The following is a 67424-nucleotide window of genomic DNA, read 5'->3' as shown; positions in this document are numbered from 1 at the left end:
CATGTTTTGACGAACTTTACCGGTACTATTAGGATGCATTAGTCTGCGTGTTTTGACCTCCTTTGAGCCAGTGGGTTACTGAACAAAAGGCTCCAACAAAATTGAGTTTTTGGGATACAACCATTTATTGTGTAGCTGGGACCCTTGTGATTGCAACCAGATGAAGAACTTCAAAGGTAAGTGATTCATTTTATCGCTATTAATTTTATAGCTAAGCACTGCAGGTAGTCTGGTTATGTAGACTAATTCCCCTTCAGGGTATAAAACACTGCAGGTAGTCTGGTTATGTAGACTAATTCCCCTTCAGGGTATAAAGCACTGCAGGTAGTCTGGTTATGTAGACTAATTCCCCTTCAGGGTATAAAGCACTGCAGGTAGTCTGGTTATGTAGACTAATTCCCCTTCAGGGTATAAAACACTGCAGGTAGTCTGGTTATGTAGACTAATTCCCCTTCAGGGCATAAAGCACTGCAGGTAGTCTGGTTATGTAGACGAATTCCCCTTCAGGGTATAAAACACTGCAGGTAGTCTGGTTATGTAGACTAATTCCCCTTCAGGGCATAAAGCACTGCAGGTAGTCTGGTTATGTAGACGAATTCCCCTTCAGGGTATAAAACACTGCAGGTAGTCTGGTTATGTAGACTAATTCCCCTTCAAGGTGTAAAGCACTGCAGGTAGTCTGGTTATTTCAACTAATTCCCCTTCAGGGATATAAAACACTGCAGGTAGTCTGGTTATGTAGACTAATTCTCCTTCAGGGATATAAAGCACTGCAAGTAGTCTGGTTATGTAGACTAATTCCCCTTCAGGGTATAAATCACTGCAGGTAGTCTGGTTGTGTAGACTAATTCCCCTTCAGGATATAAAACACTGCAGGTAGTCTGGTTGTGTAGACTAATTCCCCTTCAGGATATAAAGCACTGCAGGTAGTCTGGTTATGTAGACTAATTCCCCTTCAGGGATATAAAACACTGCAGGTAGTCTGGTTATGTAGACTAATTCCCCTTCAGGGTTTAAAACACTGCAGGTAGTCTGGTTATGTAGACTAATTCCCCTTCAGGGATATAAAGCAGAACTGTGTAGTGGTTTATTAAAGCAGAATCAGATCGTAGAGCTTGTCCTTCTTCAATCAGCAGGTTGGATGGGAGATTCTACTAATTCCCCTTCAGGGTATAAAGCACTGCAGGTAGTCTGGTTATGTAGACTAATTCCCCTTCAGGGTTTAAAACACTGCAGGTAGTCTGGTTATGTAGACTAATTCCCCTTCAGGGATATAAAACACTGCAGGTAGTCTGGTTATGTAGACTAATTCCCCTTCAGGATATAAAACACTGCAGGTAGTCTGGTTATGTAGACTAATTCCCCTTCAGGGATATAAAACACTGCAGGTAGTCTGGTTATGTAGACTAATTCCCCTTCAGGATATAAAACACTGCAGGTAGTCTGGTTATGTAGACTAATTCCCCTTCAGGGATATAAAACACTGCAGGTAGTCTGGTTATGTAGACTAATTCCCCTTCAGGGATATAAAGCAGAACTGTAGAACTGTATGAACGCCAGTCTTATGATAAACAGGCAACTCAACGTTAATAGGATGTTTCAGAGGAAGTGTGGTGGTCTATTAAAGCAGTATCAGATCGTATAGCTCGTCCTTCTTCAAACAGCAGGTTGGATGGGAGATTCTACTAATTCCCCTTCAGGGATATAAAGCAGAACTGTGTGGTGGTTTATTAAAGCAGAATCAGATCGTAGAGCTCGTCCTTCTTCAATCAGCGGGTTGGATGGGAGATTCTACTAATTCAATTAGCTGTTTTCCTATTCACCATCAGCAGTGTCACAGTATGGGACAAACTCACAGTACACTTTTATGACCCGAAGCAGGCAATGTCGTGCAGCAACTACCAAGATGTAGGGTGCAGTATACACACACACACACACACACACACACACACACCTCGCTGAGCTCTCAGGAGCAGCTCTGCAGTGTAATTAAAAGGAAAGCCATGGCTGCAGCATCACATTCCCCTGCTGTCTGTCTGTCTGTCACTCTGAGGTCAACCTATCAAGGACATGAGGCCTTGTTTAAAGCATTCTGGAACCTTCTGGAACACAGGCCACAGATTCACAGACCAGCCTACTGTGTACAATAGAGAATTCACAGTCCACAGATTCACAGACCAGCCTACTGTATACAAGAGAGAATTCACAGTCCAAAGATTCACAGACCAGCCTACTGTGTACAAGAGAGAATTCCCAGTCCAAAGATTCACAGACCAGCCTACTGTGTACAAGAGAGAATACACAGTCCAAAGATTCACAGACCAGCCTACTGTGTACAACAATACAGAAGACAATTCCGCAGTCTATGGCTGTCTAGTGCACAAAGCCTACATTTATACAGTACATATACTGTCTAGTGCACTAAGCCTACATTTATACAGTATATATACTGTCTAGTGTACTAAGCCTACATTTATACAGTATATATACTGTCTAGTGCACTAAGCCTTCATTTATACAGTATATATACTGTCTAGTGTACTAAGCCTACATTTATACAGTATATATACTGTCTAGTGCACTAAGCCTTCATTTATACAGTATATATACTGTCTAGTGCACTAAGCCTTCATTTATACAGTATATATACTGTCTAGTGCACTAAGCCTTCATTTATACAGTATATATACTGTCTAGTGCACAAAGCCTACATTTATACAGTATATATACTGTCTAGTGTACTAAGCCTACATTTATACAGTATATATACTGTCTAGTGCACTAAGCCTTCATTTATACAGTATATATACTGTCTAGTGCACTAAGCCTTCATTTATACAGTATATATACTGTCTAGTGCACTAAGCCTTCATTTATACAGTATATATACTGTCTAGTGCACAAAGCCTACATTTATACAGTATATATACTGTCTAGTGCACTAAGCCTACATTTATACAGTATATATACTGTCTAGTGCACTAAGCCTACATTTTACCAGAGGCCATAGGGCTGAACACCATGAAGGGAAAAGGGTTCCATGTGGGACACCACCCTGTCTGTTATACAGTATTGGTTTGGTTCATCACCACCCTGTCTTTTATACAGTATTGGTTTGGTCCATCACCACCCTGTCTGTTATACAGTATTGGTTTGGTCCATCACCACCCTGTCTTTTATACAGTATTGGTTTGGTCCATCACCACCCTGTCTGTTATACAGTATTGTCTTGGTCCCTCACCATCCTGTCTGTTATAATATACAGTATTGTCTTGGTCCCTCACCATCCTGTCTGTTATAATATACAGTATTGTCTTGGTCCCTCACCATCCTGTCTGTTATAATATACAGTATTGTCTTGGTCCCTCCCCATCCTGTCTGTTATAATATACAGTATTGGTTTGGTCCCTCACCATCCTGTCTGTTATAATATACAGTATTGGCTTGGTCCCTCCCCATCCTGTCTGTTATAATATACAGTATTGGTTTGGTCCCTCCCTACCCTGTCATATTATACAGTATTGGTTTGGTCCCTCCCCATCCTGTCTGTTATAATATACAGTATTGGTTTGGTCCCTCCCCATCCTGTCTGTTATAATATACAGTATTGGCTTGGTCCCTCTCCATCCTGTCTGTTATAATATACAGTATTGGCTTGGTCCCTCCCCATCCTGTCTGTTATAATATACCGTACTGGCTCGGTCCCTCCCCATCCTGTCTGTCATAATATACCGTACTGGCTTGGTCCCTCCCCATCCTGTCTGTTATAATATACCGTACTGGCTTGGTCCCTCCCCATTCTGTCTGTTATAATATACAGTACTGGCTTGGTCCCTCCCCATCCTGTCTGTTATAATATACCGTACTGGCTTGGTCCCTCCCCATCCTGTCTGTTATAATATACAGTACTGGCTTGGTCCCTCCCCATCCTGTCTGTTATAATATACAGTATTGGCTTGGTCCCTCCCCACCCAAACTCACATTTTTCACAGCTGATAAATGAACTGCTGAAAAGCCTGAATCGATTGAGGCACACACACACACACACACTAGCAGTCCTAGTAAGCCTACCTTGAGTTGTGAGAGGTTGTGAGGATTCAGACGTTCCACTGCATTTTGCATTTTCCCAATTTGGCCCAAAACACATTGAGTAAATATTTGCTCTAAATGTTTACTTATCATCCTAATGTTTCACGATATACCCCGCAGTAGGTTTACAACATATTAACAGCGAAATATAAACCTTAAAATTAGTTTTTTCAGAGTTTAAAGTGACATTGTATCTTCGACCAGTACTTCTACATTGTATCTTCGACCACCGCAAGTTGTTTGTGGGCTGATGAGGAAAGTGTGCCGGTGGCATCCCCCCATCATATCCTTAAAAAGGTTTGCACCACACAAAATAGCTCAGTATGTGTCTTTTGTACCTATTCAACAACTCAAGATATTACAAAACCCCTTCAACATGCTGAGTCAGTTCCAAAATTATTGACACCCTTTAGATCAGCAAAAATATAAATACTGAGCTATATAGTAGGCTCCAAAAAATAAAATAATGTACATTTTTCCTGACACCCAAATATACTCATTACATTTTTACAGTTCATTACAACTGAAACATATGAAGATCCTCACAGACTCTGTGTTCATAACAAACCAGAAACATATGAAGACCCTCACAGACTCTGTGTTCATAACAACAAACCAGAAGCATATGAAGACCCTCACAGACTCTGTGTTCATAACGATAAACCAGGAGTCAAATAGCTGGTCAGCAGCTTTTCAGGTTAAGAACAGAAAACATCAAGTAGACAAAAAATCTCTGCCAGTGAAGCTGTTGAGACTGGTAGGATGTAGGTAGGATGTCTGTAGGATGTAGGTAGGATGTCGGTAGGATGTAGTGGAGTGTCATGCTTCATGGCCAAACCCAAGCTAATACTGTTATATACAGTACATTATCCTGCACCATACTGCTATATACAGTACATTATCCTGCACCATACTGCTATATACAGTTCATTATCCTGCACTATACTGCTACATACAGTACATTATCCTGGACTATACTGACATGTACAGTACATTATCCTGCTGTATACAGTACATTATCCTGCACTATACTGCTATATACCATACATTATCCTGCTATATACAGTACATTATCCTGCTCCATACTGCTATATACAGTACTTTATCCTGCTATATACAGTACATTATCCTGCTCCATACTGCTATATACAGTACTTTATCCTGCTATATACAGTACATTATCCTGCTCCATACTGCTATATACAGTACATTATCCTGGACCATACTGTTATATACACAGTACATTATCATGCACCATACTGCTATATACAGTACATTATCCTGCTATATACAGTACCTTATCCTGCTATATACAGTACATTATCCTGCGCCATACTGCTATATACAGTACATTATCTTGCTATATACAGTACATTATCCTGCTCCATACTGCTATATACAGTACATTATTCTACACCATATTGCTATATACAGTACATTCTTACACTCCACACTGCTATATATAGTACATTATCCTGCTATATACAGTACCTTATCCTGCTATATACAGTACATTATCCTGCGCCATACTGCTATATACAGTACTTTATCCTGCTATATACAGTACATTATCCTGCTCCATACTGCTATATACAGTACTTTATCCTGCTATATACTGCTATATACAGTACATTATCCTACTCCATACTGCTATATACAGTACATTATCCTACTCCACACTGCTATATACAGTACAGTATCCTGCTCCATACTTCTATATACAGTACATTATCCTGCTCCATACTTCTATATACAGTACATTATCCTACATCATACTGCTATATACAGTACATTATCCTGCTCCATACTTCTATATACAGTACATTATCCTGCTCCATACTTCTATATACAGTACATTATCCTGCTCCATACTTCTATATACCGTACATTATCCTGCTCCATGCAGTACATTATCCTGCTCCATACTTCTATATACAGTACATTATCCTACACCATACTGCTATATACAGTACATTATCCTGCTCCATACTTCTATATACACAGTACATTATCATGCACCATACTGACATGTACAGTACATTATCCTGCTGTATACAGTACATTATCCTGCACTATACTGCTATATACCGTACATTATCCTGCTCCATACTGCTATATACAGTACATTATCTTGCTATATACAGTACATTATCCTGCACTATACTGCTATATACCGTACATTATCCTGCTCCATACTGCTATATACAGTACTTTATCCTGCTATATACAGTACATTATCCTGCTCCATACTGCTATATACAGTACTTTATCCTGCTATATACAGTACATTATCCTGCTCCATACTGCTATATACAGTACATTATCCTGCTATATACAGTACATTATCATGCACTATAATGCTATTTTCAGTACATTATCTTGCTACATACTGCTATATACAGTACATTATCCTGCACTATAATGCTATATACAGTACATTATCCTGCTATATACAATGCATTATCCTGCTCCATGCTGTTATATACAGTACATTATCCTGCTCCATACTGCAATATACAGTACATTATCCTGCTACATACAGTACATAATCCTGCACTATCCTGATATATATAGTACATAATCCTGCAATATCCTGATATATATACAGTACATTATCCTGCTATACACAGTACATTATCCTGCTATACACAGTACATTATCCTGCACTACACAGTACATTATCCTGCTCCATACTGCTATATACAGTACATTATCCTGAAGCAATTAAGCAGTGATTGTCGCTGCACTACCGTGGTTTTCTTGTCTGATACCAAGGTTTATTTCCTCCATTCTCTGAACTTTAAACACCATGAAGAATACAACATGCAGCCAGCCGTATTGCACTGGAACAACAACATAACAACAACATACGATGACAACATGAGAATGAATGAACACAGAGAAAGATTTAACAAACGGGCCAAACAGGAAAGACTGTACTGAGGTTGAAGGCTTCTTCATACTGCCAGTCACCACAATGTATATTGTCTTCAACAATGACCACAGTGAACAAATATTTTTGAAAACTATAACATTTCAATGAAATATCATACAATATAAAGCACTTTAAGGGGAAAGGATTAACATCTCTTGAAGAAAAAAAACTATCTGGAAATATCTTGTTAAAAAATAAAAAAATCTTTATTTCTTGTTTCCTGCAGTCATCAGGTCCTCCAGACAGGTGGCGCTGTCAAACCTGAACCCTTCTATGATCAGAGTGTCTCCGTCCTCCTCGATGCCGGCATCCCACATCCGAATCCTCTGGTCCCGCTGTCACAACACCAATAACACGCATAACACGTAGCGAAATAGAACACGCAGCGACATCATTTTATCCCATTGAAAATAGTCAAATCATTGGCTGTGTCATACAGTGTCACATATCCTAATAGCAGTGGATACTGGATACCCAGGAGACTGTTAGTAACATACAGAAGTTACTAGAACCTAAAAAAAAAAATGTCTCTACCTTGCCCTGGTTGTCCTGCTGGTTGGAGTATTGTCTGAGCATCCTCTCAATAGCATGCATTAACCTCTGAGCCTGACTCAACACTGACACACACAGTCATAGGGGGGGGGGGGGGGGGGGGGATCACATCATGCAACACAGAATCAACACATTATCATCACAGAACTATTTGGACAACAGCACGGCATCATCTGCATATATCTGAATGTATTTGTTCTGCCTATTTCAAATAACAGATTTAATAACATATGAAACATTGGAAGCCGATTCTGGAAACTTCCTGAATGTTGTTAAAAAAACAAATGTACCATGTTAATAAAAGACAGTGGTCAGGTGACAGTATCTCAGAGACTCTTATCAATGCAGTTATTCAGATGTAAGTCTACTCACAATCCTGTGGCTGGAAGTGGCTGATCTGCAGTCTCTCCTCACAGCCCATCTCCCTGACCTTAGCCACCTCCTCCATCGCCACCTCATACGACTTCCTCATAGCGCCTCGCAGGTTCCTGTATCTGGGCTATGCCGGATTTTTAAAAAAAACTTTTATTTTGTTTCTCAGACACAGATTAAGCCTAGTTTTGGAATTAAAAAAAAACAAAAAAAATGTATTAGAGATTCTCCATTGAGAGGTTTTATTCTAGTTTTAGGACCAGGCGAAATCTGTGTCTGGAAAAAAACAGCGCAAAATGTTTTTAACTAAGAATACTTGAACAACGAACAAGAAAACGACGAAATGAACGAAGACTAAACAGTCCTGTACCGTGACCACCAACACTGGAAACAGGAACAATCACCCACACCCCACAATGACAAAACAGGCTACCTAAATATGGTTCCCAATCAGAGACAACGACTAACACCCGCCTCTGATTGAGAACCATATCAGGCCAAACACATCGAAACAGACAAACTAGACATACAACATAGAATGCCCACTCATATCACACCCCGACCAACCAAAACATAGAAACAAACAAACTAGACATACAACATAGAATGCCCACTATAACTATGGTCAGAGTGTGACAGTATGTCTCGTCATATCACTGAATCTTTCATCTCTATTCGCCTTCACTAAGGAACATTAAACTGGCACAGAAAGGAAAAAGATACATACTCTAGTGGAGGAGTTGTGGTAGAGTTCTACATGCTTGGCAGCAGCCCAGAATCTGGTATGAGGTTTCCCCAGGAACTCAACATGGTAGTGCTCCACATAACCCTCGCTGTCCAGCCTCACATACTCCTCCACGTTGGGGTCTGGACTTAGAATGGCTGGCCACCTGGAGAGAGCAACAATGATTAGTGAACGCTTTATCGGACACTGGTATGGATGAATTCAATAGAACTAACTGTAGTAGCTAAGGGACGGTTTTCATGGAACTAGATGAAACCTATTTCTGGACTAAACAGATATTTAGGCCTAGGGTTAGTGCCTGTTTTCATGGAACTAGATTAAACCTACTTCTGGACTAAACAGATATTTAGGCCTAGGGTTAGTGCCTGTTTTCATGGAACTAGATTAAACCTACTTCTGGACTAAACAGATATTTAGGCCTAGGGTTAGTGCCTGTTTTCATGGAACTAGATTAAACCTACTTCTGGACTAAACAGATATTTAGGCCTAGGGTTAGTGCCTGTTTTCATGGAACTAGATTAAACCTACTTCTGGACTAAACAGATATTTAGGCCTAGGGTTAGTGCCTGTTTTCATGGAACTAGATTAAACCTACTTCTGGACTAAAAAGCCCTTTCAGGCCTTGATCTGAGTCCTGGAAACAGGCACATAAGCACCGACTGCCAACCATCCCGTACCATGGCCAGTTACATGCTTTCACCAGCACCAGGCTCCCGACAGGCAGCCCGGAGTACACAACCTTCAGGCCATGTTCCTTGAACTGGGAGTTGTTGGGGAAAGGGCCCTGAGGGATGCTGCAGTGGCTGAACAGAGGGTCTGGGTTCATATGACAGTGCCAGGACTTGCCATGGTCCGGCTCAGCCACCGTTTCATCACCCTTTGGTACCAGTCTCCACTTCAGACATCTGGGAGAGTTGCACTGGACCCAGGTCTTGTCTGCATAGTAGGATGTTTCATCCTCATTGGCATTCAGGTCTGGAAGAAGACTCATTTTTTTTTTTACAGCTGAACTGAGCGATCTTGGCTGACCTAAACAAGCAAACACAAACATGTTGGCTAGCTAGCCCATCTGATATTGTCATAGAGAAAATAAATCAGTGTCAGCGATCTATAATGTATTTGCTAAGACTACTTGCTAGCAAATATGTTTGAATATACTGAGCTACTAGCTAGACAATGAATGAATGGCCTTTGCTAATGATCCACACATTTAGATCGTCATGATTCTAGCTAACGTTAGCCAGCTGGCTAACAACAGTCTAGCTTTGGATTAAAAAAATAATAATTCTTATTAGCGCCTAGCTAACGTCCCTCTTCGTTTAAGATGTTTCAAAAATATATGAATATGTAACTTACTGGCTGGCTAGCTATCTCCGAATAAATGTATTTAACCTTACACAGATTGAATCGCTAATGTGCATCACTACTACTAGCGAATTTAGCTAGCCAGCTCGCCAATTTAGCATTTTGCTAGCTACCCGGCAAAGGCTAAAATAATCGAGTGTCGAACTTTGCAGGGGAGAGGTCAGAAGAAACCCGAGACCAGAAATGCTGTTCATGTCATATTTTTTTTTGTATGAATACACATGATATTGTTTCTATCATCTCTAACCCATAGTTGGAAGCTTTTCAAATATTATAGTATTCATCCGAGTAGTTTATCTAGCTACACAACCAGATTCATAGGTTTTTTTTTAAGTCGAGGATGACGTCGGCTTTTATTTTGAAAGTCACATCAACCCCGGAAGTTTTTGAAAGTGACATTTCACAAGACGTTGGACGTTTCCTGGTTCATGTTTAATCACAAATGTATTTTATATCGAAAACATATCAAATAACGATTTACAACAGAGAGGTCTATTTTTTTTTGGCATCACAGTCGTCCCGTAAATTGGTACTAAACCATGCTCGGTAGATACACAACGTGATATCGTCGAAAACAACATCAATATCATCAACAAAGGTAAAATAAGCTAACGCGGCTAGCTAGTATCAATTGATCATCAGCTGGCTGCGTATTCTTGTATCGTTTAGCTGCCAGATAACTGCTATAAGACTGTCATAGAAAACTGTCTCACAGTTGTAAGGTCTAGGTTAGCAATTTAACACGATAGATAACACATCACGTCTTTAGTTTTGGTTGATCCATATTGAATAATGGCCTGTCCCGAGTTGCTAACGGTAGCTAGCTATGCTAACGTCCTTCGAAATGCTGATGTTTTGATTTTTTTCCTGGTGTGTTGGAAAGGGACGTGTTTATTTTATGACAACCTGATATTTGTACGAATTGTTTTTAACCGATAATTGATTATGGTTTTAACTAATCGTTTCAATAATAGATAGATTAATTTCAACAAGTGTCATGACATACAACGTTGGTTTTGGTTTCTCTTTGCCGCAACAGTTCCTTAGCTCTCACTTCCGTTATCGTGTAACATTGGGACACAACATCAGGAGTCTGTGTATTGGGAATCCAACCAATACACAGACTCACGATGTTGTGTCCCAGAGCTGGTTATCGTGGTGTCTTGCACACACAGCCAAGCCCAACGCAGCTTGTTATGGCTCAGATAAGAAAGAGAGAGGTGTTCAACCTGCTCCTCCTATATATTTTGTATATTTTCTCTGCATTTTCAAACAGTGAGATCAACTCATCGCTAGAATCTCAATCCAGGATTTGTAGCACGGCGCACAACGTTTGTCATTCTAAAGTCTGCTGGAAATAAATACATTTGTTCCCAAATATATGCAACTCTGTCAAACTCATGACTATTGTTTTGTCTTAGTTGTGTTACTACTGACTCCTCGGGTCTACCTCTGCTCTCTACTAGCTAGGCCTGGCATGGAGCTTGGCATTATTGTCTTAGTTGTGTATAATTGACTCCTCGGGTCTACCTCTGCTCTCTACTAGCTAGGCCTGGCATGGAGCTTGGCATTATTGTCTTAGTTGTGTATAATTGACTCCTCGGATCTACCTCTGCTCTCTACTAGCTAGGCCTGGCATGGAGCTTGGCATTATTGTCTTAGTTGTGTATAATTGACTCCTCGGGTCTACCTCTGCTCTCTACTAGCTAGGCCTGGCATGGAGCTTGGCATTATTGTCTTAGTTGTGTATAATTGACTCCTCGGGTCTACCTCTGCTCTCTACTAGCTAGGCCTGGCATGGAGCTTGGCATTATTGTCTTAGTTGTGTATAATTGACTCCTTGGGTCTTCCTCTGCTCTCTACTAGCTAGGCCTGGCATGGAGCTTGGCATTATTGTCTTAGTTGTGTATAATTGACTCCTTGGGTCTACCTCTGCTCTCTACTAGCTAGGCCTGGCATGGAGCTTGGCATGGAGGCAGTGGAGGATGATATCTGCATTCTGAAGCATGAGACGGCGTACGGTGGAGCAGGGGAGAGCCCCGTGTCCGTGTGTGCCGGGGACGAGTCCGTAGCCTCCCACTTTGCCTTGGTCACAGCGTACGAGGACATCAAGAAGAGGCTGAGAGACACGGAGAGAGAGAACACACTGCTGAGGAAGAGAGTCAAACAACTGGAAGATAAGGTACAGGATGAGGGGGGGGTGGGGCTTCATTAAGACACAACAGGAACAACTTCATACATGCGTATCTTGATACAGTAAGTTCTCAGCAGCAGCAGTAAAATACAACTTTATTATCATGATAGGGACGTTGATTTATTTTTTTGGGGGGGACAGATAAAACATCAAATGGTCAAAGTACATCTAGCTCGATACATCTAGCTCGATACATCTAGCTCGATACATCTAGCTCGATACATCTAGCTCGATACATCTAGCTCGATACATCTAGCTCGATACATCTAGCTCGATACATCTAGCTCGATACATCTAGCTCAATACATCACATCTAGCTCAATACATCTAGCTCAATACATCACATCTAGCTCAATACATCTAGCTCAATACATCTAGCTCAATACATCACATCTAGCTCAATACATCTAGCTCAATACATCTAGCTCAATACATCTAGCTCAATACATCACATCTAGCTCAATACATCTAGCTCAATACATCACATCTAGCTCAATACATCTAGCTCAATACATCTAGCTCAATACATCACATCTAGCTCAATACATCTAGCTCGATACATCTAGCTCGATACATCTAGCTCGATACATCTAGCTCGATACATCTAGCTCGATACATCTAGCTCGATACATCTAGCTCGATACATCTAGCTCGATACATCTATCTCGATACATCTAGCTCAATACATCTAGCTCGATACATCTAGCTCGATACATCTAGCTCGATACATCTAGCTCGATACATCTAGCTCGATACATCTAGCTCGATACATCTAGCTCAATACATCTAGCTCAATACATCTAGCTCAATTGTCATGGGTTGTTCGCACAGTAAAACATTGTCACTTATCAATGTGTTGAGGTGATCCTGTTCATGGAGAGGCTTGCATCATGAGATTCAACAGCAGTGTGTTGTACCCTGTAGCTGTGTGTTGTACCCTGTAGCTGTGTGTTGTACCCTGTAGCTGTGTGTTGTACCCTGTAGCTGTGTGTTGTACCCTGTAGCTGTGTGTTGTACCCTGTAGCTGTGTGTTGTACCCTGTAGCTGTGTGTTGTAACCTGTGGCTGTGTGTTGTAACCTGTAGCTGTGTGTTGTACCCTGTAGCTGTGTGTTGTACCCTGTAGCTGTGTGTTGTACCCTGTAGCTGTGTGTTGTGGCTGTGTGTTGTAACCTGTAGCTGTGTGTTGTACCCTGTAGCTGTGTGTTGTACCCTGTAGCTGTGTGTTGTAACCTGTGGCTGTGTGTTGTAACCTGTAGCTGTGTGTTGTACCCTGTAGCTGTGTTGTAATCTGTAGCTGTGTGTTGTACCCTGTAGCTGTGTGTTGTAACCTGTAGCTGTGTGTTGTAACCTGTAGCTGTGTGTTGTAACCTGTAGCTGTGTGTTGTACCCTGTGGCTGTGTGTTGTACCCTGTAGCTGTGTGTTGTACCCTGTAGCTGTGTGTTGTACTCTGTAGCTGTGTGTTGTAACCTGTAGCTGTGTTGTAACTCATAATGTGTGGTTGTACCCTGTAGCTGTGTTGTACCCTGTAGCTGTGTGTTGTACCCTGTAGCTGTGTGTTGTACCCTGTAGCTGTGTGTTGTAACCTGTAGCTGTGTGTTGTAACCTGTAGCTGTGTGTTGTAACCTGTAGCTGTGTGTTGTAACCTGTAGCTGTGTTGTAATCTGTAGCTGTGTGTTGTACCCTGTAGCTGTGTGTTGTACCCTGTGGCTGTGTGTTGTAACCTGTAGCTGTGTGTTGTACCCTGTAGCTGTGTGTTGTACCCTGTAGCTGTGTGTTGTACCCTGTAGCTGTGTGTTGTACCCTTTAGCTGTGTGTTGTACCCTGTAGCTGTGTGTTGTACCCTGTAGCTGTGTGTTGTACCCTGTGGCTGTGTTGTGGCTGTGTGTTGTACCCTGTAGCTGTGTGTTGTACCCTGTAGCTGTATGTTGTAACCTGTGGCTGTGTGTTGTACCCTGTGGCTGTGTGTTGTAACCTGTGGCTGTGTGTTGTAACCTGTGGCTGTGTGTTGTAACCTGTAGCTGTGTGTTGTAACCTGTAGCTGTGTGTTGTACCCTGTAGCTGTCTGTTGTACCCTGTAGCTGTCTGTTGTACCCTGTAGCTGTGTGTTGTACCCTGTGGCTGTGTGTTGTACCCTGTGGCTGTGTGTTTTAACTTGTAGCTGTGTTGTAACCTGTAGCTGTGTTGTAACTGATGTGTGGTTGTAACCTGTAGCTGTGTGTTGTAACCTGTAGCTGTGTGGTTGTAACCTGTAGCTGTGTGTTGTAACCTGTAGCTGTGTGGTTGTAACCTGTAGCTGTGTGGTTGTAACCTGTAGCTGTGTGGTTGTAACCTGTAGCTGTGTGGTTGTAACCTGTATCTGTGTGGTTGTAACCTGTAGCTGTTCAGGCCTGAAGCTCCTTCCCCTGAAGGACCCCAGTACGTCAACAAGGCCTTCAGTGCGTACCGTGGCATCTACATGGAGAAGGAGGACCTACAGCTGGAGCTTAATAAACTGGTATGTACAGTCCACTAGGTCCAGCTGGTGTGGACAGTCCACTAGGTCCAGCTGGTGTGGACAGTCCACTAGGTCCAGCTGGTATAGACAGTTCACTAGGTCCAGCTGGTATGGACAGTCCACTAGGTCCAGCTGGTATAGACAGTCCACTAGGTCCAGCTGGTATGGACAGTCCACTAGGTCCAGCTGGTGTGTACAGTCCACTAGGTCCAGCTGGTGTGGACAGTCCACTAGGTCCAGCTGGTATAGACAGTCCACTAGGTCCAGCTGGTATGGACAGTCCACTAGGTCCAGCTGGTATGGACAGTCCACTAGGTCCAGCTGGTGTGTACAGTCCACTAGGTCCAGCTGGTATGGACAGTCCACTAGGTCCAGCTGGTGTGTACAGTATGGTGTGTACGTATCTCTTCCTGTCTTTATCCTGTCTCTTTGTAACTGTCTCTCCTCCTCTCTCCTTCACTGACTCTTCAATTTTTACTCTTCATCATATCTCTCTTTTTTTTAACTGTGTTTCTCTAGAAGAGGGAGAAGAGTGAGTCTGAGAGGCTCCTGAATGAGCAGCTGCAGGCCAAAGAGATGGAGCTGCTGCAGTTAAAGACTGAGATGGAGACCAGCCAAGGTACTTTAATGACCAGGGACCAGCCAAGGGACTTTAATGATCAGGGACTTAACCTCAGCCAGGGGACTTTAATGACCAGGGACTTAACCTCAGCCAGGGGACTTTAATGACCAGGGACTTAACCTCAGCCAGGGGACTTTAATGACCAGGGACTTAACCTCAGCCAAGGGACAGTATCATTACCAGGTTTTCCCCTTAGTCTCACCAACAGACTGACATGCAGTGTCATCCTGACCAGGCAGGGACTTTCCCTTAACCTCAGCCAAGGTGTAATGACCAGGGACTTAACCTCAGCCAAGGGACTTAACCTCAGCCAAGGTACTTTAATGACCAGGGACTTTCCCTTAACCTCAGCCAAGGTGTAATGACCAGGATTGTCCCTAATGTCCAGCTAAGGGACAGTTAATGGCCATGACTTTTCACTGAGCCTAGATGCTCAAATCCCAATGTGCCCACTATCCCACAGACAAGCTATAGTGTTCATTGTTCAACCCTCTCTACTGTGATGTTCAATGTTTCTCCCAGACAAGCTAGAGTGTTCATTGTTCAACCTTCTCTACCCTGATGTTCAACGTTTCTACAGTGTTACAGAAGTAGAAGGGGACTGATGTCACATGACCCAGAAGTGACAACGTTGTATTCTAACCGTGTGTGTTCTCTGTCTCCATAGTGATGAAGTCTCTAACCAGTACTCAGGACTACTGGCAGGTGGACAGGATCAACAGTGAACTGAAGATGCATACTCTGCAGGAGGAGTTGGAGAGGATGACTCTGGAGAAGAACCGACTGCAGGGACACTGTGGGGTAAGACTATGTGGATATAAACTAGTGTGTTTCATTCATAAGACTATGTGGATATAAACTAGTGTGTTTCATTCATAAGACTATGTGGATATAAACTAGTGTGTTTCATTCATAAGACTATGTGGATATAAACTAGTGTGTTTCATTCATAAGACTATGTGGATATAGAACTCGTGTGTTTCATTCATAAGACTATGTGGATATAAACTAGTGTGTTTCATTCATAAGACTATGTGGATATAGAACTCGTGTGTTTCATTCATAAGACTATGTGGATATAAACTAGTGTGTTTCATTCATAAGACTATGTGGATATAGAACTCGTGTGTTTCAAGGTTCTGATGACGGTCTGTTGACCCAAAAACCCCGGTGAAGGTCTGTTGACCCAGAAACCCTGGTGAAGGTCTGTTGACCCAGAAACCCTGGTGAAGGTCTGTTGACCCAGAAACCCTGGTGAAGGTCTGTTGACCCAGAAACCCTGGTGAAGGTCTGTTGACCCAGAAACCCTGGTGAAGGTCTGTTGACCCAGAAACCCCGGTGAAGGTCTGTTGACCCAAAACCCCGGTGAAGGCCTGTTGACCCAAAACCCCGGTGAAGGCCTGTTGACCCAAAACCCCGGTGAAGGCCTGTTGACCCAAAACCCCGGTGAAGGCCTGTTGACCCAAAACCCCGGTGAAGGCCTGTTGACCCAAAACCCCGGTGAAGGCCTGTTGACCCAAAACCCCGGTGAAGGCCTGTTGACCCAAAACCCCGGTGAAGGCCTGTTGACCCAAAACCCTGGTGAAGGTCTGTTGACCCAAAAACCCAGTGAAGGTCTGTTGACCCAAAAACCCCGGTGAAGGTCTGTTTACCCAAAAACCCGGTGAAGGTCTGTTGACCCAAAAACCCAGTGAAGGTCTGTTGACCCAAAAACCCCGGTGAAGGTCTGTTGACCCAAAAACCTGGTGAAGATATGTTGACCCAGAAACCTTTGTTTGAGGTCCATTAACACACATTGTGAATCAACCAGAATGCCAGTGTAGTTTCCCTGGCTTTCTTTTCCAGACATGGTCTGTGAACTACGCTCTTATTCTAGGGTTTCAATTATAACTCTTTTGATGACCTCCCTCTTCCTAGGATTCTTCTGGAACTGACTGTGACCAGAATCACGTGGAGTCCAACCCCAGGTATGTCCTTCATCTCCTCAGAACTACTTCTTCAGGTTTGACACCAGGGGGGAAAGATCTCACTAAATAAATTGAAGCAGAATTTAGCCCCATTTGAAACACCTGTCATTGTGTAGATGCCATACACCAGCCACCAGGTGGAGACAGAGCATTGTTTACCTCTGTAGATCTATGTCTGTAGTTTACCTAGCAACAGGGTTCACTTTCAATAAGAAACTCGTCTGAGTACTGGGACATGCCACTCAGATAGACGGATCGTACTAGAATAGACTAGGATGCATGCCACTCAGATAGACGGATCGTACTAGAATAGACTAGGATGCATGCCACTCAGATAGAAGGATCGTACTAGAATAAACTAGGATGCATGCCACTCAGATAGACGGATCGTACTAGAATAGACTAGGATGCATGCCACTCAGATAGACGGATCGTACTAGAATAGACTAGGATGCATGCCACTCAGATAGACGGATCGTACTAGAATAGACTCAGATGCATGCCACTCAGATAGACGGATCGTACTAGAATAGACTAAGATGCGTGCCACAGAAATTCAAGGCATCAGTTGTACATACACACACTCACTGGCTCTATATACACTCACTGGCTCTATATACACTCACTGGCTCTATATACACTCACTGGCTCTATATACACTCACTGGCTCTATATACACTCACTGGCTCTATATACACTCACTGGCTCTATATACACTCACTGGCTCTATATACACTCACTGGCTCTATATACACTCACTGGCTCCTATATACACTCACTGGCTCTATATACACTCACTGGCTCTATATAAACTCACTGGTTCTGTATACACTCACTGGCTCCTAAATACACTCACTGGCTCTATATACACTCACTGGCTCTATATACACTCACTGGCTCTATATACACTCACTGGCTCTATATAAACTCACTGGTTCTGTATACACTCACTGGCTCCTAAATACACTCACTGGCTCTATATACACTCACTGGCTCTATATACACTCACTGGCTCTATATACACTCACTGGCTCTATATACACTCACTGGCTCTATATACACTCACTGGCTCTATATAAACTCACTGGTTCTGTATACACTCACTGGCTCTATATAAACTCACTGGCTCTATATATGTATGTATGTATGTATGTGTGTATATATATATATACACACCATACGCTCACACACACATATTGACGCCACACACAGACACTCTGTCACACACTTCACACTCTTCACGTTGCTGCTACTCTGTTTATTGTCTATCCTGATTGACAAGACACTTTCACCTCCACCTACATGTACATATTACCTCAACTACCTGCTACCCCTGACTCTGTACTGGTACTCCTTGTATATAGTCTCATTACTACCTGGTACCCCTGCACAGTGACTCTGTACTGGTACTCCTTGTATATAGTCTCATTACTACCTGGTACCCCTGCACAGTGACTCTGTACTGGTACTCCTTGTATATAGTCTCATTACTACCTGGTACCCCTGCACAGTGACTCTGTACTCCTTGTATATAGTCTCATTACTACCTGGTACCCCTGCACAGTGACTCTGTACTGGTACTCCTTGTATATAGTCTCATTACTACCTGGTACCCCTGCACAGTGACTCTGTACTCCTTGTATATAGTCTCATTACTACCTGGTACCCCTGCACAGTGACTCTGTACTGGTACTCCTTGTATATAGTCTCATTACTACCTGGTACCCCTGCACAGTGACTCTGTACTCCTTGTATATAGTCTCATTACTACCTGGTACCCCTGCACAGTGACTCTGTACTGGTACTCCTTGTATATAGTCTCATTACTACCTGGTACCCCTGCACAGTGACTCTGTACTCCTTGTATATAGTCTCATTACTACCTGGTACCCCTGCACATTGACTCTGTACTGGTACTCCTTGTATATAGTCTCATTACTACCTGGTACCCCTATACAGTGACTCTGTACTCCTTGTATATAGTCTCATTACTACCTGGTATCCCTGCACAGTGACTCTGTACTCCTTGTATATAGTCTCATTACTACCTGGTACCCCTGCACAGTGACTCTGTACTGGTACTCCTTGTAAATAGTCTCATTACTACCTGGTACCCCTGCACAGTGACTCTGTACTCCTTGTATATAGTCTCATTACTACCTGGTACCCCTGCACAGTGACTCTGTACTCCTTGTATATAGTCTCATTACTACCTGGTACCCCTGCACAGTGACTCTGTACTCCTTGTATATAGTCTCATTACTACCTGGTACCCCTGCACAGTGACTCTGTACTCCTTGTATATAGTCTCATTACTACCTGGTACCCCTGCACAGTGACTCTGTACTCCTTGTATATAGTCTCATTACTACCTGGTACCCCTGCACATTGACTCTGTACTGGTACTCCTTGTATATAGTCTCATTACTACCTGGTACCCCTATACAGTGACTCTGTACTCCTTGTATATAGTCTCATTACTACCTGGTATCCCTGCACAGTGACTCTGTACTCCTTGTATATAGTCTCATTACTACCTGGTACCCCTGCACAGTGACTCTGTACTGGTACTCCTTGTAAATAGTCTCATTACTACCTGGTACCCCTGCACAGTGACTCTGTACTCCTTGTATATAGTCTCATTACTACCTGGTACCCCTGCACAGTGACTCTGTACTCCTTGTATATAGTCTCATTACTACCTGGTACCCCTGCACAGTGACTCTGTACTCCTTGTATATAGTCTCATTACTACCTGGTACCCCTGCACAGTGACTCTGTACTGGTACTCCTTGTATATAGTCTCATTACTACCTGGTACCCCTGCACAGTGACTCTGTACTCCTTGTATATAGTCTCATTACTACCTGGTATCCCTGCACAGTGACTCTGTACTCCTTGTATATAGTCTCATTACTACCTGGTACCCCTGCACAGTGACTCTGTACTCCTTGTATATAGTCTCATTACTACCTGGTACCCCTGCACAGTGACTCTGTACTCCTTGTATATAGTCTCATTATTTTATTGTGTTACCATTTCCTAGTTTATTTAGCAAATGTTTCATCCTTAAACTCTGGATGGTTGGGAAATGGCTGGTGAAGAAGCATTTCACTGTAAAGTTCACTACAGCTGTGTGTGTATCAGGAGCGTTTGACAAATACAAAGGGATTTGATCTCATTTGGACCTCCAGTACATTATTATGTCCACTAGTTGGCGCTACAGACCCAGAGTTTTATTCATAGAGAACAAAGTAATAGCCTTTTATCACACCGAACAGGTGCCTGTCTGAAACGATTCCTTCTCCATCCTGTGAATCTCACAGAGAAATCTTTTAAGCCCGAGCGTCATTTTTTTTTTTTAAGTATAAGGTTTGAAAAGCACTTGGCAAATAAATATGTTATAATTCAGTAGAAAATCAGTAACGTTGTAGATTTTTTTTAAATATTTTTTTATCCCCTGGTGTCTCTCTCTCCGCTGAGTCCGGTTTAGTCGACGTGTTCGTGAGATCTGTGCCCCTCTACAAGGCAGTCTTCCAGGTGCTGCCACCAACATCACGTCTCAAACTCCCCTTTTTGATGCTCAAAACATCTTGTCTTGTTCATTTATTTATTTATTATTTTTATTTTTTTCGTGGTATCCAATTGTTAGTAGTTACTGCTCGGGAGAGACTAAGGTTGAAGGTCATGCGTCCTCCAAAACACAACCCAACCAAGCCGCACTGCTTCTTAACACAGCGCGCATCCAACCCGGAAGCCAGCCGCACCAATGTGTCGGAGGAAACACCGTACACCTGGCGACCTGGTCAGCGTGCACTGCGCCCAGCCCGCCACAGGAGTCGCTAGTGCGCGATGAGACAAGGATATCCCTACCGGCCAAACCCTCCCTAACCCGGACGACGCTAGGCCAATTGTGCGTCACCCCATGGCCTGCTGCGATGCAGTGCCTTAGACCACTGCGCCACCCGGGAGGCCCCTTGTCTTGTGCATCTTGACTCTATAATCGAAAATATGTATTTAGGTCTTTGCGTTAATGTATAATGTTGAAGGATTTTCCTTCTATTATCAATTAAATGTATTTATTTTAATATTCTGGAATTGCTTGGAGCAGCAGAAAGGGGCAGCATTACTGTTTTCACAAATATAAAAAATAATAATCTGTGTATTCCTGATTTAAGTATGTATTGTGCAAATGTAAATGGTCCTGTAGATGAATGTAGGAGTGTTGTCCTGTAGTGTCGTCTCATTGTAGTCTTGTATTGTTATTTTACAGCGATAAGGCAGTGCTACAGTCCTATGAGGCCCTGGCCACTGAGATCTCCTCTCTACACTCAGTGTTGAAACAACAGTCTGACCTGGTGAAGAAGCTCGGAGACAAATCACAGCTAGCAGCTCACAGACGAGGTGAGTTACAAACCACAGCTAGCAGCTCACAGACGAGGTGAGTTACAAACCACAGCTAGCAGCTAACAGACGAGGTGAGTTACAAACCACAGCTAGCAGCTAACAAACGAGGTGAGTTACAAACCACAGCTAGCAGCTCACAGACGAGGTAAATTCTAAACCACAGCTAGCAGCTAACAGACGAGGTAAATTCTAAACCACAGCTAGCAGCTAACAGCCGAGGTAAATTCTAAACCACAGCTAGCAGCTAACAGACGAGGTCAATTCTAAACCACAGCTAGCAGCTAACAGACGAGGTCAATACTAAACCACAGCTAGCAGCTAACAGACGAGGTCAATACTAAACCACAGCTAGCAGCTAACAGACGAGGTCAATACTAAACCACAGCTAGCAGCTAACAGAGAAGGTAAGTCCTGGCTGGGGGCACTTTCAGCAGACGTTCTGTAATGATCTGGAAGGTTGCAGACAGAAATGTCTTGAGATGTGTGTATTTTCTAGGTAATGTATTTCTATCTGAACATTCCAGGATAATGTGCCCTCATTAACATAATCCCTGTGTATGAGGGAGAGGGCCTCGGACTAAAGAGCAGATCTTCTAACATACTCCTACTTATTTAGTGTAGAGAAATGAATGTTTTCTCTTCAAGTTCCCTTCCCCCTTCTCTCTGAGTGATAACGAAACCCAACCTGTCTTTTCACACATCTTAAAACAACATGCCATCAACAAGGAATCTTTCAAAATAAAAGTTGCTGATGAAAGAGAGTCTACTATACTACTGTAGGCTAGGTGGAAGAAAGAGGGATGCTACTGTAGGCTAGGTGGAAGAAAGAGGGATGCTACTGGAGGCTAGGTGGAGAAAGAGGGATGCTACTGGAGGCTAGGTGGAGAAAGAGGGATTCTACTGGAGGCTAGGTGGAGAAAGAGGGATGCTCCTGGAGGCTAGGTGGAGAAAGAGGGATGCTACTGGAGGCTAGGTGGAGAAAGAGGGATTCTACTGGAGGCTAGGTGGAGAAAGAGGAATTCTACTGTAGGCTAGGTGGAGAAAGAGGGATGCTAATGTAGGCTAGGTGGAGAAAGAGGGATTCTACTGGAGGCTAGGTGGAAGAAAGAGGGATACTACTGTAGGCTAGGTGGAAGAAAGAGGGATACTACTGTAGGCTAGGTGGAAGAAAGAGGGATGCTACTGTAGGCTAGGTGGAAGAAAGAGGGATTCTACTGTAGGCTAGGTGGAAGAAAGAGGGATACTACTGTAGGCTAGGTGGAAGAAAGAGGGATTCTACTGTAGGCTAGGTGGAAGAAAGAGGGATGCTACTGTAGGCGGAAGAAAGAGGGATACTACTGTAGGCTAGGTGGAAGAAAGAGGGATGCTACTGTAGGCTAGGTGGAAGAAAGAGGGATGCTACTGTAGGCTAGGTGGAAGAAAGAGGGATTCTACTGGAGGCTAGGTGGAGAAAGAGGGATTCTACTGGAGGCTAGTTGGAAGAAAGAGGGATTCTACTGGAGGCTAGGTGGAGAAAGAGGGATTCTACTGGAGGCTAGGTGGAAGAAAGAGGGATTCTACTGTAGGCTAGGTGGAGAAAGAGGGATTCTACTGGAGGCTAGGTGGAAGAAAGAGGGATTCTACTGTAGGCTAGGTGGAAGAAAGAGGGATTCTACTGTAGGCTAGTTGGAAGAAAGAGGGATGCTACTGGAGGCTAGGTGGAAGAAAGAGGGATGCTACTGGAGGCTAGGTGGAAGAAAGAGGGATGCTACTGGAGGCTAGGTGGAAGAAAGAGGGATGCTACTGTAGGCTAGGTGGAAGAAAGAGGGATGCTACTGTAGGCTAGGTGGAAGAAAGAGGGATGCTACTGGAGGCTAGGTGGAGAAAGAGGGATTCTACTGGAGGCTAGGTGGAAGAAAGAGGGATTCTACTGTAGGCTAGGTGGAAGAAAGAGGGATTCTACTGTAGGCTAGGTGGAAGAAACAGGGATGCTACTGTAGGCTAGGTGGAAGAAAGAGGGATGCTACTGTAGGCTAGGTGGAAGAAAGAGGGATTCTACTGGAGGCTAGGTGGAAGAAAGAGGGATTCTACTGTAGGCTAGGTGGAAGAAAGAGGGATTCTACTGGAGGCTAGGTGGAAGAAAGAGCGATTCTACTGGAGGCTAGGTGGAAGAAAGAGGGATTCTACTGGAGGCTAGGTGGAAGAAAGAGGGATGCTACTGTAGGCTAGGTGGAAGAAAGAGGGATTCTACTGTAGGCTAGGTGGAAGAAAGAGGGATGCTACTGGAGGCTAGGTGGAAGAAAGAGGGATGCTACTGGAGGCTAGGTGGAAGAAAGACAGCTGAGCTATTATCATAGCACTACAATGGTAGAGGATATATTCGGATATTAAAGCCGTCTCTCTTTCCTGTTCTGATGTTTTTCACCCCTGAAGAGATGTAGTTTTGTTGCTATTCTCTTTGTGGAACAGGGGACCAAACAAGAGGTGTAAACTAGAATGAAATATAAAGAGCAGATATATTTATTTATTATTATTTATTTATTCTAGTGAATATCCCAGACTAATCCTGTTTCCTAGATGAGAGAGAAAAAGGGGGAGAGGTGTATTTATTCAGAGACGCCGAGCATCTGTATTCGTCAGAGGTTCTTACTACGAAATCACTTTTATTCAAATGGGAAACTCTCATGAGACTCTCTCTCTCTCTGTCTCTCTCTCTCTCTCTCTCTCTCTCTCTCTCTCTCTCTCTCTCTGTCTCTGTCTCTCTCTGTCTCTCTCTGTCTCTCTCTCTCTCTCACTCTCTCTGTCTCTGTCTCTCTCTGTCTCTCTCTGTCTCTCTCTCTCTCTCACTCTCTCTGTCTCTGTCTCTCTCTGTCTCTCTCTCTCTCTCTCTGTCTCTGTCTCTCTCTGTCTCTCTCTGTCTCTCTCTCTCTCTCTCTCTCTCTCTCTCTCTCTCTGTCTCTGTCTCTCTCTGTCTCTCTCTCTCTCTCTCTCTCTCTCTCTCTCTCTCTCTCTCTCTCTGTCTCTGTCTCTCTCTGTCTCTCTCTCTCTCTCTCTGTCTCTGTCTCTCTCTGTCTCTCTCTGTCTCTCTCTCTCTCTCACTCTCTCTCTCTCTCTCTCTCTGTCTCTCTCTGCCTCTCTCTGTCTCTGTCTCTCCCTGTCTCTCTCTCTCTCTCTCTCTCTCTCTCTCTCTCTCTCTCTCTCTCTCTCTCTCTCTCTCTCTCTCTCTCTCTCTGTCTCTCTCTGCCTCTCTCTGCCTCTCTCTCTGTCTCTCTCTGCCTCCTGCTCTTCCATCAAACACAGAGGAACTCTCATTTAAACTTTATTATTATCTGCTCAACATGATGATTGGATAGAAAACCAATGATGTGTGTGTCTAATGTTGCATGCGTTTGTGCTGCATATTAAAGAGGGTGTGTGTGTGTGTGTGTGTGTGTGTGTGTGTGTGTGTGTGTGTGTGTGTGTGTGTGTGTGTGTGTGTGTGTGTGTGCGTGCGTGCGTGTGCGTGTGTCTGTGTCTGTGTCTGTGTCTGTGTCTGTGTCTGTGTCTGTGTCTGTGTCTGTGTCTGTGTCTGTGTCTGTGTCTGTGTCTGTGTCTGTGTGTGTGTGAGAGACGTTTGACTGAACTGCTCTGACTCTCTTTACCATAGAAATAAATGTATATTCTCTTTAAATATTGTTGCTAAGCCATGTTATCTCTTGAGGGATGCATCTCTCTAAAAGCCTTAATCAGGCCTGGGTGTGTTGTGTTTCTGAAGCCTGTCTAGTTCTGAAGGGAACGTCAGAGGTGTGATTCTCACTCCCATCTCTCCTCACACTACTCAGCCCAATTAGCTATACAGCCTCTGGAAACTACAGTGTCTGGCTGGCTGTCGCTCTGCCTGTCTGGCTGGCTGTCGCTCTGCCTGTCTGTCTGGTTGTCCCTCTGCCTGTCTGGCTGTCTGTCCCTCTGCCTGTCTGGCTGTCTGTCCCTCTGCCTGTCTGTCTGGCTGTCGCTCTGCCTGTCTGGCTGGCTGTCGCTCTGCCTGTCTGGCTGTCTGTCCCTCTGGCTGTCTGTCCCTCTGGCTGTCTGTCTGGCTGTCGCTCTGCCTGTCTGGCTGGCTGTCCCTCTGCCTGTCTGGCTGGCTGTCCCTCTGCCTGTCTGGCTGGCTGTCCCTCTGCCTGTCTGTCTGGCTGTCCCTCTGCCTGTCTGTCTGGCTGTCCCTCTGCCTGTCTGTATGTCTGTCGCTCTGCCGGTCTGCATGGCTGTTCGTCTGTCTGTCGGTTTGTCGCTCTGCCTGTCTGGCTGTCTGTCGCTCTGCCTGTCTGTCTGTCTGTCACTTTGATTTCTAGAGGATAAAACTAAACTAAAATGCTGACTGAATGTAAGATAAATCATTTCTTACTAAATATGTTGTCTATTATATTCACACACTGTTTACTAATTCCTTTTCAGCATCACCCAACCCAACCACATATCCCTAAAGGTACACTCTGTCAGCATCACCCAACCACACATCCCTCAAGGTACACAGGAACCATCTTTAATTAATTAGCCTAGTTATTGGCATTCATCCAATTTAGAGGATTCAATTCATCCAATGTAGAGGATAATGGATATCAATCAACAGCATTTTGAGTTGATTATTGAGCCCAAATGATTACTAGAACCAGTCACACTAACTGAAATGATTACTAGAGCCAGTCACCCTAACTGAAATGATTACTAGAACCAGTCACCCTAACTGAAATGATTACTAGAACCAGTCACACTAACTGAAATGATTACTAGAGCCAGTCACCCTAACTGAAATGATTACTAGAGCCAGTCACCCTAACTGAAATGATTACTAGAGCCAGTCACCCTAACTGAAATGATTACTAGAACCAGTCACCCTAACTGAAATGATTACTAGAACCAGTCACCCTAACTGAAATGATTACTAGAACCAGTCACCCTAACTGAAATGATTACTAGAACCAGTCACACTAACTGAAATGATTACTAGAACCAGTCACACTAACTGAAATGATTACTAGAACCAGTCACCCTAACTGAAATGATTACTAGAACCAGTCACCCTAACTGAAATGATTACTAGAGCCAGTCACACTAACTGAAATGATTACTAGAGCCAGTCACACTAACTGAAATGATTACTAGAACCAGTCGCACTAACTGAAATGATTACTAGAGCCAGTCGCACTAACTGAAATGATTACTTGAACCAGTCGCACTAACTGAAATGATTACTTGAACCAGTCGCACTAACTGAAATGATTACTAGAACCAGTCACCCTAACTGAAATGATTACTAGAGCCAGTCGCACTAACTGAAATGATTACTTGAACCAGTCACCCGAACTGAAATGATTACTAGAGCCAGTCGCACTAACTGAAATGATTACTAGAGCCAGTCACACTAACTGAAATGATTACTAGAACCAGTCACCCTAACTGAAATGATTACTAGAACCAGTCATAATAGACAGTGGTATAAATGGTGTGGTGTTGCGATACTAACAGAGTTCCATGGACAAAGGATTGCAACATAATCCAAATGAATATTCTCTGGTCTTCATGAACAGTCAGGTGTGATGAGTTGCTTTGTTTGAAATTGATTTATTTTCTTGAGTGCTGCTTTGGGGTAGGTGGCAAGGGTGATGGTGCCTGTCTGGCTGTCTGTCCCTCTGCTTTGGGTTAGGTGGCAAGGGTGATGGTGCCTGTCTGGCTGTCTGTCCCTCTGCTTTGGGTTAGGTGGCAAGGGTGATGGTGCCTGTCTGGCTGTCTGTCCCTCTGCTTTGGGGTAGGTGGCAAGGGTGATGGTGCCTGTCTGGCTGTCTGGCCCTCTGCTTTGGGTTAGGTGGCAAGGGTGACGGTGCCTGTCTGGCTGTCTGGCCCTCTGCTTTGGGGTAGGTGGCAAGGGTGATGGTGCCTGTCTGGCTGTCTGTCCCTCTGCTTTGGGGTAGGTGGCAAGGGTGATGGTGCCTGTCTGGCTGTCTGGCTGTCTGTCCCTCTGCTTTGGGGTAGGTGGCAAGGGTGATGGTGCCTGTCTGGCTGTCTGTCCCTCTGCTTTGGGGTAGGTGGCAAGGGTGACGGTGCCTGTCTGGCTGTCTGTCCCTCTGCTTTGGGGTAGGTGGCAAGGGTGATGGTGCCTGTCTGGCTGTCTGTCCCTCTGCTTTGGGGTAGGTGACAAGGGTGATGGTGCCTGTCTGGCTGTCTGTCCCTCTGCTTTGGGGTAGGTGGCAAGGGTGACGGTGCTAAATACTGGGTCTTGTTCAGTAGGGCATAACGTTGTAGAACATAATGCAACTGAAAACCAACAATTGGTGTCATTGTACCAGTTCAGTTTAGTACCGAAACAACCGCGTCAAAATGTTTCCTCCTGTTTTGACGTCTACTGAACACGACCAGGGAAAAACATTCTAATTATCTGACAACCTGATTTTGAAAGAAAATGTTTATGCCCTTCTCTCTCTCTCTAGCTGCACCAACTGTCCCTGTGCAGTGCCTGGACGATGTGGAGAAGAACCTGAACCATGGAACAGTCCGCATGACCGTGCCCCGAGCCCCTAGTGCCCCCCCTGTCCCCTCCAGCTCTGGCCGGCCCTGCCTTCCCCCCGTGGGCCCACCGGCTCTGGAGGGTCTCAGGGAGGACTACTGGCCAAACGGTCCCTGGTCCAGCCACTACCCTGGTGCCTTGGGTCTGGACAGTACTAGTCCTGTCCTCCTGCCGCCGCCTCCTCTCAACCAGGCCTCTCTAGATGACTCCTCCTGGTCCTTCCCCTCCCCGCCCAAACCCAGCGACGCCCTCTTCTGGGAGGGCCAGAGGCAGGGTCTGAGCCAGGGCAGCCCCATCCACTCCTCCAGGGGTAGTACCCCCATGAGCCCTAATGGAGACTGGGCCAAGCCCCCACCCTACTGAGGTGGAGAACCCCCTGGCTCTAAGGCTGCCCTGCCGTGCAACACCCAACCTGCCTTAAGATGAGGAGACAGACAACTCCTATGGACTCTCCAGCCTGGGGAACTTGCTCCAGGATGATTCAACTAGCCACAGAGCAAACCACGGGAGAAGCTTCTGATGGGCTACCCTCTGACCCGGCCCAGACACACTGATGACTCCCCTCCCTGGGAATCAGGTGGCAGAGAAAGGAAGGGTTTCATCCACCCAAGAGAGAAAGATGATGGGATGAGTCCTCGACAGCCAGATTATGACTGTGTTTATGTGTGTGTGTATCCCATACTGGTATTTACTAGAGCTCAAAGCTGTAGTGAACTAATCCACAGTCTGACTGCTTTTCAATTTTAGCCCCTCCCTCCTAATGTGACTTATTTACATGTTATGTATTATAAAGGTATATAGTCAATCCTTCTGTTATCTGTCCTTAATAATATAGAGGTCATAGTGTGTCTGCGCTGTAACAGATACTGGTATATATATATATATATACACCCCCCAGTAAGCACCTAAAGCTGTTTTTAATCACACAACACAGCGTAGCCTAGTGGTTAGAGGGGTGGGGGCAGGTAGCCTAGGGGTTTAGAGGGGTGGGGGGGGGGCAGGTAGCCTAGGGGTTTAGAGGGGTGGGGGCAGGTAGCCTAGGGGTTTAGAGGGGTGGGGGGGCAGGTAGCCTAGGGGTTTAGAGGGGTGGGGGGGCAGGTAGCCTAGGGGTTTAGAGGGGTGGGGGGGGCAGGTAGCCTAGGGGTTTAGAGGGGTGGGGGGGCAGGTAGCCTAGGGGTTTAGAGGGGTGGGGGGGCAGGTAGCCTAGGGGTTTAGAGGGGTGGGGGCAGGTAGCCTAGAGTTTAGAGGGGTGGGGGGGCAGGTAGCCTAGGGGTTTAGAGGGGTGGGGGCAGGTAGCCTAGAGGTTTAGAGGGGTGGGGGGGGGGGGCAGGTAGCCTAGTGGTTAGAGGGGGGAGGGGGCAGGTAGCCTAGGGGTTTAGAGAGGTGGGGGCAGGTAGCCTAGAGGTTTAGAGGGGTGGGGGGGGGGGGGCAGGTAGCCTAGGGGTTTAGAGGGGTGGGGGGGGGGCAGGTAGCCTAGGGGTTTAGAGGGGTGGGGATGGTAGCCTAGTGGTTAGAGGGGGGGACAGGTAGCCTAGTTGTTAGAGGGGGGGGGGGGGGGGGGGGCAGGTAGCCTAGTGGTTAGAGGGGAGGGGGGGGGGGGGGCAGGTAGCCTAGGGGTTTAGGGGGGGGAGGCAGGTAGCCTAGGGGGGGGAGGGGGGGGCAGGTAGCCTAGTGGTTAGAGGGGGGAGGGGGCAGGTAGCCTAGTGGTTAGAGCGTTGGGCCAGTAACCGGAAGGTAGCTGGATCGAATCCCTGGGTTGACGGGGTTCAAATCTGTTTGGGCCAATAGCACCAAAAGCCAAAAGGTTTTTAACCACAACACAAGGTTTTAAATCTCCACGCAGCTTGCCTTGTCCTAAATCCCATAACAAGGCAAATCTGTCAGTTGTTTCAGATACTGATGGCTAATTTGTATTGTATTTGTTTACAACTTACATTACACTACCAACAGTATGTGGACACCTGCTCCTCGAACATCTCATTCCAAAATCATGGGCATTAATATGGAGTTCGTCCCCCCCCTTTGCTGCTATAACAGCCTCCACTCTTCTGGGAAGGATTTCCACTAGATGTTGGAACATTGCTGAGGGGACTTGCTTCCATTCAGCCACAAGAGCATTAGTGAGGTCGGGCACTGATGTCTGGTGATTAGGCCTGGCTCGCAGTCTGCGTTCCAATTCATCCCAAAGGTGTTCAATAGGGTTGAGGTCAGGGCTCTGTGCAGGTCAGTCAAGTTCTTCCACACCGATCTCGACAAACCATTTCTGTATGGACCTCGCTTTGTGCACGGGGGCATTGTCATGCTGAAACAGGAAAGGGCCTTCCCCAAACTGTTGCCTAACCTGGTACCAAGTTCTGGTGGGCTGACAGGCCAAATCCACACCATACCTGGTACCAAGTTCTGGTGGGCTTACAGTCCAAATCCACACCATACCTGGTACCAAGTTCTGGTGGGGTTACAGTCCAAATCCACACCTAACCTGGTACCAAGTTCTGGTGGGCTGACAGGCCAAATCCACACCTAACCAGGTACCAAGTTCTGGTGGGCTTACGGGCCAAATCCACACCATACCTGGTACCAAGTTCTGGTGGGCTGACAGGCCAAATCCACACCTAACCTGGCACCAAGTTCTGGTGGGCTGACAGGCCAAATCCACACCTAACCTGGCACCAAGTTCTGGTGGGCTGACAGGCCAAATCCACACCTAACCTGGTACCAAGTTCTGGTGGGCTTACGGGCCAAATCCACACCTAACCTGGTACCAAGTTCTGGTGGGCTGACAGGTCAAATCCACACCTAACCTGGTACCAAGTTCTGGTGGGCTGACAGGCCAAATCCACACCTAACCTGGTACCAAGTTCTGGTGGGCTTACAGGCCAAATCCACACCACACCTGGTACCAAGTTCTGGTGGGCTGACAGGCCAAATCCACACCACACCTGGTATCTTCACGTCAAAAGGAATCTTTATTTCCAAATTACTCACTTTTTTTCCCAAAGATTATGGTTCAGCTATTCTGCTTTGAAGTCAATGGAAGTAGGGCTTGTCTTTTACACCAAAACCATGTCAATACAATTTTATATATATATATATGAAAGAGGTGTTATGGGAAGCCCATTTAATCATATGAGAGTTGGTGTGCAGTAGATGTACAGTCTTGTTTCTTGTGAGATGATAATCCACTAGGTCAGTGGGGCACGCAAGATTTGGCCCCATATTCTCTATATTAGTGCACTTACCCGGGTTAAAAAAGTAGTTCACTATGTAGGGGATAGTGTGCCGTTTGGGAGGTGCTGAGATCCATGTAGAGTCGTGTACAGTATGTTTTGGAAGTGTTTCTGCCGGGCTGGGTTGAGTTCACTCCAGTGTTTTTTTTTTTAAGAGGCGTCCTAATATAGAGGAAGTGTCTCCATGGATATAAAGGGGAAATGTCATGTGACTTCCTGTCTTGTCTGGGGGAAAAAAAGGGGTCCACGATGTTAAAAGGGATTTCTCTGACCTCCATTTTCTCCTTCAGCCCCTTACAATTGTGATCAATGATTATTTATATTTTTAAATTTGTTTTAAACCAACGTTATTTTACAGCTGCTGTTTCATTACTCACTCCTGTAAAAGATTTGCAGACCACAATGCAATGTACAGTAGATAACAATTATATTTTAGAACCTACCGCTGTATGTAAATATGATTTAAATTAAATAAATGATTGAATGTGAATGTCTTTTCACTATTTCATATCCTGTGTTTTAAACTTTGACAAGATTCTACATCATTTTTTATTTTATTTTTATGATACACAAATATTGTGGACTGCCAGTGAGTAGTATTTATTGACTGGTTAGAAACGGGTTGGATAAAGATCACGCTATTTATGCTAATGTGTGAATAAAGGCGTTCACTCACCATCTATTTTTTGTGCAACGGATAACTGACCTGCCTGAAGAGCAGCACACGCAAGAGTTGCCCGTTTTTTCTTAAACCCACTCAGATAATATCTTTTGTAGTTCGAGAGAGAGAGAGAGACAGAGAGACAGAGAGAGAGAGAGACAGAGAGAGAGGTTCTGTCTCGTAGACTAAAATAGTTCCGTCAGAGAAGAGCAGGGAAAAGGTTGAGCCAGTGTATCTATATGATAAAATACAGGAAGTGACCCCATCACACATACTGTAGTTATTCAGGTTATTCCAGTCCAACCCTGAGACCTATTTCAGTTATACCAAGTACTGTAATATAACGAGTGATGGTAGAGTAGTACATATGTAAGTGGCCAACAATACGGTACTTATTCACCAGTCAATCAGTCATGCAATCTAAAGACTAATGATTAATATCTAGTTGTAGCTAGCAGGTCCGTTGTCTCATGACATGGGTCATTTCTCTCTTCTTTTTTTTTTAAGCTATCAATTGTTTTACATGAGCGACATGAGATCAGATTGTGTCTCGGCATCAGACACCCCACCATCCACATCTCCAGTTATAGACTGACTGGCTCAGATACAGTACAGTTTTTCCACATAGTTGTAGGTACAGTGGGTATCAGAAGTAGTATAGTTGTGGGTATCAGAAGTATTCACCCCCCCACCCCCCTCATCCCTTGTTCTTATATCATGGATACTGATGATTGGCTAGCTGAGATTTCCAGTTTTTCACATAGTTGTGGGTATCAGAAGTATCCCCCCCCCCCCCCCCCCCTTGTTCTTCTATCATGGATACTGATGATTGGCTAGCTGAGATTTCCAGTTTTTCACATAGTTGTGGGTATCAGAAGTATTCACCCCCCCCCCCCCCCACCCCCCTCATCCCTTGTTCTTATATCATGGATACTGATGATTGGCTAGCTGAGATTTCCAGTTTTTCACATAGTTGTGGGTATCAGAAGTAGTATAGTTGTGGGTATCAGAAGTATAGTTGTGGGTATCAGAAGTAGCATAGTTGTGGGTATCAGAAGTAGTATAGTTGTGGGTATCAGAAGTAGTATAGTTGTGGGTATCAGAAGTAGTATAGTTGTGGGTATCAGAAGTAGTATAGTTGTGGGTATCAGAAGTAGTATAGTTGTGGGTATCAGAAGTAGCATAGTTGTGGGTATCAGAAGTAGCATAGTTGTGGGTATCAGAAGTAGCATAGTTGTGGGTATCAGAAGTAGTATAGTTGTGGGTATCAGAAGTAGTATAGTTGTGGGTATCAGAAGTAGTATAGTTGTGGGTATCAGAAGTATTCACCCCCCTTTGGATTTCTCCCCATTTTGCTGTGTTGCCACGAGGGATTAATAACAGATTTAATTGTGATTTTTATTTTGTTTAGGCCTCAATTTAGTACAGGAATAAAAATGTGTCTTTACAAATCACATAAATGACATGGACTCTGTCTGGAATAATACAACATACAACACCTGGAAGGTCCCTCAGTCAAGTGTTGAATTTCAAGCACAGATTCAACTCCAAAGACCAAAGGGAGCTTTTCAAAAGCCTCATAGAGAAAAGAGCCGTGATTGGTGGATGGGTAAACAAGAACCAATCACAGCGTGGTCAAATGAATCATGTATTCTGTGGATGATGTATTACATCACCCAGACACAAAGATAGTGATCCTCCTGAGCTGCAGGACGCGAAGGAAACTGCTCGGGGGATGTCGTCATGACGATTTTTAAAACACTTGATTCTGTGACCCATGTGATTTAAAAAAAAAAACACAGCTATAGAGTTCAATGGCTGTGATGGGAGAAAACTGAGGATGGGATCGACAACATTGTAGTGACTCCACCAAGGAATATAGTTGTCGGGTCTTATGTTTGGGGAAAATCCACATCATCACTGAGTAACTGTCTCCTTATTTTCAAGCATGGTGATGGCTGCATCATGTTATGGGTATGCTTAACGTCGGCTAAGACAGGAGTTTTTCAGGATAAAAATAAATGGGATGAGCTAAGCACAGACAAAATCCTAGAGGAAAACCTGCTTCAGTCTGCTGTCCACCAGACACTGGGAGATGAATTCAGCAGGACAATAACCTTAAACATATGGCAAAATCTACACTGGAGTTCCTTACCAAGAAAATGTGAATTTGGCCAAGTTACAGTTTTGACTTAAATCTGCTTGAAAATATATGGCAAGAGTTATAAAATGCTGTCTAACCATGATACCCAACATCTTGACAAGAGCTTGAAGAATTTTGAAAAGAATAACGGACAAATATTGCACAATCCAGGTGTGGAAAACTCACTAATAAGTCCCGATTCTGTTCTGACTCGAGTTCAGCTCTTAAATGGAATGCAATTCCCTTTTATGCCTCCATAAATGTATTAATAATGTATAAATTGATAAGAGCCATTGATAAAACCTAGGTAAATGAGTAATCCATTTGGATAAGGCGATTGTAAATATACATAGCACTTGTTTTAGATTAGTTTTCCTTATGATCCCTGGAGACGAATGCGAAACCAGCCATATATATGGAAGCCAAACTGAAAAGCATATCACGTGTATTGCGGTCCCTTTTAATACTGTGAAATAGGATATAAATACCTTCGCCATTACTCAGAAGTGTTATGGTGTGCCCTCGTCATTTGCATGGATGAAATGTGGACATCCAAGCTACATGCTTATGTAGGGCTCAACCTGCCGAGTTGTGTTTGCGCTTTCGAATGTCTTGATTATGTCCGGGCTTTTTCTCCGTTTTATTTTACAATTTGTATCATGTTAAATATTAGCGAATATCGAGAGCCACGTCAGTAATACCCACATACATTTATTTTTTTAAATCATTCCATTCCGTTTACATTGTATTTCCTCTGTCACGTCCTTGTAAAGTTGTTCCTGGGCGTCGCTAGAGTTAGTGGATGACATTAGACTAACGTTGTGTAATGATTTGGGACGTGTAGCCTATTGAATCATAACGGAACTCACGGAGCGTAGCAGGTTAAACCTGGAGCCTGGCAGCTCGGTTCACCACGGCTGGACCGTGGTCATACAGTTCCATTAGTGAGGATCAGGGTAGATTTATAGGACTATTGTTCAACCCCTAATGTACACTTTTCACCACCTTCCGATATTGTATGGATTAAACTTGAATATGACATCTTTCAGGATGAATTCAATCACTATTTTTTATTTATCGACATTTTTCGTGCGTAAAGGCTCTCCAAAACGTGTGTTTTTTTTATATATATATACACGCATACTTTCCTAAAACCTAAAATGTGCCTAAATAATCTTGAAGATCAAGAGTATTTTTAAATATACTAGTTGGTCCTGAAACGGAAGCGAATATGCATAGATGGGTTTTTTTTCTCCCCTTGATTCCTGTATTCTGACCCCGTTCTCTCCATGTATTCTAGTGTCTGTCAACTAAATTCTAATTAAAATTGCACACCGTATTTAAAAGGATGGCTAAGATTATTGTACTGAAAACTCGTATTGAATGAAAACTCCACGAAAAAATTAATAAATCTATTGGACAACCAAGTGGGATGGGTTTTCAGCGGTTGAATGAAATGTATTCAGAGGGCGCACGTTATGCTACTGTGTGTAAAGGCATGTATTCCTATAACGAGATCGGCCCTTTAGAGACTTTCCCAGAAAGACTCACAGCTGTAGTCGCTGCTAAAGGTGTTTCTGACGTGTATTGACTCAGGGGGAGTGAATAGTTATCTAATCAAGATATATTAGGGTTTTCATTAACCTCTAAAAAAAATTGTATTTTTAAATTTCACTTTGACAGAATATTTTATGTAGATCATTGACATTTTTTTTTAAATAATTAAATCCATTTTGATCCCACTTCGTGAAGAAATCCAAGGGGGTGAATACTTATGATAGGCAGATATCGTGTATGGATATTTCATGAACAATCGTCTCACTTGGGTGAGAGACTACTTGCTTTGACAGCCGAACACTGAAAGTGGGCCCTGCCACGGCTCGTTGTGTTGCTATTCCTGTCTGGTAGCACACAGCGTCAGGCTCGTATGAATAAAATGAATAGAGATTAACACATGGAATATAAACATGGTAGATGAGATCTGGGCGAGAGTCAGCGAACCACACACTGTATAAATCAAGGATGTGTGGAGGTACGACAGTCACAAGCCTAAGTGCCTCGGTAATAAGACTTCAAATAGGTATTTCAAGGGACATTGAAAAAAAAACAGAAGGGTGATTGTGAACCTGGAAGTTATTCCTTGTGACACCTGTATGGTTTAAAAAGCAGAAGTCACAACACACACACACAGAGAGGCTAGAACATCTGTTTGTCTTTATTTATATGTACGTTAACACAATGTCAAGTCAAATGTTATATTAAAAATCAGACCTTTTTTTACAACAACTCTCTACCCATAATGCTTCACCGGTCATCACACCAGTAGTTACGGCAACCCACCGGTGAATCCTAACTACGGGATGGAGCCTCTATGCAGTATCAATCTTGTGTATAATTATGAACCATCCGGAACATTCTCAGAGTGGAGGATGTCAACACCTTGACTATTATTCATGGACTTTGGACAGGTCTTATATCATTGGAATCAATCTCACTTTGGACAGTATTGGTTGCTAACAAACTCAACATGAAAACGTTTCCAAAGCATTGACAGAAAGAATTCTTCATAAATATACAAACTGCAGAGCAGACAGACAGCATCAACAACAAAACATTATTGGATCATTCTGAAATAGGAGGAACAGTGTGATTTTTCCATCCTGACTGTTAGATCAGATCAACCAGAGAGACTCTGTTGAGGAACACGTATCTGTAAGAGATTTATTTTCCCTACATACAGGTGAACGGAGGCCTTTAGACACACCTTGCCAATCTGCCTCGTAGTCGTTACACAGGTCACTTAGGGCCTAGGATGACCTCCTGTCTCCTGCCCCTTCGTTGATCTAGTTCCTCCCGTTGGGGCAATGAGCATCCCAACCGGATGTACAATACACACACTGTAATGCCCCGTGAGTAGCCCTCACTCCCCCTGCCACCCTCCGTGACCCCTAGCCCCTGCTACCGAACCAATCCTGTAGATCTGAGAGGATTGGACAGGTGGAAGCAACATGTTCAGGGGTCAGGGGTCAATTTGGAACCTACATGCTGGTTGGTAGTTTTTGTGAGCGGTTCTTAGCCGCCACCCCTGTCCTCTGGTACTCCAGCTTCTCCTTGATGTACTCCTGCTTGCACTCCTCGAAGAACGCCGAGTCTCTGTAGCTGAGAGAGAGTGGTGAACAGAAGACAGTTATCATTAGAACACTGAGTCAGTATGAACAACAGTTATCATTAGAACTAGTATGAAGAACAGTTATCATTAGAACACTGAGTCAGTATGAACAACAGTTATCATTAGAACTAGTATGAACAACAGTTATCATTAGAACTAGTATGAACAACAGTTATCATTAGAACTAGTATGAACAACAGTTATCATTAGAACTAGTATGAACAACAGTTATCATTAGAACACTGAGTCAGTATGAACAACAGTTATCATTAGAACACTGAGTCAGTATGAACAACAGTTATCATTAGAACTAGTATGAACAACAGTTATCATTAGAACACTGAGTCAGTATGAACAACAGTTATCATTAGAACTAGTATGAACAACAGTTATCATTAGAACTAGTATGAACAACAGTTATCATTAGAACTAGTATGAACAACAGTTATCATTAGAACTAGTATGAACAACATAACAGAAAACAAATAAATGTATTGTACTTCATATAATTTGTTTGGTCTTAAAACGGTTATAAAACATGAAATGTATTTGTTTTAAACTGTAAATAAAATACATGTTTTACGAAGTCTCATTGATGACATGAGGTGTGAGTTAGTTGACTCACTGTACGGTCAGACACTCCTTCAGGGCAGCGTTCTGATCCCGACACTTGAACACCATCAGGAAACCAGTCTCTTTACAGCAGTGGTTGAACGCTGAAACCAGATGGATGGAAGGAGACACAGATTTAGCCAGTAAATTACCACCATCAGGAAACCAGTCTCTTTACAACAGTGGTTGAACGCTGAAACCAGATGGATGGAAGGAGACACAGATTTAGCCAGTAAATTACCACCATCAGGAAACCAGTCTCTTTACAGCAGTGGTTGAACGCTGAAACCAGATGGATGGAAGGAGACACAGATTTAGCCAATAAATTACCACCATCAGGAAACCAGTCTCTTTACAGCAGTGGTTGAACGCTGAAACCAGATGGATGGAAGGAGACACAGATTTAGCCAGTAAATTACCACCATCAGGAAACCAGTCTCTTTACAACAGTGGTTGAACGCTGAAACCAGATGGATGGAAGGAGACACAGATTTAGCCAGTAAATTACCACCATCAGGAAACCAGTCTCTTTACAACAGTGGTTGAACGCTGAAACCAGATAGATGGAAGGAGACAGATTTAGCCAGTAAATTACCACCATCAGGAAACCAGTCTCTTTACAACAGTGGTTGAACGCTGAAACCAGATAGATGGAAGGAGACAGATTTAGCCAGTAAATTACCACCATCAGGAAACCAGTCTCTTTACAGCAGTGGTTGAACCCTGAAACCAGATAGATGGAAGGAGACAGATTTAGCCAGTAAATTACCACCATCAGGAAACCAGTCTCTTTACAGCAGTGGTTGAACGCTGAAACCAGATAGATGGAAGGAGACAGATTTAGCCAGTAAATTACCACCATCAGGAAACCAGTCTCTTTACAGCAGTGGTTGAACGCTGAAACCAGATAGATGGAAGGAGACAGATTTAGCCAGTAAATTACCACCATCAGGAAACCAGTCTCTTTACAGCAGTGGTTGAACCCTGAAACCAGATAGATGGAAGGAGACAGATTTAGCCAGTAAATTACCACCATCAGGAAACCAGTCTCTTTACAGCAGTGGTTGAACCCTGAAACCAGATAGATGGAAGGAGACATATATTTAGCCAGTGGATCAGAGTAGTCTTGAAATCCAAACTTAAATCACAAAAACCAGACTGAATTAGTGAAAGTAAAAGAATCGCAAAACGCAGCGTGATTCAGTTTGGATTCCCAAGCTATGATACCGTTAAGACAAGGGCCTTTTAAAAAGCAACCAGGGTAAGAGCCCCAGTCTAAACAGGTCATGTCTCTTTCAAATCTGTCCCCCTCTGTCAATCTGAGTGTCGCCACAGGCTGAGAGAGAGAGAGAGAGAGAGAGGGGACAGCCAACCATACTGTCTCTGCTAGGCCTCTCTGCCACACGGTGACAAGCCTGGTCAGAGTAGATACCACCGTAGTGGGTACTGACAGGCCTCTTATCTTACCACAGCCCCAGTGTCTCCTCTTCCACCAGGCTGAGATAAAAAAAGGAGACTACATCATATCTATTCATACCTGTGGTTGGTGTTTCTGTCCACATTGGCACCAGTGTAACTATCTGTCTGTCATGGTCCATTATAACGGTCCTTCACACAGACCAGGCCTATCTGTCTGGCATGGTCCATTATAACTGTCCCTCACACAGACCAGGCCTATCTGTCTGGCACGGTCCATTATAACTGTCCCTCACACAGACCAGGCCTATCTGTCTGACATGGTCCATTATAACTGTCCCTCACACAGACCAGGCCTATCTGTCTGGCATGGTCCATTATAACGGTCCCTCACACAGACCAGGCCTATCTGTCTGGCATGGTCCATTATAACTGTCCCTCACACAGACCAGGCCTATCTGGCTGACATGGTCCATTATAACGGTCCCTCACACAGACCAGGCCTAGCTGTCTGGCATGGTCCATTATAACGGTCCTTCACACAGACCAGGCCTATCTGTCTGGCACGGTCCATTATAACGGTTCTTCACACAGACCAGGCCTATCTGTCTGGCATGGTCCATTATAACGGTCCCTCACACACAGACCAGGCCTATCTGTCTGACATGGTCCATTATAACTGTCCCTCACACAGACCAGGCCTATCTGTCTGGCATGGTCCATTATAACTGTCCCTCACACAGACCAGGCCTATCTGTCTGGCATGGTCCATTATAACTGTCCCTCACACAGACCAGGCCTATCTGTCTGGCATGGTCCATTATAACTGTCCCTCACACAGACCAGGCCTATCTGTCTGGCATGGTCCATTATAACGGTCCCTCACACAGACCAGGCCTATCTGTCTGGCATGGTCCATTATAACTGTCCCTCACACAGACCAGGCCTATCTGGCTGACATGGTCCATTATAACGGTCCCTCACACAGACCAGGCCTAGCTGTCTGGCATGGTCCATTATAACGGTCCTTCACACAGACCAGGCCTATCTGTCTGGCACGGTCCATTATAACGGTTCTTCACACAGACCAGGCCTATCTGTCTGGCATGGTCCATTATAACTGTCCCTCACACACAGACCAGGCCTATCTGTCTGGCATGGTCCATTATAACGGTCCCTCACACAGACCAGGCCTATCTGTCTGGCATGGTCCATTATAACGGTCCCTCACACAGACCAGGCCTATCTGTCTGGCATGGTCCATTATAACGGTCCTTCACACAGACCAGGCCTATCTGGCTGACATGGTCCATTATAACGGTCCCTCACACAGACCAGGCCTATCTGTCTGGCATGGTCCATTATAACGGTCCCTCACACAGACCAGGCCTATCTGTCTGACATGGTCCATTATAACGGTCCCTCACACAGACCAGGCCTATCTGTCTGGCATGGTCCATTATAACGGTCCCTCACACAGACCAGGCCTATCTGTCTGACATGGTCCATTATAACGGTCCCTCACACAGACCAGGCCTATCTGTCTGGCATGGTCCATTATAACTGTCCCTCACACACAGACCAGGCCTATCTGTCTGGCATGGTCCATTATAACTGTCCCTCACACAGACCAGGCCTATCTGTCTGGCATGGTCCATTATAACTGTCCCTCACACAGACCAGGCCTATCTGTCTGGCATGGTCCATTATAACTGTCCCTCACACAGACCAGGCCTATCTGGCTGACATGGTCCATTATAACGGTCCCTCACACAGACCAGGCCTATCTGTCTGACATGGTCCATTATAACGGTCCTTCACACAGACCAGGCCTAGCTGTCTGACATGGTCCATTATAACTGTCCCTCACACAGACCAGGCCTATCTGTCTGGCATGGTCCATTATAACTGTCCCTCACACAGACCAGGCCTATCTGTCTGACATGGTCCATTATAACGGTCCCTCACACAGACCAGGCCTATCTGGCTGACATGGTCCATTATAACGGTCCCTCACACAGACCAGGCCTATCTGTCTGACATGGTCCATTATAACTGTCCCTCACACAGACCAGGCCTATCTGTCTGGCATGGTCCATTATAACTGTCCCTCACACAGACCAGGCCTATCTGTCTGGCATGGTCCATTATAACGGTCCCTCACACAGACCAGGCCTATCTGTCTGGCATGGTCCATTATAACTGTCCCTCACACAGACCAGGCCTATCTGGCTGACATGGTCCATTATAACGGTCCCTCACACAGACCAGGCCTAGCTGTCTGGCATGGTCCATTATAACGGTCCTTCACACAGACCAGGCCTATCTGTCTGGCACGGTCCATTATAACGGTTCTTCACACAGACCAGGCCTATCTGTCTGGCATGGTCCATTATAACGGTTCTTCACACAGACCAGGCCTATCTGTCTGGCATGGTCCATTATAACTGTCCCTCACACACAGACCAGGCCTATCTGTCTGGCATGGTCCATTATAACGGTCCCTCACACAGACCAGGCCTATCTGTCTGGCATGGTCCATTATAACGGTCCCTCACACAGACCAGGCCTATCTGTCTGGCATGGTCCATTATAACGGTCCTTCACACAGACCAGGCCTATCTGGCTGACATGGTCCATTATAACGGTCCCTCACACAGACCAGGCCTATCTGTCTGGCATGGTCCATTATAACGGTCCTTCACACAGACCAGGCCTATCTGTCTGGCATGGTCCATTATAACGGTCCTTCACACAGACCAGGCCTATCTGTCTGGCATGGTCCATTATAACGGTCCCTCACACAGACCAGGCCTATCTGTCTGACATGGTCCATTATAACTGTCCCTCACACAGACCAGGCCTATCTGGCTGACATGGTCCATTATAACTGTCCCTCACACAGACCAGGCCTATCTGTCTGACATGGTCCATTATAACTGTTCCTCACACAGACCAGGCCTAGCTGTCTGACATGGTCCATTATAACGGTCCTTCACACAGACCAGGCCTATCTGTCTGACATGGTCCATTATAACTGTCCCTCACACAGACCAGGCCTATCTGTCTGGCATGGTCCATTATAACTGTCCCTCACACAGACCAGGCCTATCTGTCTGGCATGGTCCATTATAACTGTCCCTCACACAGACCAGGCCTATCTGTCTGGCATGGTCCATTATAACTGTCCCTCACACAGACCAGGCCTATCTGTCTGACATGGTCCATTATAACGGTCCCTCACACAGACCAGGCCTATCTGGCTGACATGGTCCATTATAACGGTCCCTCACACAGACCAGGCCTATCTGTCTGACATGGTCCATTATAACTGTCCCTCACACAGACCAGGCCTATCTGTCTGGCATGGTCCATTATAACTGTCCCTCACACAGACCAGGCCTATCTGTCTGGCATGGTCCATTATAACGGTCCCTCACACAGACCAGGCCTATCTGTCTGGCATGGTCCATTATAACTGTCCCTCACACAGACCAGGCCTATCTGGCTGACATGGTCCATTATAACGGTCCCTCACACAGACCAGGCCTAGCTGTCTGGCATGGTCCATTATAACGGTCCTTCACACAGACCAGGCCTATCTGTCTGGCACGGTCCATTATAACGGTTCTTCACACAGACCAGGCCTATCTGTCTGGCATGGTCCATTATAACTGTCCCTCACACACAGACCAGGCCTATCTGTCTGGCATGGTCCATTATAACGGTCCCTCACACAGACCAGGCCTATCTGTCTGGCATGGTCCATTATAACGGTCCCTCACACAGACCAGGCCTATCTGTCTGGCATGGTCCATTATAACGGTCCTTCACACAGACCAGGCCTATCTGGCTGACATGGTCCATTATAACGGTCCCTCACACAGACCAGGCCTATCTGTCTGGCATGGTCCATTATAACGGTCCTTCACACAGACCAGGCCTATCTGTCTGGCATGGTCCATTATAACGGTCCTTCACACAGACCAGGCCTATCTGTCTGGCATGGTCCATTATAACGGTCCCTCACACAGACCAGGCCTATCTGTCTGACATGGTCCATTATAACTGTCCCTCACACAGACCAGGCCTATCTGGCTGACATGGTCCATTATAACTGTCCCTCACACAGACCAGGCCTATCTGTCTGACATGGTCCATTATAACTGTTCCTCACACAGACCAGGCCTAGCTGTCTGACATGGTCCATTATAACGGTCCTTCACACAGACCAGGCCTATCTGTCTGACATGGTCCATTATAACTGTCCCTCACACAGACCAGGCCTATCTGTCTGGCATGGTCCATTATAACTGTCCCTCACACAGACCAGGCCTATCTGTCTGGCATGGTCCATTATAACTGTCCCTCACACACAGACCAGGCCTATCTGTCTGGCATGGTCCATTATAACTGTCCCTCACACAGACCAGGCCTATCTGGCTATTAATATGAATGGAAAAGAGCAGCAATCTAAACTATTCACACAGAGGAGAGGCCCTACATATAGAATAGTGCTGAGCCAATAGGGGTTTCTGTTCACACAGAGGAGAGGCCCTACATATAGAATAGTGCTGAGCCAATAGGGGTTTCTATTCACACGGAGGCCACACATATAGAATAGTGCTGAGCCAATAGGGCTTTCTATTCACACAGAGGAGAGGCCCTACATATAGAATAGTGCTGAGCCAATAGGGCTTTCTATTCACACAGAGGCCCTACATATATAATAGTGCTGAGCCAATAGGGCTTTCTATTCACACGGAGGCCACACATATAGAATAGTGCTGAGCCAATAGGGCTTTCTATTCACACAGAGGAGAGGACATACATATAGAATAGTGCTGAGACAATAGGGCTTTCTATTCACACAGAGGAGAGGCCATACATATAGAATAGTGCTGAGCCAATAGGGCTTTCTATTCAAACAGAGGAGAGGCCATACATATAGATTAGTGCTGAGCCAATAGGGCTTTCTGTTCACACAGAGGAGAGGCCATACATATAGAATAGTGCTGAGACAATAGGGCTTTCTGTTCACACAGAGGAGAGGCCATACATATAGAATAGTGCTGAGACAATAGGGCTTTCTGTTCACACAGAGGAGAGGCCATACATATAGAATAGTGCTGAGACAATAGGGCTTTCTATTCACACAGAGGAGAGGCCATACATATAGAATAGTGCTGAGACAATAGGGCTTTCTGTTCACACAGAGGAGAGGCCATACATATAGAATAGAGCTGAGCCATTAGGGCTTTCTATTCACACAGAGGAGAGGTCATACATATAGAATAGTGCTGAGCCAATAGGGCTTTCTATTCACACAGAGGAGAGGCCATACATATAGAATAGAGCTGAGCCATTAGGGCTTTCTATTCACACATAGGCCATACATATAGAATAGAGCTGAGCCATTAGGGATTTCTGTTCACACAGAGGAGAGGCCATACATATAGAATAGAGCTGAGCCATTAGGGCTTTCTATTCACACAGAGGAGAGGTCATACATATAGAATAGTGCTGAGCCAATAGGGCTTTCTATTCAAACAGAGGAGAGGCCATACATATAGATTAGTGCTGAGCCAATAGGGCTTTCTGTTCACACAGAGGAGAGGCCATACATATAGAATAGTGCTGAGACAATAGGGCTTTCTGTTCACACAGAGAAGAGGCCATACATATAGAATAGTGCTGAGACAATAGGGCTTTCTGTTCACACAGAGGAGAGGCCATACATATAGAATAGTGCTGAGACAATAGGGCTTTCTATTCACACAGAGGAGAGGCCATACATATAGAATAGTGCTGAGACAATAGGGCTTTCTGTTCACACAGAGGAGAGGCCATACATATAGAATAGAGCTGAGCCATTAGGGCTTTCTATTCACACAGAGGAGAGGCCATACATATAGAATAGAGCTGAGCCATTAGGGCTTTCTATTCACACATAGGCCATACATATAGAATAGTGCTGAGACAATAGGGATTTCTGTTCACACAGAGGAGAGGCCATACATATAGAATAGAGCTGAGCCATTAGGGCTTTCTATTCACACAGAGGAGAGGTCATACATATAGAATAGTGCTGAGCCAATAGGGCTTTCTATTCACACAGAGGAGAGGCCATACATATAGAATAGAGCTGAGCCATTAGGGCTTTCTATTCACACAGAGGCCATACATATAGAATAGTGCTGAGCCAATAGGGCTTTCTATTCACACAGAGGAGAGGCCATACATATAGAATAGTGCTGAGCCAATAGGGCTTTCTATTCACACAGAGGACAGGCCATACATATAGAATAGTGCTGAGCCAATAGGGCTTTCTATTCACACAGAGGAGAGGTCATACATATAGAATAGTGCTGAGCCAATAGGGCTTTCTATTCACACAGAGGAGAGGCCATACATTTAGAATAGTGCTGAGCCAATAGGGCTTTCTATTCACACAGAGGACAGGCCATACATATAGAATAGTGCTGAGCCAACAGGGCTTTCTATTCACACAGAGGCCCTACATATAGAATAGTGCTGAGCCAATAGGGCTTTCTATTCACACAGAGGAGAGGCCATACATATAGAATAGTGCTGAGCCAATAGGGCTTTCTATTCACACAGAGGCCATACATACAGAGTAGTGCTGAGCAAATAGGGCTTTTTTGGAGGTTAGTTCAGTTTCGGTTGCATTTTATTTAAACAATCATCACGGTTTTGGGTTTTGATAACGTATTATGAAATAATGTCACAATGATTTAGTGAAAATAGTAAACATTCAACTTCCAAAACCTCTAAAATATGATATTGTCTGTCTCTGTCAGGCCCACGTTGGGTCGACATCAATAGAACAGGAAATTACAATGAAAGAAATACAATATTTCAGTTGCGTATTTTACTTAGTTTTTATTTGATAACTGTTCTTTTACATTCTTTAAAGTAAAATCATCTGATCTCTGCTCAGGCATTAGCAGCCAGCCAGGCCATCTAGCGCTATGTGCTCTCCATACTGTACGGCCTTTAGTCTGATTTCTTTCATGAATTATTTGGGCTCCCCCAAAAAAACAAACTAAATGGAATTCAAGTAATTGAACCGACATCGGTCAAGTAGTTGTTTAATAACCGGAAGAAATAGGAAATGGCTGTTAAATCGCTCAACACTAATGATCTATAGTTACGCTGAATGACGTACAGAACTCTGTAAACCAACGAGGTCTATAGTTACGCTGAATGACGTACAGAACTCTGTAAACCAACGAGGTCTATAGTTACGCTGAATGACATACAGAACTCTGTAAACCAACCAGGTCTATAGTTACGCTGAATGACATACAGAACTCTGTAAACCAACCAGGTCTATAGTTACGCTGAATGACGTACAGAACTCTGTAAACCAACCAGGTCTATAGTTACGCTGAATGACGTACAGAACTCTGTAAACCAACGAGGTCTATAGTTACGCTGAATGACGTACAGAACTCTGTAAACCAACGAGGTCTATAGTTACTATGAATAACGTACAGAACGCTGTAAACCAACGAGGTCTATAGTTACTATGACTAACGTACAGAACTCTGTAAACCAACGAGGTCTATAGTTACTCTGAATGACATACAGAACTCTGTAAACCAACCAGGTCTATATTGACTCTAAATAACGTACAGAACTCTGTAAACCAACCAGGTCTATAGTTACTATGAATAACGTACAGAACTCTGTAAACCAATGAGGTCTATAGTTACTATGAATAACGTACAGAACTCTGTAACCCAACAAGGTCTATTGTTACTATGAATAACGTACAGAACTCTGTAAACCAACGAGGTCTATATTGACCTTAAATAACGTACAGAACTCAGTAAACCAACGAGGTCTATATTGACTCTAAATAACGTACAGAACTCTGTAAACCAACCAGGTCTATAGTTACTCTGAATGACGTACAGAGCTCGGTGTGTCTCTTTTAGTTTGACCGTAGAAGACACATTTAGGGCTGAGATGTTCGACTTAAAAGACTCTCCTTTTCTAACCATTTCATTAAAAAAAAGACATGATGTTTGCCAAAAAGCAGTTGAGACCCTGACAAACAGCTGAGTGCAAAGTGAATCATACAGAGGTGGAGTTGGCCATTAGACTACAGAGATTTTCTAAAAACACCAAGATATTCCCTGTCAATCCTTTCTAACTGATATCAAGGTGTTGTGGATGAAAAGGTGCCATTGTGTTGGTGGTGTTAAAGAGGTGCTGAAGGGTCCTGGCCTCGTCTCTTCATGCTGTTAGCCAGACTTTAATTAGCCTCGCCCCCCCCCCCCCCCCCCCCCCCCCGTCTCCAGTGTCTCATAAACAACAATGGAACGCATCCCAAAATGACAATGTATCCTAACCCCTACGAAGTGCACAACCTTTTAGACCAGAGCCCTGCTCAACAGCAGTACACTGTATAGAGAATAGGGTGCCATTTGGGATGCAAACCCATCATGATAATCTCCCTGTTCTGATCAGCATGATTATCACCACGACTTGCTTTTCATCCCAACGCAGGAAAACCTGCAGAAGCAATTTGACGAGGCAGAACAGTGTGACTAATGTAAATCAGCAGAACAGAAACACAGAGGACTGTACTGGGGGGGTATCCCATCACACATCAGCAGTCACCCAATACAGTGACTGTAATCTCAGAGGACTGTACTGGGGGGGTATCCCATCACACATCAGCAGTCACGCAACACAGTGACTGTGATCTCAGAGGACTGTACTGGGGGGTATCCCATCACACATCTGCAGTCACCTAACACAGTGACTGATCTCAGAGGACTGTACTGGGGGGTATCCCATCACACATCAGCAGTCACCCAACACAGTGACTGATCTCAGAGGACTGTACTGGGGGGGTATCCCATCACACTTCAGCAGTCACCCAACACAGTGACTGATCTCAGAGGACTGTACTGGGGGGGTATCCCATCACACATCAGCAGTCACCCAACACAGTGACTGTGATCTCAGAGGACTGTATTGGGGGGGTACCCCATCACACATCAGCAGTCACCCAACACAGTGACTGTGATCTCAGAGGACTGTACTGGGGGGGTATCCCATCACACATCAGCAGTCACCCAACACAGTGACTGTGATCTCAGAGGACTGTACTGGGGGGGGGTACCCCATCACACATCAGCAGTCACCCAACACAGTGACAGAAAGGACCATAGTGACAGTGATCTCAGAGGCAGCCTCCCAACTGACACCCTATTCCCTATATAGTGCACTACTATAGACCAGAGCCCTATTCCCTATATAGTGCACTACTATAGACCAGAGCCCTATTCCCTATATAGTGCACTAATTTTAACCAGGGCCCATTAGGGAATAGGGTACCACGTGGGACGTACACATTATCCAGTGATCTCCACTAGAGACTACGTGGTAGTGAGAGGAAGAGGACTTCGGGAGGAGGAGGTATGAAGTAGTGAGGGATTATCACAACCCCCCCCCCCTCCACTAAAATTATAATCTCCTAATCCGAGTCCCCAGACAAAACTGACATCAATCACCTCTACATAATCATATACAGTGGGGTGAACAAGTATTTGATACACTGCCGATGTTGCAGGTTTTCCTACTTACAAAGCATGTAGAGGTCTGTCATTTTTATCATAGGTACACTTCAACTGTGAGAGACGGAATCTAAAACAAAAATCCAGAAAATCACACTAATTTTAAGTAATTAATTAGCATTTTATTGCATGACATAAGTATTTGATATATCAGAAAAGCAGAACTTAATATTTGGTACAGAAACCTGTGTTTGCAATTACAGAGATCATACGTTTCCTGTAGTTCTTGACCAGGTTTGCACACACTGCAGCAGGGATTTTGGCCCACTCCTCCATACAGACCTTCTCCAGATCCTTCAGGTTTCGGGGCTGTCGCTGGGCAATACGGACTTTTAGTTCCCTCCAAAGATTTTCTATTGGTTCAGGTCTGGAGACTGGCTAGGCCACTCCAGGACCTTGAGATGCTTCTTACGGAGCCACTCCTTAGTTGCCCTGGCTGTGTGTTTCGGGTCGTTGTCATGCTGGAAGACCCAGCCACGACCCATCTTCAATGCTCTTACTGAGGGAAGGAGGTTGTTGGCCAAGATCTCACGATACATGGCCCCATCCATCCTCCCCTCAATACGGTGCAGTTGTCCTGTCCCCTTTGCAGAAAAGCATCCCCAAAGAATGATGTTTCCACCTCCATGCTTCACGGTTGGGATGGTGTTCTTGGGGTTGTACTCATCCTTCTTCTTCCTCCAAACACGGCGAGTGGAGTTTAGACCAAAAAGCTCTATTTTTGTCTCATCAGACCACATGACCTTCTCCCATTCCTACTCTGTTTTAGATTCCGTCTCTCACAGTTGAAGTGTACCTATGATAAAAAATTACAGACCTCTACATGCTTTGTAAGTAGGTAAACCTGCAAAATCGGCAGTGTTTCAAATACTTGTTCTCCCCACTGTATGTGATGAGATACGGAGAGCTGACTGTTCTGAAGTAGCTGATCTCATAAGTGCAGTACTGAGGACACGTGTGACTGTTCTGAAGTAGCTGATCTAATCAGTGCAGTACTGAGGACACGTGTGACTGTTCTGAAGTAGCTGATCTAATCAGTGCAGTACTGAGGACACGTGTGACTGTTCTGAAGTAGCTGATCTAATCAGTGCAGTACTGAGGACACGCGTGACTGTTCTGAAGTAGCTGATCTAATCAGTGCAGTACTGAGGACACGTGTGACTGTTCTGAAGTAGCTGATCTAATCAGTGCAGTACTGAGGACACGTGTGACTGTTCTGAAGGTGCTGATCTAATCAGTGCAGTACTGAGGACACGTATGACTGTTCTGAAGTAGCTGATCTAATCAGTGCAGTACTGAGGAGTAAGGACACACGTGTCAGAACCAGGTCAGAACCAGGGCAGAACCAGGTCAGAACCAGGGCAGAACCAGAGCAAACAGCCACTGCAGGCATCAGTAATACAAATAGAGTGGTATGCAGGCAATACAGCAGCTGGGGCGGAGGTGTGAAAAGGAGGGGGCAGAGAGGAGACCAGAAGGGGATTTCCACAGCCCTGCCACCTCGAGGGCTGTGCCTCTCTGGGCGAGCAGCAGCAGGCGTGTCGCCTCAGAGGATGAAGAGGACAGACTTTAGGCCTAACCACAATCGAAGCACCAAGAGTTGCTGTTGGGCAATCCCACAGTAACAGAATGATGCAGAGCCGTTTTCACTTTTAAAATGGACGCCTAACAAAAAAACAATGATTGCTAACTTCAAAAAAACAAACAATACAACTCTATGCACAATTACTTTTAACGATTTTCAAAATAATATTTTTACAACAACAAAAAAACACATTTACTTGAACAGTGCAGATGTACATTTTGGTAACAGACTGACGGTTTGTGCTGCTGGTGCCATGCACTGTTCCTCAAGAAAATGTGTTTTTGTAAAAAATAAAAAATAAATATAAAAAAATGTTTTAAATGGTGGAAATTGTTAAAAGTAGTTTTATGCATCGAGTTGTAATGGTTTGTTTAACTTTTCAATCATTGTTCTTTTGTTTGACATAGATTCTTTTAAAGTGAAAAAAAAAAAAAGAATTCGGAGTCTCAGCATCTCTCCGTTGCCGTGGAAATGCCCTGCAACAACATTACAGCAGCGACCCCCCCCCCCCCCAGAGACTCCGTATGGTTAAAAATAAATAACCATGTGGATGCCGGCAGCATAAAGTGAATTTAGAGATGTTAACAAAAACATTTATAACCGCAGTCTGTTTCAAGTCTCTTCCTGTAAAAAGAAAAGGAGAACACGTTTCTGTTAGGCCCGACGTGTTGAGCTATAACACAATCACATCAGCAGCCTCTACTCCTTATAATAAAAGGCACCATTAACACTGCTATTAAAAAAAAAAAAAGGCGTTGGGGACAGAAAAGAGGAAGTGGTATCAAGAGGAATATTCATATTTAACCACCATATCAGGTTTGGTCGAGATAGAAAATGCCTTGACTGTCTTTTTTTCCCCCCTTCATCAGGTCATCTACTTCTGACTGGTTTTCAGACCGGGCATGACAGCCAGATGAACGCAACAGAAAAACCACAAATATACACAACAGGGGAGGTGTCCATTAATACTCTGTCTTGGCTCAGGGCATTAATAGGGCCTTTGCTTGAGCTTGTAACTGGGAAGGTAGAGACCTCAGCAACCCGACAATGTGTGTAAACAGCGGAGGTGAACTTTGGATATACAGTTGAAGTCAGAAGTTTACAGACACTTACTTAGGTTGGAGTCATTAAACCTTGTTTTTCAACCACTCCACAAGTTTCTTGTTAACAAAGTATAGTTTTGGCAAGTCGGTTAGGACATCTACTTTGTGCATGACACAAGTAATCTTTCCAACAATTGTTTACAGACAAATTATTTCACTGTATCACAATTCCAGTGGGTCAGCAGTTTACATTCACTAAGTTGACCTTGCCTTTAAACAGCTTGGAAAATTCCAGAAAATTATGTCATAGCTTTAGAAGCTTCTGATAGGCTAATTGACATCATTTGAGTCAATTGGAGGTGTACCTGTGGATGTATTTCAAGGCCTACCTTCAAACTCAGTGCCTCTTTGCTTGACATCATGGGAAAATCTAAAGAAATCAGCCAAGACCCCAGAAATGTATTTTTAGACCTCCACAAGTCTGGTTCATCCTTGGGAGCAATTTCCAAACGCCTGAAGGTACCACATTCATCTGTACAAACAATAGTACGCAAGTATAAACACCATGGGGCCATGCAGCCGTCATACCGCTCAGGAAGGAGACGCGTTCTGTCTCCTAGAAATGAACGTACTTTGTGTGAAAAGTACAAATCAATCCCAGAACAACAGCAAAGGACCTTGTGAAGATGCTGGAGGAAACAGGTACAAAAGTATTTATATCCACAGTAAAACGAGTCCTAAATCGACATAACCTGAAAGGCCGCTCAGCAAGGAAGAAGCCACTGCTCCAAAACAGCCATAAAAAAGCCACACTACGGTTTGCAACTGCACATGGGGACAAAGATCGTACTTTTTTGAGAAATGTCCTCTGGTCTGATGAAACAAAAATAGAACTGTTTGCCATAATTACCATCATTATGTTTGGAGGAAAAAGGGGGAGGCTTGCAAGCAGAGGAACACCATCCCAACCGTGAAGCACGGGGGTGGCAGCATCATGTTGTGGGGGTGCTTTGCTGCAGGAGGGACTAGTGCACTTCACAAAATAGATGGTGTCATGAGGGAGGAAAATTATGTGGATATATTGAAGCAACATCTCAAGACATCAGTCAGGAAGTTAAAGCTTGGTCGCAAATGGGTCTTCCAGATGGACAATGACTCCAAGCATACTTCCAAAGCTGTGAAAAAATGGCTTAAGGACAACAAAGTCAAGGTATTGGAGGGCCATCACAAAGCCCTGACCTCAATCCTATAGAACATTTATGGGCAGAACTGAAAAAGCATGTGCGAGCAAGGAGGCCTACAAACCTGACTCAGTTACACCAGCTCTGTCAGGAGGAATGGGCCAAAATTCACCCAATTTATTGTGAGAAGCTTGTGGAAGGCTACCCGAAACATTTGACCCAAGTTAAACAATGTAAAGGCAATGCTACCAAATACTAATTGAGTGTATGTAAACTTCTGACCCACTGGGAATGTGATGAAAGAAATAAAAGCTGAAATAAATCACTCTCTCGAATATTATTCTGACTTCTCACATTCTTAAAATAAAGTGGTGATCCTAACTGACCTAAAACAGGACATGTTTCCTTGGATTAAAATGTCAGGGATTATGAAAAACGGAGTTTGAATGCATTTGTCTAAGGTGTATGCAAACTTCTGACTTCAACTGTATCTCTGTGACCATCTTGGGTTCCAGCCCATATATCTTGGGTTCCAGCCCATATAGCCTGGGTGCCACAAGACTGTAAGCCCGCTGACCTAAAGCCTAAGCATTTGTTCAGGTTAGCTAACACAAGTTTTTATTAAATCTCAGATATTCACCTGTAACCTTTTCAGCACAGAGCTCCTTGGCTTTCTCCCTCACCATCTTGGGGATGAGTACATCCGTCTCCACATGCCTCAGGAAAGGCTCCTCTGGAACACAACCCAATAACACACACACACACACACATCAGTCATAGCTACCCTGCTGTACCAGGGCTAGCATATCCATCAAAGTAACTAGCTAAACAGCTAGTTAACAACATCTAGCTCACCCAGACGTTTCTGAGGACGCAAACAATGAACGTCGAAGATTAGAAGTATAATAGCTAAAACAATTAGTGAGTATGTCAGAAAACAATTTAAAGAGGTCGACGTAGATAGCTCTCTAAATATCCAAAATGACAGCTACGTGACTTGTAGATAAATAAAACTCAGTTATAAGTTCAAGTTGAATCGGCTACGACACTTGCTTACCATGATAACAACAAGAAGGCCCCGCCGCACACCGTTAAAGCTCCCAATCCACCGCTTTACTGACGACGTTTCGATTCGACGAAGATCCGGGTCGGGATGGAAACGTTGTCGGTGAATTGGGAGCTTTAACAGTGTGCGGCGGGGCCTTCTTGTTGTTCACTAGACGTTGTTAGCCCAGAACCTAACGTTATGTTTTTAAAGATGTGCGTATGACCACACACTTTTCTACAGATGCTTTACAACTATACCGATGCCGTAAAAGCGACATAGGAAAATGATACTCAACATATTGTCTATACAATACCTGCTTTGGTTGCTTCCATAATTATCAGCAGTGTTGCTAAATCAAAACATTACAAAACAGAAGCAAAGTGACCTCTCTTCTTTACCACGTTACTTCCGGGTGCGTCACTCAACTGTGGAACGAACTACAATGCCCACAATTCTCCACAACTCTAAACTACAAAGGGCTTGTTTGGAAGCGTGTACAACTTAAAAACGTGTATTACATTGTCCATCACGCATAACTATCAAGTTAAATAATGGTTCCGTTATCATTTTTAAATGAGACTGGATCTACCAAGTGAATAACTCCATGTACTGTCTTCAACAACAAATGAAGAGTTGACAGTGGCAGCTCACCTGATATCCAACAGACTTTCATCCTCCAGTACTTGGTGTTAACGACTTGGTATAAGATAGAAATAACAACATTCACCTCGAAGTACCTCAGCGTTTGACCACAGCTGCATTCAAGGTGGTGCTGGAGTGTCTCCTTCACAGCCGCTGTGCCACACACATGCTGGATGCTGACCACAATCACACCTGTGAAGTGTAGGCCCATTGTAGACTCTAGACTGGCAGTCTGGAAGTCATGTGAGGCCCACAGGTGTTTGTGTATGGGTGTCTGGCGTATCTACGACAGGTCTGAAATGTAATGGACGCCACACCTGGACCACCACAACAACAACAGAAGCAGAGCGCCCGTCTGTCTGTCTGTCAGTCAGTCAGTCAGTCTGTCTGTTTTTTTCCGTCAGCTCTCACACAGTCCTCTTAACATTAAACACCACGTCTCCTTTCTGCCCACTAGAAGAGGAAAGGGTGGCAGAGAGTTGGTTGTTTCTTTCTTCTCCCCCCCCCCCCTTCTTCCATCAAAAGAAAAACACCAGAGAGAGAAATCACGTGCAGATGCTTTTTTTCTTTCTCGAGACGACCATGAGACAAGGAGCTGGGTGCAAAATGGGACCACAGCAAGTCTGTCACCTCCACTGGTAGATGGGGGGGGGGGGGGTGTGTGTGTGTGTGTGTGTGTGTGTGTGTGTGTGTGTGTGTGTGTTTGTGTTTTTTTGCAGCCTGGTTGTGGAGCAATACGTTGGTGAGATCATGTGTGTGTGCAGAGGCTGTAGGTTCAGATGTAAACATCTGTGTGTGTGTGTGTGTGTGTGTGTGTGTGTGTGCGTGCGGCTGCGAATTGCCAAGGCCCTCACAATACAATATTATCACCGTACTTATGTGCTGATACGATATTTATTGCGATTCTAAATATACTGTGGCGAGGAAAAGTATGTGAACCCTTTGGGATTGATCTTCATCTCGGTCACTAGACAAACACAGTCTGCTTTAACTAATAACACACAAACAATTATACGTTTTCATGTCTTTATTGAACACACCGTGGAAACATTTACAGTGCAGGGTGGGAAAAAGTATGTGAACCGTTGGATTTAATAACTGGTTGACCCTCCTTTGACAGCAATAACCTCATCCAAACGTTTTCTGTCGTTGCAGATCAGACCTGAACAACGGTTCAGGAGGAATTTTGGACCGTTCCTCTTTACAAAACTGTTTCAGTTAAAGCAATATTCTTGGGATGTCTGGGGGTGAACTGCTCTCTCGAGGTCATGCCACAGCATCTCAATCGGGTTGAGGTCAGGACTCTGAGTGGGCCACTCCAGAAGGCCTAATTTCTTCTGTTGATTTGGGTCGTTGTCCTGTTGCATCATCCAACTTCTGTTGGGCTTCAATTGGCGGACAGATAGCCTTACATTTTCCTGCAAAATGTCTTGATTAACTTGGGAATTCATTTTTCCGTCAATGATACCAAGCATTCCAGGCCCTGAGGCAGCAGCCCCAAACCACGATGCTCCTTCCAGCATACTGTATAGCTGGGATGAGGTTTCTCTCCACACATAGTGTTGTGTTTTCCTTCCAAACAACTCAACTTTAGTTTCATCTGTCCACAGAATATTTTGCCAGTAGCGCTGTGGGACATCCAGGTGCTCTTTTGCGAACTTCAGACGTGCAGCAATGTTTTTTTTTTTTTGGACAGCAGTGGCTTCTTCCGTGGTATCCTCCCATGAACACCATTCTTGTTTAGTGTTTTACATATCGTAGACTCGTCAACAGAGATGTTAGGCATGTTCCAGAGGTTTCTGTAAGTCTTTAGCTGACACTCTAGGATTTCTTCTTAACCTCATTGAGCATTCTGCGCTGCGCTCTTGCAGTCATCTTTGCCGGACGGCCTCTCCTAGGGAGAGTAGCAACAGTGCTGAACTTTCTCCATTTATAGTCCTTTTGTCTTTACCGTGGACTGATGAACATCAAGGCTTTTAGAGATACTTTTGCAACCCTTTCCAGCTTTATTCAAGTCAACAGTTTTTAATATTAGGTCTTCAGAAATCTCTTTTGTTCAAGACACGATTCACATCAGGCAATGCTTCTTATAGAAAACTCAAATTTTGTGTGTATTTTTATTAGGGCAGGGCAGCTCTAACCAACATCTCCAATCTCGGACTCCTGGTTAGCTGACTCCTGACTCCAATTAGCTTTTGGAGAAGTCATTAGCCTAGGGGGTTCACATACTTTTTACAACCTGCACTGTGAATGTTTAAATGATGTATTCAATATAGACAATAAACATACAATAATTTGTGTGTTATTAGTTTAATGAGCAGACTGTGATTGTCTGTTGTTGTGACTTAGAGAGGAAGATCAGATCAAATGTTTTGCCCAATCGATGCAGAAATCCAGGTTAATTCCAAAGGGTTCACATACTGTTTTCTGCCACTGCATGGTGATTCTATATAGTATTGAAATTTGATGTCGCAGTTCAATGTTCCCAACATATCGCTCTCCATATGTCTGCTGCAGAGAGACTAGAGAGCCAAGAGAAAACTAGTTTTGATCAGTCATAGAAATAAAAGTGCATCCCATGGCCAGACCTGAGCCTCCCCTCCCCATCCCATCCCATGGCCAGACCTGAGCCTCCCCGCCCCTCCCCTCCACTCCCCTCCCCTCCCCTCCCATGGCCAGACCTGAGCCTCCCCTCCCCATCCTCATCCCATGGCCAGACCTGAGCCTCCCCTCCCCTCCCCTCCCCTCCCCTCCCCTCCCCTCCCCTCCCATGGCCAGACCTAAGCCTCGCCTCCCCTCCCCTCCCCTCCCCTCCCCTCCCCTCCCATGGCCAGACCTGAGCCTCGCCTCCCCTCCCCTCCCCTCCCCTCCCATGGCCAGACCTAAGCCTCGCCTCCCCTCCCCTCCCCTCCCCTCCCATGGCCAGACCTAAGCCTCGCCTCCCCTCCCCTCCCCTCCCCTCCCATGGCCAGACCTGAGCCTCCCCTCCCCATCCTCATCCCATGGCCAGACCTGAGCCTCCCCTCCCCTGCCCATCCCATGGCCAGACCTGAGCCTCCCCTCCCTATCCCATCCCATGGCCAGACCTGAGCCTCCCCTCCCCATCCTCATCCCATGGCCAGACCTGAGCCTCCCCTCCCCATCCCATCCCATGGCCAGACCTGAGCCTCCTCTCACCTCCCCTCTCCTCCCCCTCCCATCCCCTCCCCTCTCCTCCCATGGCCAGACCTAAGCCTCGCCTCCCCTCCCCTCCCCTCCCCTCCCATGGCCAGACCTGAGCCTCCCCTCCCCATCCTCATCCCATGGCCAGACCTGAGCCTCCCCTCCCCTGCCCATCCCATGGCCAGACCTGAGCCTCCCCTCCCCATCCCATCCCATGGCCAGACCTGAGCCTCCCCTCCCCTCCCCTCCCCTCCCATGGCCAGACCTAAGCCTCGCCTCCCCTCCCCTCCCCTCCCCTCCCCTCCCCTCCCCTCCCCTCCCATGGCCAGACCTGAGCCTCCCCTCCCCATCCCCTCCCATGGCCAGACCTGAGCCTCCCCTCCCCTCCCCTCCCCTCCCCTCCCCTCCTCTCCTCTCCTCTCCTCTCCTCTCCTCTCCTCTCCCCTCCCCTCCCCTCCCCTCCCCTCCCATGGCCAGACCTGAGCCTCCCCTCCCCATCCCCTCCCATGGCCAGACCTGAGCCTCCCCTCCCCATCCTATTCCATGGCCAGACCTGAGCCTCTCCTCCCCTCCCCTCCCCTCCCCTCCCCTCCCCTCCCCTCCCCTCCCCTCCCCGCCCATGGCCAGACCTGAGCCTCCCCTCCCCTCCCCTCCCCTCCCCTCCCCTCCCCTCCCCTCTCCTCCCCTCCACTCCCCTCCCCATCCCATGGCCAGACCTGAGCCTCCCCTCCCCATCCCATGGGCAGTCTTGACCTGGCATTAGCCTGCCCTTGTCTTTAGCAGGCTGACACCAGACTCATCCGTCACAGGTTTGTAGTCAAGAAGTGTACCCCCCCCCCTCCCTCCCTCCCTCCCTCCCTGGCTAACTCTTCCGGCTGATTACGCGTAATGTAATTTTAATTAAAAACTGCGGTGTCAAAGGGTTTAGTGGGCTTGAGAAATGGGCCCAGATTGCAGCGCTGTGGTAAACCCCCCCTCACTTGGTTTGGAGAGGAAATGCATCCTGACACCAACCCGTGTGACCTGGACGACCTACGACAACATGAACAAAAGGCAGTCTACTGTACAGGGACCCGAGGGCACGGTCTGTCCACGGGGCACGGTCAGAATGATAGGATAGTCCACCATGGGTAGAGAAGGTGCTTTCCTATTTTTTTACTGTCACTTGCAATTATAACGAATTAATACGATATTATTAATATAGCAGTAGAATAGGAGGAACACAGAAGGTGTGGAGTGTCAGGGGAGGGGTGATGGGGTGAGGGTGAAACCTAAAAGGGTAGTGTGCTCTCCTAACTGACTTTTTAAAGCCACATTCCTGAATTTATGTTTTCCAGCCTAAACAGAATCCCCGTTGCTTGGGTTTAGCATTAAGCTATTTATCAAAAGGTATATCGAACACGCATTAAAACTATGAAGAAAAACCTTTAAATTGTCTCTTTGGAAAGAAGAAATAAAATTAAAATAAAAAGCCAAATCCCTGGTATAGAATCAACAGTTGAGGTCCTCTGGTAGTCGGTAACCCCTTCACCTGGAAACGTTGGATTCTCTTCTCTCCGTCGACCCTGAAACCGATCGCCCGCTGCCCTCCTCGCCCAGACTAAACCTCCTCTCTAAAAGCCCATCTCATACCCATCTGCCGAGACATTACTGAGATCCTCCCTCACTCACAGCCTGGAAGAATGGCCAAGGAGGGAGGGGGGGGGGGGGGGGGGGGGGGGTGTAGGGATGGGTACACGGTGAGGGGGGGGGGGGGGCTTTTGGAGAGACTCTGACTGACTGGCATGAAACAGACAAGACACCTTATGAGCATCCTGTCCTTCTGGACATGTCACTGTCTGTAGGACCTGATCCGTCCAATGAAAATGTTGGTCTTCGGTGAAGGTAGGTGGGTAGATACTAGATCGGCTAATACTTGGCTTTGTAAGGTTTTAGGGGCGCAAGGACGCAGTGACCCTTTAACACTCTCTGACAGGGGCCTTGTGTTCCTGCCCAGCCGTCTTTGGACAGTTGGCCTGGGCAGTGATGTGTGGACAGACAGTAGGACCGCAGTTGGCCTGGGCAGTGATGTGTGGACAGACAGTAGGACCACAGTTGGCCTGGGCAGTGATGTGTGGTCTAATAGGGTTTAACTTTTCTAACCTCCCTTCTGCCAGAGCCAGGGAGACCTGCTGCTCCTTATATTGACCTGGTGTGTGTGTGTGTGTGTGGGGGGGGGGGGGGGGGGGGATCAGATGGGAAGGCCTGGTGGAGACATGCTGCTCCTTATATTGGCCTGGTGGGTCATATCAGATGCTCAGAGCTCCAGCCTCCTGCTATCTCCCCCTGCTATCTCCTACAGCCTCCTGCTATCTCTTTCAAAATCCTGCGAATTCTTCCTGTTATATCCTCCTGGTATCTCCTTGTGCCATTTCCTCTGGCCTCCTGCTATCTCCTGCCTCTTGCTATCTCCTCCTGCTATATCCTCCTGCCTCCTGCTATTTCATCCAGCCTCCTGCTATCTCCTCCAGCCTCCTGCTATCTTTTCTTGCCTCCTGCTTTTTCCACCTGCTTTCTCCTCATCTGTCCACAGAACATTTTGCCGGTAGCGCTGTGGAACATCCAGATGCTATTTTGCGAACTTCAGACGTGCAGCAATGAGTTTTTTTGGACATCAGTGTCTTCTTCCGTGGTGTCCTCCCATGAACACCATTCTTGTTTAGTGTTTTACGTATCGTAGACTCGTCAGAGATGTTAGCATGTTCCAGAGATGTCTGCAAGTCTCAAGCCTCCTGCTATCTTTTCTAGCCTCCTGTTTTTTCCTCCTGCTATCTCTGCCCGCCTCATGCTATCTCCTCCAGCCATCTCCTCCTACCATCTCCATCTGCTATCTCCTCCTGCTCTGGCATTAAAGGAGCTGCCTCCTAAAAGAGCCAGTACAATGTTTGGACGTTCGTCACAAATGGCACCCTCTTCCCTTTATTTATTTATTTAACCTTTATTTAACCTTTATTTGTTTATTTAACAATTTTTTCCTCCTTTATTTAAACTTTATTTAACCATTATTTAGTTATTTAACCTTTTTTAACCTTTATTTAACCTTTATTTATTTAACCTTTATTTATTTAACCTTTTTTAACCTTTATTTAACCTTTATTTATTTAACCTTTATTTATTTATTTAACCTTTTTTAACCTTTATTTAACCTTTATTTATTTAACCTTTATTTATTTATTTAACCTTTATTTAACCTTTATTTATTTAACCTTTATTTATTTATTTAACCTTTAGTTAACCTTTATTTAACCTTTATTTATTTATTTAACCATTATTTATTTATTTAACCTTTTTTAACCTTTATTTAACCTTTATTTATTTAACCTTTATTTATTTATTTAACCTTGATTTAACCTTTATTTATTTAACCTTTATTTATTTAACCTTTATTTATTTATTTAACCTTTAGTTAACCTTTATTTAACCTTTATTTATTTATTTAACCATTATTTATTTATTTAACCTTTTTTAACCTTTATTTAACCTTTAATTATTTATTTAACCATTATTTATTTATTTAACATTTTTTTTACCTTTATTTAACCTTTATTTATTTATTTAACCTTTATTTATTTAACCTTTATTTAACCTTTATTGATTTATTTAACCATTATTTATTTATTTAACCCTTTTTTAACCCTTTATTCAACCTTTATTTAACCTTTATTTATTTAACCTTTAGTTAACCTTTATTTAACCTTTATTTAAACATTATTTAACCTTTATTTTACTAGGCAAGTCAGTTAAGAACAAATTCTTATTTACAATAATATCCTACCCCTTGCCAAACTCTTCCCTTTACCCGGATGACGCTGTGTCAATTGTCCACCTCAATATGTGTCTTCCGACCACGGCCGGTTGAGATAGAGCCCGGGATCAAACCGGGGTCTGTAGTAACACCTCTAGCTCTGTGAAGCAGTGACGCCTCCTGTCTCAGCCTCCAGTATTTATGCTGCAGTAGTTTATGTGTCGAGGGGCTAGGATCAGTCTGTTATATCTGGAGTACTTCTCCTGTCCTATTCGGTGTCCTGTGTGAATTTAAGTACGCTCTCTTTAATTCTCTCTTTCTTTCTTTCTTTCTTTCTCTCTTTCTTTCTTTCTTTCTTTCTTTCTTTCTTTCTTTCTTTCTTTCTTTCTTTCTTTCTTTCTTTCTTTCTTTCTTTCTTTCTTTCTTTCTTTCTTTCTTTCTCTCTCTCTCTCCGTGGACCTGAGCCCTAGGACCATTCCTCAGGACTACCTGGCCTGATGACTCCTTGCTGTCCCCAGTCCACCTGGCCGTGCTGCTGCTCCAGTTTCAACTGTTCTGCCTGCGGCTATGGAACCCTGACCTGTTCACCGGACGTGCTACCTGTCCCAGACCTGCTGTTTTCAACTCTCTAGAGACAGCAGGAGCGGTAGAGATACTCTGAATGAACCACTGTGATTATAATTTGAAACATTTGAACATCTTGGCCATGTTCTGTTATAATCTTCACCCGGCACTGCCAGAAGAGGACTGGCCACCCCTCATAGCCTGGTTCCTCTCTAGGTTTCTTCCTAGGTTCTGGCCTTTCTAGGGAGTTTTTCCTAGCCACTGTGATTCTACACCTGCATTGCTTGCTGTTTGTGGTTTTAGGCTGGGTTTCTGTACAGCACTTTGAGATATCAGCTGATGTATGAAGGGCTTTATAAATATATTTGATTGATTAGTCTGCTGCGACACTCAGTCTCATCTCTGGCCAAAAGTAGTGCACTATACAAGGAATAGGGTGTCAAAAGTAGTGCACTACATAGGAAATAGGGTGTCAAAAGTAGTGCACTACATAGGAAATAGGGTGTCATTAGGAACGTTAACACTGTGCTGCTGGCCATGGGAGATCTGATGTTATTAAGCCCCCCCCTCTGCCCTCTGTTACGGTGTCAGATGGGATGAATAAACAGGGAGGACCAGCGTCTGGCAGGTGTTACGAGGAGGTGGCAGGAAGTGCCACGGAGGGGCTCCTGAAAGGAGGACTCACCCTCAGGTGGAGCCAGCAGGGAGAGGCGCTTCAGCACCTTCAGTCACGACACACTCACACAGAGGCATGCAGACGCACGCACACACACACACACACACACACAAACACACACACACACACACACACACACGTACGCACGCACGTACGCACGCACGCACGCACACACACACACACACACACACACACACACACACATACACACACACACACACACACACACACACACACACACACACTCACACAGAGGCAAGCAGACACACACACACACTGTCAGTTTACATGATGGAGAGCTGCATAAATAGCGTACCTCCTGGCCATAAGGAAACAGAGATGTTTCTCTGATTTCAGCTTGGGGTTTGGTTCCCCGCTACGACACTATATGATCTGTTCTGAGATCTGTCAGATACAGCCAGACTCTGGGCTCTGAGACACACACTGTTGCCTGGAAACCATTGTCCGGGGTCATACCTGCTATAACCTCCAGTACAGCGGCAGGTACGCTCTCCCAGGACTTGTGTCACAACTTCTCCACAGCACAAAGCACAGAAAACGTGTCATCCTAAAGACAAGGAGTTGACGGTTAGTGTCTTTAAGGGTTTAGGAAGGTGACTGAATCCATTTATCATTAAACTCAAGGACAAATATACTGACGGAGGGAAAAAACTCCCATTCCAGAAGAGGATATATCGGTAAACAGCTGAGGGATTGGGGCTGGAGAAATGTAACCAACTCTCAAATTCATAGACAAGGGCTGTGAACGACAAGGACCGGCCGGCCGTTCATGATATCAAAAAAGTGTAGTTTTAACCACGTTTTGAAGATGTACAGTGTTTGTTTACACACATTGGAGTTAAACAGGCTTATATTTTGGGAATCTGATTGGTCGGGGAGGTGGGGGGGAGGGGCAATTGACCTTAAGCTCATGAGGAATTTATATGAATATATTATTCAAATCAAATCAAATCAAATTTATTTATCTAGCCCTTCGTACATCAGCTGATATCTCAAAGTGCTGTACAGAAACCCAGCCTAAAACTCCCAAACAGGAAGCAATGCAGGTGTAGAAGCACGGTGGCTAGGAAAAACTAGAAAGGCCAAAACCTAGGAAGAAACCTAGAGAGGAACCAGGCTATGAGGGGTGGCCAGTCCTCTTCTGGCTGTGCCGGGTGGAGATTATAACAAAACATGGCCAAGATGTTCAAATGTTCATAAATGACCAGTATGGTCGAATTATAATAATCACAGGCAGAACAGTTGAAACTGGAGCAGCAGCACGGCCAGGTGGACTGGGGACAGCAAGGAGTCATCATGTCAGGTAGTCCTGAGGCATGGTCCTCCGAGAGAGAGAAAGAAAGAAAGAGAGAAAGAGAGAATTAGAGAGAGCATACTTAAATTCACACAGGACACCGGATAAGACAGGAGAAGTACTCCAGATATAACAAACTGACCCTAGCCCCCCGACACATAAACTACTGCAGCATAAATACTGGAGGCTGAGACAGGATCAATGGGTACAAATCATGCATGTATTACTAAAGAAAAGTGGATGTCACAACTGCAGATTGCCCCTTTAACTGTGTATTGTTTGTACTCTTATAGCTACATTATCATGCACAACTAGAAAACTGTCCCCAATCTGTACGCTATATAGTGGAGTTACAGTGTACAACAAGTTGCACTCCAAGATCATCATGTATGACAGAAGGGAAACTGGGGCGGTGAGACAAAATGGTTGTTCTGTTTGCCACTGCATCAGGGAGAAAGTGGGGAAGAAGAAGAAGAAGAAGGAGAAGAAGAAGAAGAAGGAGAAGAAGAAGAAGAAGAAGAAGGAGAAGAAGAAGAACACGAAGGAGGAGAAGGAGAAGCAGAAGAAGAAGAAGACGAAGGAGGAGAAGGAGAAGAAGTAGAAGAAGAAGAAGAAGAAGAAGGAGAAGAAGAAGCAGAAGAAGAAGAAGAAGAAGGAGAAGAAGAAGAACACGAAGGAGGAGAAGGAGAAGCAGAAGAAGAAGACAAAGGAGGAGAAGGAGAAGAAGTAGAAGAAGAAGAAGAAGAAGAAGAAGGAGAAGAAGAAGCAGAAGAAGAAGAAGAAGAAGGAGAAGAAGAAGGAGAAGAAGAAGAAGAAGGAGAAGGAGAAGGAGAAGGAGAAGGAGAAGAACAAGAAAAAGAAGAAGAGGAAGTAGTAGAAGAAGAAGAAGGATAAGAAGTAGAAGAAGAAGAAGGAGAAGAAGAAGAAGAAGAAGAAGAAGAAGAAGAAGAGGAAGTAGTAGAAGAAGAAGAAGGATAAGAAGTAGAAGAAGAAGAAGGAGAAGAAGAAGAAGAAGGAGAAGAATAAGAAGAAGAAGGAGAAGAAGTAGAAGAAGAAGAAGAAGAAGAAGAAGAAGAAGAAGAAGAAGAAGGAGAAGTAGAAGAAGAAGAAGGAGAAGGAGAAGAAGAAGAAGAAGTAGAAGAAGAAGAAGAAGAAGGAGAAGTAGAAGAAGAAGATGAAGAAAAAGAAGAAGAAGTAGAAGAAGAAGAAGAAGAAGGAGAAGTAGAAGAAGAAGAAGGAGAAGGAGAAGAAGAAGAAGAAGTAGAAGAAGAAGAAGAAGAAGGAGAAGAAGAAGAAGAAGAAGAAGGAGAAGTAGAAGAAGAAGATGAAGAAAAAGAAGAAGAAGAAGAAGAAGAAGAAGAAGAAGAAGAAGAAGGAGAAGGAGAAGAAGAAGAAGAAGTAGAAGAAGAAGAAGAAGAAGGAGGAGAAGAAGAAGAAGAAGAAGAAGGAGAAGTAGAAGAAGAAGATGAAGAAGAAGAAGAAGAAGAAGAAGGAGAAGTAGAAGAAGAAGATGAAGAAGAAGAAGAAGAAGAAGAAGATGAAGAAAAAGAAGAAGAAGAAGAAGAAGAAGAAGAAGAAGAAGAAGAAGAAGAAGAAGAAGAAGAAGAAATGTTAATGTGACTTCCATCTTGGGGAGAAGAAGAGAGAGGAGAGGGGGGGAATGAAAGGTACAAAGCAACCTCCTGAGTTCTCACTTGAGGGGCCACTCACCCAGGTAATTAAGAGCTTCAGGAAAGCACACAGGAAAAGTGGATGAAGAAGAAGAAGCCACAAAGAGAATGGCTGGAAGGAAATTACTTTTCCTGCCTTGTGCTTTTCTGGCTTTATGCCCCGTTAACAAGGCTGCAACAAGAGATCGGCATTGGATGGTCCTTCTTCAACAGGCTGCCTGGGGGGCAGGCTGCCTACCTGGGGGGCGGGCTAGGGGGGGGGGGGCTTCAGGAGGCACGAGGCATGGGGAACAAAACAGACCATTCAGCCTACCTCTCTCTCTGTCATGTTTAAACTATTCATAAAGACAGTCAGTCTGTCTGTCTGTCTGTCTGTCTGTCTGCACTCTGGCCTACCTATCCCAGAGTTGTCTCATTATGAGGTGCAGTGTTTAAACTGGTCATTAAGACAGTCTGTCTGTCTGTCTGTCTGCACTCTGGCCTACCAATCCCAGAGTTGTCTCATTATAAGGTACAGTGCTTAAACTGGTCATTAAGACAGTCTGTCTGTCTGTCTGTCTGTCTGTCTGTCTGCACTCTGGCCTATCTATCCCAGAGTTGTCTCATTATAAGGTACAGTGCTGTTCACTCCAAAGTGTTAAAAGGAGGAAGATGGGGAAGGAGGAAGAGGAGGGAGATGAAGATGTTGTTTGAATGGGACTTCATATAGAATCCAGGAAGAGCACTAAGCGGCTCCACAGAGAACATCTTCACCTTTCTCTTCTCTGTTCTCTCTAGGAGTGTACTTCTTTAGGCTTCTTCATTACTGGAGAACCACTGAGTGCTTGAACACAGTTAATTACAAGAAAGAAAACTTTGTACCCGTTGAAAAGATACCCTTTTTTTTTTGGTTCGTTGGCTTGTTAAAATGCCAACAAAAGGCGAGATCCAGTGGACGGCCAGAGAGAAAACCACACAGAGCTTTTCAGAGAGAGACATCTCTAATAAGAATGCGGAGATGAGAGAGAGACTTCCTCTGAAAGCAGGCAGAAGAAAGAAAGGGGAAAAAAAGCTATTTAACTTTTCTCATCCATAATTACTGTACATATCATGAAGAATAGGTGGACAGCCTTTCCTTTAACAACAGAGACAAATGATCAACATCTCCATCTCCCATAGAAAAAAAAATCAAGATTGATGGATACCTTTTTAATGTAAAGTCAAGAGTAATTTGGTTTTTCTGGAACCTTTCAGAAGTAACTGTGTGTGAGTGTGTGTCGGAGTCCACTAGTTGACTTAATAGTGGCTCTCTCTCTATGTGGCTCTATACAGTCTAGCTCTGTGACTCTACAGTGTAGCTCTGTGACTCTACAGCCTAGCTCTGTGACTCTACAGCCTAGCTCTGTGACTCTACCGCCTAGCTCTGTGACTCTACAGCCTAGCTCTGTAACTCTACAGTGTAGCTCTGTGACTCTACAGTCTAGCTCTGTGACTGTACAGCCTAGCTCTGTGACTCTACAGCCTAGCTCAGTGAGTCTACAGTCTAGCTCTGTGACTCTACAGTCTAGCTCGGTGACTCTACAGTCTAGCTCTGTGACTGTACAGCCTAGCTCTGTGACTCTACAGCCTAGCTCTGTGACTCTACAGCCTAGCTCTGTGACTCTACAGCCTA

The 67424-nt window shown here is 44.7% G+C and overlaps 3 protein-coding genes across 6 annotated transcripts; 1 reads left to right on the top strand and 2 right to left on the bottom strand.

The window, feature by feature from the left end:
* Positions 1–6844: 6844 nt before the first annotated feature.
* Positions 6845–10199, bottom strand: LOC149984751 (zinc finger CW-type PWWP domain protein 2-like). Of its 2 annotated transcripts, XM_090215942.1 has the most exons (6): positions 10050–10199; positions 9371–9722; positions 8676–8838; positions 7949–8075; positions 7559–7641; positions 6845–7359 (listed from the first exon to the last, which is right to left on the bottom strand). In XM_090215942.1, exons 2-6 carry the CDS (start codon positions 9682–9684, stop codon positions 7231–7233), a joined length of 816 nt encoding a protein of 271 aa, XP_090072068.1. In that variant the 5' UTR covers positions 9685–9722; positions 10050–10199; the 3' UTR covers positions 6845–7230. The 2 variants fall into 2 exon arrangements, with proteins under 2 accessions (XP_090072068.1, XP_090072078.1); XM_090215952.1 differs by lacking the exon at positions 7559–7641 and having other exon boundaries at positions 10050–10193.
* A 222-nt stretch (positions 10200–10421) lies between these two features.
* Positions 10422–29068, top strand: LOC149984750 (5-azacytidine-induced protein 2-like). Of its 3 annotated transcripts, none has more exons than XM_090215939.1 (9): positions 10422–10656; positions 12005–12240; positions 14632–14748; positions 15268–15367; positions 16038–16171; positions 17288–17337; positions 21611–21741; positions 26155–26185; positions 28185–29068. In XM_090215939.1, the coding sequence occupies exons 2-8, from the start codon at positions 12016–12018 to the stop codon at positions 26181–26183; spliced, it is 786 nt and encodes a 261-aa protein (XP_090072065.1). In that variant the 5' UTR covers positions 10422–10656; positions 12005–12015; the 3' UTR covers positions 26184–26185; positions 28185–29068. The 3 variants fall into 3 exon arrangements, with proteins under 3 accessions (XP_090072065.1, XP_090072062.1, XP_090072056.1); XM_090215936.1 differs by having other exon boundaries at positions 26155–26225; positions 28185–28318; XM_090215930.1 differs by lacking the exon at positions 26155–26185.
* A 7421-nt stretch (positions 29069–36489) lies between these two features.
* On the bottom strand, positions 36490–54410 carry LOC149984749 (COX assembly mitochondrial protein homolog). The gene is made up of 4 exons (XM_090215924.1): positions 54274–54410; positions 53553–53645; positions 38087–38177; positions 36490–37451 (listed from the first exon to the last, which is right to left on the bottom strand). Exons 1-4 carry the CDS (start codon positions 54290–54292, stop codon positions 37331–37333), a joined length of 324 nt encoding a protein of 107 aa, XP_090072050.1. The 5' UTR covers positions 54293–54410; the 3' UTR covers positions 36490–37330.
* Positions 54411–67424: the final 13014 nt, after the last annotated feature.

The sequence above is a fragment of the Oncorhynchus mykiss genome, chromosome 2 (assembly GCF_057628025.1).
Source record: "Oncorhynchus mykiss isolate SJ-2025 chromosome 2, ASM5762802v1, whole genome shotgun sequence".
Classification (NCBI taxonomy): domain Eukaryota; kingdom Metazoa; phylum Chordata; class Actinopteri; order Salmoniformes; family Salmonidae; genus Oncorhynchus; species Oncorhynchus mykiss.
Note: the sequence above shows the minus strand (reverse complement) of the source record. Positions and strands in the feature narration are given on the sequence as shown.

What these genes read in the sequence shown, in the direction of transcription:
- LOC149984749 (XM_090215924.1), bottom strand. An exon ending in CTGTGCTGAAAAGGTTACAG is followed by an intron (nt 38,178 to 53,552) that starts GTGAATATCTGA and finishes ATCTGGTTTCAG; the next exon opens with CGTTCAACCACTGCTGTAAA. An exon ending in AAGGAGTGTCTGACCGTACA is followed by an intron (nt 37,452 to 38,086) that starts GTGAGTCAACTA and finishes ACTCTCTCTCAG; the next exon opens with CTACAGAGACTCGGCGTTCT.
- LOC149984750 (XM_090215930.1), top strand. Translation starts at nt 12,016, where the DNA reads ATGGAGCTTGGCATGGAGGCAGTGGAGGATGATATCTGCATTCTGAAG. An exon ending in TCAAACAACTGGAAGATAAG is followed by an intron (nt 12,241 to 14,631) that starts GTACAGGATGAG and finishes TGTAACCTGTAG; the next exon opens with CTGTTCAGGCCTGAAGCTCC. An exon ending in AGCTGGAGCTTAATAAACTG is followed by an intron (nt 14,749 to 15,267) that starts GTATGTACAGTC and finishes GTGTTTCTCTAG; the next exon opens with AAGAGGGAGAAGAGTGAGTC.
- LOC149984751 (XM_090215942.1), bottom strand. Translation starts at nt 9,684, where the DNA reads ATGAGTCTTCTTCCAGACCTGAATGCCAATGAGGATGAAACATCCTAC. An exon ending in AAAGCATGTAACTGGCCATG is followed by an intron (nt 8,839 to 9,370) that starts GTACGGGATGGT and finishes TGCTCTCTCCAG; the next exon opens with GTGGCCAGCCATTCTAAGTC. An exon ending in AGCAGGACAACCAGGGCAAG is followed by an intron (nt 7,360 to 7,558) that starts GTAGAGACATTT and finishes GTGTTGTGACAG; the next exon opens with CGGGACCAGAGGATTCGGAT.